The 60,948-nt window shown below is 34.3% G+C and overlaps 4 protein-coding genes across 4 annotated transcripts; 2 read left to right on the top strand and 2 right to left on the bottom strand.

The window, feature by feature from the left end:
• Nucleotides 1-2,682: 2,682 nt before the first annotated feature.
• On the top strand, nucleotides 2,683-6,487 carry LOC106640193 (uncharacterized). The gene is given in 10 exon segments (XM_014354148.3): nucleotides 2,683-2,754; nucleotides 2,756-2,795; nucleotides 4,137-4,268; nucleotides 4,907-5,077; nucleotides 5,189-5,291; nucleotides 5,293-5,449; nucleotides 5,540-5,762; nucleotides 5,876-5,999; nucleotides 6,076-6,219; nucleotides 6,370-6,487. Coding segments are annotated over 10 exon segments (1,263 nt in total). The 3' UTR covers nucleotides 6,467-6,487.
• A 1,050-nt stretch (nucleotides 6,488-7,537) lies between these two features.
• Nucleotides 7,538-24,390, bottom strand: LOC149373183 (protein ELYS-like). Its single transcript, XM_089597752.1, has 13 exons — nucleotides 24,274-24,390; nucleotides 15,252-15,629; nucleotides 14,820-15,162; nucleotides 14,483-14,748; nucleotides 12,722-14,408; nucleotides 12,170-12,639; nucleotides 11,497-11,610; nucleotides 11,255-11,396; nucleotides 9,371-9,422; nucleotides 9,246-9,310; nucleotides 7,887-9,170; nucleotides 7,750-7,801; nucleotides 7,538-7,685 (listed from the first exon to the last, which is right to left on the bottom strand). Exons 1-13 carry the CDS (start codon nucleotides 24,301-24,303, stop codon nucleotides 7,538-7,540), a joined length of 5,031 nt encoding a protein of 1,676 aa, XP_089453878.1. The 5' UTR covers nucleotides 24,304-24,390.
• Nucleotides 24,391-25,390: 1,000 nt separating this feature from the next.
• Nucleotides 25,391-27,702, top strand: Pbp49 (proximal sequence element A Pbp49). Its single transcript, XM_014363910.2, has 4 exons — nucleotides 25,391-26,014; nucleotides 26,104-26,373; nucleotides 26,456-26,697; nucleotides 26,894-27,702. The coding sequence occupies exons 1-4, from the start codon at nucleotides 25,562-25,564 to the stop codon at nucleotides 27,231-27,233; spliced, it is 1,305 nt and encodes a 434-aa protein (XP_014219396.2). The 5' UTR covers nucleotides 25,391-25,561; the 3' UTR covers nucleotides 27,234-27,702.
• Nucleotides 26,786-30,533, bottom strand: LOC106647491 (Transmembrane O-mannosyltransferase targeting cadherins 4). Its single transcript, XM_014363909.2, has 11 exons — nucleotides 30,252-30,533; nucleotides 29,935-30,169; nucleotides 29,679-29,862; nucleotides 29,429-29,608; nucleotides 28,901-29,358; nucleotides 28,444-28,827; nucleotides 28,273-28,380; nucleotides 28,067-28,208; nucleotides 27,701-27,998; nucleotides 27,412-27,620; nucleotides 26,786-27,195 (listed from the first exon to the last, which is right to left on the bottom strand). The coding sequence occupies exons 1-10, from the start codon at nucleotides 30,289-30,291 to the stop codon at nucleotides 27,484-27,486; spliced, it is 2,166 nt and encodes a 721-aa protein (XP_014219395.2). The 5' UTR covers nucleotides 30,292-30,533; the 3' UTR covers nucleotides 26,786-27,195; nucleotides 27,412-27,483.
• Between the last annotated feature and the right edge of the window lie 30,415 nt (nucleotides 30,534-60,948).

Genomic DNA, 60,948 nt, shown 5'->3' with positions numbered 1-60,948 from the left:
TCTATATTGGCGATCCTACCCTTCGAACCTATATACTCTCACCAGGTTCAAAACGCTGTTTCAACCTTCATGAACGAATTCATCAAAGGAAAAAAAAAACTACGTAACGCTTATACTGTCAGTAACATGGAATTAACAACCTTTTAAAGCTCAATATCTTTTTAAGTGCGCAAAAAAAATAAAAACAAGAGTCCTCCCATAAGACCTGTGTTATTTCTTCTCTACATTAGTCATATATATTATATTTATATGTGAACAGCTCCAGAATTATATTCTCTGCAGCAGTGCTCTCAGATGTGACTGGCAAACTTGCGGGAAATTCAAATTGGCTATATGGAGCAAGACGCAAAACCTCAGATAACTCGACAACATTTCATACACCATAACTTGATAAATTAATCCTAAGCTATTTAACCCAATAACCCAACGCGCCTAAAGACAGTATCACAAGCTTTACTAATTAATAAAATACAATAAACAATAACGCAAGCGCCAATCCCCACACAACCCAGGGCGCTAACTGGCCGCTTTGATAATTAATTGAATAAATAAAATAACACAAGCGCCAATCACCACACAACCCGGGGCGCTTACTGACCGCTTTGTTTTTTAAAATAATAAATAAAATAACACAAGCGCCAATCACCACACAACCCGGGGCGCGTACTGGTTGCATTGTTTGTTTGAAGAAAGCATCAAATGATAAAAAAAGTTTTACGCAAACAAGAAAGTGCTCTTTATAGTTTTGTGATGGGCATTCGTGTTATTACTTTATAAATTTTATTACTTTTCAAAATCATCATCTAGCGCTCTGGAATGTGTGGTGATTGGCGCTTGTGTTATTTTATTTATTATTTTAAAAAACAAAGCGGTCAGTAAGCGCTCCGGGTTGTGTAGTGATTGGCGCTTGTGTTATTTTATTTATTATTTTAAAAAACAAAGTGGCCAGTAAGCGCCCCGGGTTGTGTGGTGATTGGCGCTTGTGTTATTTTATTTATTATTTTAAAAAACAAAGCGGTCAGTAAGCGCTCCGGGTTGTGTGGTGATTGGCGCTTGTGTTATTTTATTTATTATATTAAAAAACAAAGCGGTCAGTAAGCGCTCCGGGTTGTGTGGTGATTGGCGCTTATGTTATTTTATTTATTCAATTAATTATCAAAGCGGCCAGTAAGCGCCCCGGGTTGTGTGGTGATTAGCGCTTGTGTTATTTTATTTATTCAATTAATTATCAAAGCGGCCAGTAAGCGCCCCGGGTTGTGTGGTGATTGGCGCTTGTGTTATTTTATTTGTTATTTTAAAAAACAAAGCGGTCAGTAAGCGCCCCGGGTTGTGTGGTGATTGGCGCTTGTGTTATTTTATTTATTCAATTAATTATCAAAGCGGCCAGTAAGCGCCCCGGGTTGTGTGGTGATTGGCGCTTGTGTTATTTTATTTATTATTTTAAAAAACAAAGCAGTCAGTAAGCGCTCCAGGTTGTGTGGTGATTGGCGCTTGTGTTATTTTATTTGTTATTTTAAAAAACAAAGCGGTCAGTAAGCGCCCCGGGTTGTGTGGTGATTGGCGCTTGTGTTATTTTATTTATTCAATTAATTATCAAAGCGGCCAGTAAGCGCCCCGGGTTGTGTGGTGATTGGCGCTTGTGTTATTTTATTTGTTATTTTAAAAAACAAAGCGGTCAGTAAGCGCCCCGGGTTGTGTGGTGATTGGCGCTTGTGTTATTTTATTTATTCAATTAATTATCAAAGCGGCCAGTAAGCGGCCCGGGTTGTGTGGTGATTGGCGCTTGTGTTATTTTATTTGTTATTTTAAAAAACAAAGCGGTCAGTAAGCGCCCCGGGTTGTGTGGTGATTGGCGCTTGTGTTATTTTATTTATTATTTTAAAAAACAAAGCGGCCAGTAAGCGCCCTGGGTTGTGTGGTGATTGGCGCTTGTGTTATTTTATTTATTCAATTAATTATCAAAGCGGCCAGTAAGCGCCCCGGGTTGTGTGGTGATTGGCGCTTGTGTTATTTTATTTGTTATTTTAAAAAACAAAGCGGTCAGTAAGCGCCCCGGGTTCATTGAATTCATTGAATAAATAAATAAAATAACACAAGCGCCAATCCTTACACAACCCGGGGCGCTTACTGGCCGCTTTGTTTATTAATTAAATAAATAAAATAACACAAGCGCCAATCCCCGCAAAACCCGGGGCGCTTACTGGCCATGGATTCCATCGGTGTACTCACATGTGCATATATATATATATACACACACATCGCTTTTAACTTAAACGTTATAGCCATGGGATTATATAGTGACTTGCTTTTGACGATTTCAGAGTCAGTTCGCCTTGCGGTCCAGCCAAGCGCGGATCGTTTAACCGTCGCGTATACTCTTTTATACGTACTCTTCGCTCTTTGATCGTTACATCTGTGTATACACTTACCTTGCCGATTTTTCATTCAAATCAGTCGTCGGCTTCAAGTGAGCTTCCGAACCTTTTTTTTTCCTGGGTACATACTTGATTAATCTTGTTTGCCTCGCGGAAAACGATAATTCGCTTTTTCCATTGCGAGCCTTCAAAATATAAATTATTTATCTCTCAATTTTCAAAACCGATATTTTAAACTGATATTTTAAACCGATAAACGATACAACTTTCTTTTCTCCGCTTTTTGAAAAGGTCTACAGCTAACAAAATGAAGCCAATGCAGACTACAGTTCTGCTGGTCGCGCTGTGTGCCACTTCGGCGGTGGCGATGCTGCCCATGGGCAAGCAACGTATTTTACGGCTCGAAGGTACTCAGTGGAGGTAAGTGCCCTTGTTGTTGTTTTTACTTTCCCCAACACTATACATTCAACTATTGAGTAAATAAGGAAATTAATTTTTTTTCACGAAAATTCAGCTATTGAAACTCGTGCGATTGAAATCTTCGCTCAAACGATAATTGATATAGATCGGTTAAATAATTACTTATTTTTCGCGGTTATTATTTTTGATGTTCTGTTGATGCGCAAAAGACCCAACTAATCGGGTGCTCGAGGTAATTGTCCATCATTTTAATTATTACGCAATAATAGGTGTGCACTGTATATATAAGCAAGTGGAGCGAAGAATTTTTATGATACCCCTTATTCAATCGCGTACTTGGCAGAGTAAGTCTCAAAGTTACAGGAAACGATTATTCGCCGCGTATGCGAACGAAGACTGGAGGTTTTTCTTACACGTAGCAATTCAGAAACACTAGTAGGAGAAGCTTTAAATCGATTTTATCATTATACCTTGTGTTTTTCCGGCAACTCTGAATTTTATTTTATTTTATTTTTCACATCTGTTCATTGGAACAGTCGTTAAAAAATTTTCTTTGATGTATACTATAGCATTAACTGATAAAATAAAAACAATCTTACGAGTAAAGTGTATCCCTATACGCGTAGAAGAGCGAAGATAATATTTAAAGATCGAAAATAAAAAGAAAAAACTTGCAAGCTGATTTGTTTTTGAGATATTTCAACGACGAAGTAACATTATTTGTATAAATATATGGGCCTCTGACGTATCATCATTCTATGGCGAAAGTCAACTGGTTTCAAACTATACTTGTGTATACCCATACAAGGTTCATTTTTTGCACGTGGAGGTATACATTTATTACAGGTTTTTACTCGATGACTTAAATTTATTTATGAAGTGCACCTTTGTTATACCTCCGATTTATTTATCAACCTTGAATCGATGAGAAACAATTTTCCAAGACTTGGGACACACTAAGTATTTCGTTGCGCTAATCCCGGAAAAAGGGGAATTTGTTTTCGAGGATCATAGAAATGGTTTGAAATCTCTTGGCCGGTTATAAGGAAAAAATATTTTTCTCTTAAAATAAATTTAAAAAATTGTTGCTATTTTAAAATTAGAAAATGCGTTAATTACGCAGAAGTGGTGCTCCACCCCAATTTGGATCTTTAAATTTTTTTATGGTTTCGAGCCATTTTCTAATAATCATAAGGTGGGGAAAGACGTTTCTTACCATTTTTTACCATTTTTACGAAAGTGAAATTTTTTTCTGTAATTGAAGCGAAATATGTCGTGGGTTGGGAACAAAAATTGCAAAGAAAAAAAAATGAACATACATGTTTTTCAACAAACACACAGCAACCAGTTGTGATAGCCACACATGCGGCCAGAACGCCAGGTGTACGATGAGCGAGGGCCGGCCGGTTTGTTCGTGCTTGAATCTGTACGATGGCGATCCTCTTACGAGGTGCGAGCGTGTCGAATGCATCAGTAAGTATTTATTATTATTATAATCATTATCATCATCATCAGCCACAATGTCAGTTTTTACGTTTCGTATACCTGCAATATACTTAATTGGCAATGCCTAATCTATCATCGAGCACTTACGTCACCATAAAAAGGTGTGCGCGTGTATATATATTTACGGAAATATAGTACATACAAGTGGAGTATCAAGCTCACTTGTATAGACCATAATTGCATGGCAAACGATTATATTATTACGCGCGGCGAACGCGCAAGGTCACGTAGCCCCTTTTTTGGTTCCTCATCGAGCCTTATTTCGTAATCTTTTCATCACACATTTCTGGATCGCGTTATTGACTAGTTCTCACAATTTATTTTATTTTTTTTATCTTCTTCTATTACGATTCAAACAACTACTATACCGATTAACTCGTTTCTTTTCTGAAAATAAAATAAATGCGAGTTAAAAAGAAAAATAGTGCAATTCAATAAAAGGTGTGCATGGTCACTTTGATCAACAATCATTAACCGAGCGCGTATATGTTTTTTAAATTACCAATACTAAAATATAATTTTAAAATTTTTAACGGGAATCAATGGGGATGAAAAATCCTGCAAATAAAAGAAATAATATATCTGTTTTGTCCCCGAAATTGCAGTAAACGAGGATTGCATTGGAAGCCGCACCTGCAGCGGGAACCGATGCATCGATCCGTGTACCTACGCCTGCGGCACAAACGCGCTCTGCCAGACGGTCAACCACATACTGGTGTGCAACTGTCCTCCAGGTCACACGGGCAATCCACTGCACAATTGCGTCTACGACCCTGGCAAGTACATTTTTTCTTTTTTTTTTTTTTCTTTTTTTCTCAATGTTATGAACAACTACACACATTTACTCCCTGGCGTAAAAGTAAATTTCATGATGATATCCCAAACAGAGGCGCCGTGCAAGAGCCCAAATCCTTGTGGGGCCAACACCAAGTGCGAAGTCAAGAACGGCGTGGCGGTGTGCTCTTGTTTGTCGGGATACCGAGGGCGTCCTTGAGGGCTGCCGTCACGAGTGCGAGTCCGACTTTGACTGTCCCCAGCACCAGCACTGCTCGAAGGACTTTCGCTACGAGAGCCCGTGCGCCTCCGTAAGCGCCGAGAGCGCCGAGTGCAACGTCATCAACCACCGAGCCAACTGCGCCTGTCCCAAGGTCATCATCATCATACACATCTTTTAAACCACATATACATTACATACGTAAAATACATAACCATTGAAATTTTTTTTCTCATTCTTGCAGAATTGGCTGGGTAACCCGCTCATATCCTGCCAGCCCGAGTGCACCCAGCACTCCGACTGTCCTGCCGGCAAGCCTGCCTGCCTCTATCAGAAATGCGTCGATCCTTGCGAGGGCACCTGCGGCACCAACGCCAATTGCGAGCTCCGCGACGTAACGCCCGTCTGCAGTTGTCCCAAGGACAAAACTGGCGACCCCTTCGTTTTCTGTCGGCCCTTCACCGATGGTATAATATATACATACATACGTGTATTAAATTAATATTAGTGCGTACATTATGCAAAATGCCCCCGATAACAACAATAACTCTTTGGGGCTACAATGTTCATTGACTTGCAGAGGACCTGTGCAGCGGAAATCCGTGCGGTGCCAACGCCGAGTGCCGACCGGGCCATGACAACACGGGTAAGAAGCGCCCGGTTTGCAGGTGTCCCCACGGCTATGTTGGAAACGCGCTAATCAGGTACACGCGTGTATATATATTGCATTGTATGCAATTTGATCTGATTTAAGTGATGTATGACATATTATGTTATCAGTTGTAAGAGGGGCGAGTGCTTGTCCAACAACGAGTGCCCGGACAATCAGGCGTGCATCAACTTTGCCTGTCAGAACCCGTGCACGGGCCGTGAGTGCGGTTTAAATGCCAATTGTACACCTAGAAGACACATTGCAGTGTGCCAGTAAGTATTATTAATCATACTAAAAGAAATACACGCCAAGTAACAAGGAGGTATAAAAAAAATACATTAAGAGTGATAAAATTTATGTAAATTATTCAATACGTGGGTATCGATGAATCGATAAAACAAAAAATTATCACTTCTTTTCAGGTGCGCCGAGGGTTACCGAGGGGACGCACTCTTCTCCTGCAATCCCATCGAGGGTGGCCGTGCAGCCAACTACTACGGTCGCTACGCGCGCTACTGATTCTTATTTTTATTCCGAGCAACTGTTTTTTTTTTTTTTTTTTTTTTTTTTTTTTTTTTTTTTTTTTTTTTTTTTTTTTTTTTTTTTTTTTTTTTTTTTTTAACTTGGATATTAGGGTAGTTCCCACTATCTACTTATGTAGTACATAAATAACGTGTTCGATCCCTCCCTGTTTTCCACCTGTTGCAGTATTTTTAAGTTATTTCTCTCAGCTTATGGATGTAATTGACCTTTTTTTTGTATACAACCGCTTTTATAACTATTCTCATTGTTTGATATATACATATACACACGTATGTATTGAGCGTTTTACATTTGTGCCATTCTAGTCGAAAAGTCGAATCGACGATTAAACGTTATTTATTTTGCACGCCAACTGATATGTATAACGAATTTGCCTAATTTATCACATAAATTGTAGATGAAAAATAAAACGATAAGTACGAGAAATTTTAATACAATAGCTATTGTTTTATTTTCTTGTGACTGTCTATTTATATTACATGGGATGACTATTTCGGATTTCATAGACTTCATGTTCAAAAAAACAACGAAAGAGACAAAAGAATCTGTAGCATATGCCTTTTTTGATAAAATTGTATGGTAAATTTCTACATGAACTAATCGATAAGATCTGAAATGCTGACGTTATTTTTATTTTCTTATACCGAATTTGAAAAGTAGCGTTCAAGGGATGCTTAATTCCAATAATACTAAATATCGTATTTTGTGGCCTGAAAAAAGTAAAGTACTGGTATTATCAGTGGCTTTGAATGTTGAGTGTCAAAAAAATTTATTTAACATGTGATGACAATTGATTGATATGTATTAAATTCCATGATTTTAACATGTTTTGTTTGCTTGATATGATCTATGAGGTATGTATGAAAGGGAATTTAGGACTTGCTTAAAAATTACTAGACTCAAACCTTTATAAAACTATGATGATGTATTAATCAATTATTTACAAAAGTATATTACAATCTGCTTTCTCGTTTGGAAAAAAATAAAAAAAAAAACGAAAAACGACAAAATATCAACAGATTAAATGAAAAACATTTAATTGACACATCATTGTTCTTTGTTTTTGGCTTTTTTAGGCATTATAAAACAGCTTCGCGGTTGAATTTTGGCCCAAAGTTTTTTTACATTGCCAGTATCAACTACCTCCAAGATACTCGTTGTTTCAACCCCATCGATGCGAATGGGCGTTAGAAATCTGTAAAATTCATATGAATTTTACACATCGAACATTCTTTTTTTTTTTACTTGAAGGAACTTACTTCTGTAATCCAATCGGATGTGCAAATTTGAAAGTGGTCGTTTGACAAACATCTGAAAATAAAAGTTTCATTTTCTCAAAATTCGATTCTTATTCACTTTGAATGTTGCGGTAAATATATCTTTTTTGATCACAAACCTTCAGAGATAACCGGAACATCTTCAACTGTTTCGGGTAACGAAAATACATAGTCTTTACTTTCAGTATGCTCGAGTTGATCACGTACTTTCTTAGCTTCATTACCAGTAACAGAAAAAGCATATTTTCTCTTTCTTGTTTGTTTCATGGATATTGGCTCTTCGGGGATGACTTCCTTGATGATCGTTTTAGTGAGTAAACTGCGTATTACACGCCTACCTTCAGGCACACTCACGATTGAATCGACGCTAGTCGCTCTGCGACCTCGACCTGTCGTATTCCTTTTTTCCGCTTTACTCTTTGACTTTCCAGTTCTTGTGTCAATTAAAATTTTTTTGATGTCTCCCGGTTCTGACTGGACAGAGCACTTACGCCTGCGAATTGTGGGCTCTGAACTGGAAGGTCTCGTAGTCTGAATTGCTCGTATAATTTCTGCCCTGGCTGGTGGGTTACTCAAATTGATGATATTGTTACTGGTTTCCTTTGCCAGTGACGAGGCTCGCGTCTTCCTCAAACATCGTTTATTATCTTCTTTCGCTGTGGGTGTAGCCTGATCATTTTCCTGGACTACCGCACCTGCTCTTTTTTTTCTAGTGGTGGTTGATTGTTGTTCATTTTTCGATACGGTCCTGGCTCTGGTTGGTCTTATTTTTGACAATCCTTTTTTATCATTGTCTACGGACTCAGCTATTCTACTTCGAGTGTGAGACATTGGCAGATCATCGTTGGCAGGTACCGATTCGGTAGATGTGATTTGTTCGTCATCCTTGGATATCCACCCGGCCTTTGAGCGTTTGTCAGCAACTATCGAAGTATTTTTTTTAAATTTAGATGCTCTCGACGACCGCACTGTAGATACTTGTTGTTCTTCAGCCATTTCGTCAGTTTTCAAATCAACATTTTCTTTAGCAACAGATGCAGCTCTAGTTTTCCTTGTGGGTTTCACTGTACGGGCTACATCCTTGGTAGAAGATCCAGCTCTCCTCGTGCGTATTGTTGTAGTTGATTTTGATGACTCTGATAATTTAATTACTTTTTTGGGTTGTCCTCGAGTTCGTTTTGTAAGAGTGGATTTGCTAAAATACTCTTCCTTACAATCATCCGTCGGCTCCATAAGTGGGTTGTTTGGTAAAGTCAACATGTTGCTATCTTCCTCAGGTTCTTCAACATCAGACGATGATGAGACTTTTTCGATGAATATGTTTGGAACATCGGATGTTTTTTTTACATGTTCCGATATTTTTTCCATTTCCTCTGGCAATGACGTACTTTGGTTTATTCGGTCTGTAAATATTGAAGGCATTATAAAATAGGTTTGAGGTTGCCGTGAAGTTGTTCCCACGGGGTTTTCTACATTACCAGTATGATCTAGTTCCAAGACACTCATTATCTCATCCCCATCGAAGCGAATTGGCGTTAGAAATCTGAAAAATTCATACAAATTTAATACATTGAAATTTTTTTTTTTACTTGAAGGAACTTACTTCTGTAATCCAGTTGGATGTGCAAATTTGAAAGTGGTCGTTTGACAAACATCTGAAAATAAAATTTGCGTTCATTCTCTCAAAATTCGATTTTTAGTTACTTAAGCTAGTTGTTTCCCAAATCAAAAGTATTTAAAAAGGTACGAAATTTTCAGCAAAACTAATCTAAGCGTCGAGAAATATGTATAAAAAATTTGAGACCGATTAACCACGTCGTTATTATAATATCCTCGTCAAAAAATCACTCTTTTAATATTAGAGCAATGGTACAAACACTACATAGTCTCATTATTTAAAAAATTGTAACTTACCGCCTATTTATAAATAATTGAAAAACTACTGAAAACTATCTTAGGCAGTAAAGAAACACATACATTTTTTTGAGAATTTTTTACCACATAGTTTTAAAGTAATAGTAATCAAAATAGTGCTCTTCGTTTGATTTTGGAAGATACACTGTAAAAAAAGTCTTGTGTATATGTACCACATTGTTCATAAAATTACAGTCGTAATAGTCAAAATACCAACTAAAGAGTAGTAGATACCAACCATTGCAATTGTACTACGTTGTACGTAGGTCTTTTTATTCCCAACGCCCGTCATAGTAACTTTACTTAGTTCATCATAATAAATTTACTACTTGTATTGTTCAGTTTTATAAATCTCGTAGTAACATTACCATGTTGACTGTAAAGTTTATGTAGGATTTTATATTTACGAAACGATTATTTACAACTTCAATACAGAAAATAAACATGCATAAATTGTTTCTTTATATTCGTCTTAAACTTCATTAATAGAAATAACAGTCGTGTTCACACTATTTGTTGTTTGAGTATTAAGTATCTTGCAAAAGTAAAATACTCCATCATGGCAGGCATTATAATTACTGTAGTAAATTTACTATTCTTATTGTAAATATATCAAGTCCAGAGTAGGTCTTCTTATTTTCAATGTCCGTCGCAGTATTTATAATATTGATAGTTTTTACAGTAAAACCAAGAGTATCACGTAAGGAGCAACACCACATTATCACATGAGCACAAGTTACAAATAGGTAGATGCATATGTTTATGTACCTACGTACGGAGAGGTATTCACATTTCTCTCTGATATTTTAAATTCGTCATGTTAACCCATAAGTGCCGCATTTAGCATATCTTAGTAAAACTAAAACCTGACACTATTTTGAAGTTTAGAATTAAGTGGTGCCAGGGAAATCGTAATCACAATCGTGCCAAGCAGACGACATGCAGAAAATAAACAATCAGTAAATTTACACCGAAGAAGCAATATTTTTATTGCAGTGTACCGAATACCGAATTGCTCGTATACATGTTTCACATTATGTTTAGCTTTTTTTCCCCATTTTGGTGCTATGTCAGTGGAAATTGCATTATCAATCGATAACTTCTCGTGCCTATGTTGGTAAAGATGTCATAAGAAATTTTTCTTATTGTTTGCTTTCATTTTAATAACCTCTAAATGTACTTTGTTGAATATACAAGTTCACCTATTACATATACTTACACTTGCTCAGCCTTACAACTACATGTACAATCCAATCGTTTATCATTTTTCCTCTGAGTTATGGCGATATCAAGTTCATAGGGGATAACGAACAAGCCTCCCATATCAATAAAACCAATTAAATAAGTCATGTGTATTATTTTACCGAGCTACATTTAAACTGATACCTGTCATGTTTTAGATCTACCAAAAATGCGCTAGATGCGCCATTTGTGGGTTAACATAACGAAAACAAATACGGGATGATAGTTGAACATAACCTTATTATTGTATATTTAAACATACGATTAACCTATACATTGGGAAACAACTACCTTAAATGTTACGGTAAATATGTCTTTTTTGATCACAAACCTTCAGAGATAACCGGAACATCTTCAACTGTTTCGGGTAACGAAAATCTATAGTCTTTACTTTCAGTATGCTCGAGTTGATCATGTACTTTCTTAGCTACCAAATGTTTTTTTGGGGTATCTGCTTCATCGTTCACATTATCCTTTAATTAATTTATAAGTTAATTTATTAAATCATTTTATATACATATGCGGCCTTATAAATCCTTTTACATATTTTTTGACCTTATACATTTAGCTCACCTCAGTAAAATCGTAACTAGGCGCACGAGACTTGCACTGAATTCTGAGGATTGATTGCGGCGTTTGAGTATCCAAGTTGTTTATTTTTTCATTCTCTTTCCGTTGCACAAGTAGTGTGCTACATATTTTAGTCATGCTAAGCCTACAGTCAGATGATCCCGATTGATCCAAATCTAAAACAAGCAATTGAACGAATACATTAAAATTATAATAAAACGAGGTTCACAAATATATATATATATATATATATATATATATGTAGATAAAGTATACAACCATTCCATGTTGAGTCCCTGGATTGGTTGTTAAGTTTTCGCCGTTTTTTGACTATTTCATCATCAGGCTCAATTACCATTTTTAAAGCCGTCTTTCTCGTGAAAATCTTCCGTTTTGGGTATACAACATAATGTGTATCACTCTTGTTATTTATTTGAGTAACAAATTTTGGTTGAGCATTTATTGTTGCGCATGGCGCAGTTAGAAAAGGCGTATAATTTAATGGTCCAAGCCCATCTCGATCGGGCTTGCGACACGTCTCAAGTGTCTTTTCTACTGCCAAGTTGTAAACATCACCATCAATGTCCCAAGATTGAGACATTGGTTTATGGTGAAATCTACGTGACTCATTGTTGTTACTTATAATGGGATATGGTGAAAATCGTCGTCCCTTGGCCGATTTTGAGGTATTTTTTCTCCAGCTGTTTGCAAAACGTTTTGAGATTTCGGGTACGTTTTTGTGAACCAAATTTAGTAAATTCCAAGCGGTTGAGTTAAAGTTTATTTCCTCATCAATTGATTGATGTGGGTTAAAGTTTTTTTTTACAGAAAAAATGTGGCTGGCTTCTACGTGGCGGTTCGTCAGCAAGTAGTGGATCAATCTAGTTTTGTCATTATAATTTTCTTTGAGATAATTGTCAAAGGCTTTCTCTTCTTCCGGGTTTAAGGAAAGTTGCAAAATTTTTCTGAGCTTTCCATGTTTTTCACATGAGCGGAAGAAACTCGTGAGTAACGGTCCGCAATCCGATGGCGGTCGTGCATGGAATGCTAACAGTAGATGACCCTGTTCCACCGCCAGATCGATCATTATGCGCCGATGATCGGACGATATCACTGGTGGTTTAATAATGAGCAGATAATTTAGAGCTGTTAAAAAAGAAATGATGAAAAAAAATTAATTGACAGCTTGCGAATGTATGTTACATATTTTTAAAATTTGAAAACGTACCTAATTTGTGTTGATTGTTTTTTAAAAGTGAATTTATAGCGAGTTCATGCTGCCAGTCTTCGATGTCATTGCTGGAAACAATTTGGCTTGTCATGATGTTGAAAAAGCCATCGTAATCCTCGTGATCGAGAAGCCAAAAAGCTCGGATGAGTTTAATAATACTAGGACTCAACTTAAAAGCTGCGGGATACTTCATAAGTTGATCGACTGCTGAATTTGAGTCTTTGAGAATCATGCACAGGTCCATGAGCAAGTAGAAGATGATGCAGTGTTTAGTGTACGTTTCAGGTAATTGACCATCTTTATCCTCCTCTTCGTCACTTTTTTCTTCGCAATAGCAGTCAGTTAAAAAACTCCTAAGCAAAGATTGCAGCGATGGAGGAGGATAAAGACCATCTTGACTAGGACACTCACTGTCTGACTCTTCTTTCCATTGCACTTTGAGTGGTGAACAATTTCTGGCAATCAATTGATCAATGAATAAATCATCATTTTCCTTATTGTCCTTCGTACAAGCGTCTCGTCTTTTTTTCTTGTAAGACTCTACAAGCTTATTTCTTGGATACTGAATTTTCGTAAGCGCTGAAATTTGCACGTCATCGCTTTCGTCGATGTTTTGCATTTCCGGCAACAGACCGACATCATAAAACCACAACACAACTTGAAAATAGGCTGCTATTTTTTTAAGGGCCCTTTTATGTTTAGTTAAATCGATTTCAGTATTGGGTAATTTTGATATAACGGTCTTTAAACATTCGAGTTGCTGAACACAGTTATGTAACGTTTTCAACTCAGACTCGTCCATATTGACACCCGACTGATCAAACAACGGCTTGCACAAACGATCGGCCATCAACTTGATTTCAGATCCACGTTGGATACTCCACCTCAGAAACTTTAAGTATAGATACTCTGTACTGCCATCTGACCACTCTATGGCACAGCGCAGTAAGAAATTGGCACACCGTTGATCTAGGCATAACGACAGCAGCATTTCTCGAGCTACTTTTTGTTCTACTTTTACACTATAATCTGGGATGACATAATCAAAAGGTATAAGGCCTGCAAGGAGACACCTGCGGTAGATTTCATTAGGCATGATTAGTACAATTGGTCCAGCTGTGGTGATCTCTCGTAGTAGCTCTGACTGCACCCCTCGGGTGAGCCAGAACACTAAATTTTTCTCCGATAAATCGATCCACTCCAAACTCAAAGAATTGGGGCAAAAAAGTTCCTCTGGGGAGTGTGGAACTTTTTTTGCAAACTCTTGCAACGTCTTTGGCTTGAACGAACAACAAAGTATTTCGTCTCGTGAATGGTTCTCTAGTCGTGCTTTGTAACAAGCCAAAATATTGTTGGGGTTTTGGCATCCAGCAACTGTAGATGGCATTTGTTCTTCGTACCATCGATTCAAATTAAAAAGCAGGGATCTCCCTGGAGTCCCGATGAGTAATAGGGACTCCTCACCTCGGCGGGACCGTAAATTCGACGCGTCGCGATTGACTCGTTCAATTATATTGAGACTGTGGACTTTTTCGTTTTTTTCTAGTACGATCTCAAATTTCAGACTTGGGTCTGGCTTCAAATTAAAATATAAAGTCGGGTTTTCACCAAATTCATTGTTTATCTTGTTTTTAAACATTAACATATACATGCGTAGCACTGTTACTGAATCTGGTGTACTACCCTAAAAACAAGTATTTTAAAATTGATTTGTGAATATCGAGTTACATAATTGAAGGAGAAAAAAAAGATGTTTACCTGATAAGCGGCCCACAAAAAACAAAAGGGCTTGGGGTCGTCGGTGGGTTCAAGAAGTACTGCATGAGTGATAAATGCGTACTTATCCAAAATTGGACTCACCCATGTGAGAAATCCATTAAACTCCCAGATCATAATACGACCTAAGCAACCACTGATCAAACAGCCAATTTTGGAAGAGCACTGCAAGACAGTGCATAGTTTTTCGTTGGACAGTGCAGTAGCCTCAAATTCTTTTCTATTGAACTTCATATAATGTTCAGTTTCTAAAATCACAACATTTCGTTTTGTCAATCACCAATACAGTTATGTGCGAGAAAAATAGTTACAAATTTACCTTTACTTATCAAATTGTATGCTGAAAAGAATAATTCTACTTCATTACTTGTTGAAGGTTCTAGCTCATTACTTTCTGAAGGTTCTACTTCATTACTTTTTGGAGGTTGTACTGCAGGTGAAGAATTAACAAATTCTAAACAGGCTACAATAGGCTTATCACTGTAAGATGACTTAGACCATGAATCTCTATTAAGATCAACTATCAAGTGCTGGAAGTTTCTGAGTGATACAAAGATTAATCCACTATTTTCTGGTAAAACTAAGTCTCGATTTTCTTCATTAAAATTTTCCCAGTCGGCCCCACCGTACATCACACACGCCTTTTCAACACCAGCTGGTACCTTTAAAAATAATTAGTATCTCATTAAAGCTAAAATCATCTACTATGAGATAAAACTAGTACATGGCACTAAAAACAAATAATACTCACTAGAATAGTACATAAAATTTTGGAAATGCAACAATCAAAAACACACAATTGCCCAACGGAATCTTGAATTCTAATAGCATTGTTATCAAGCCCAACAAGAAGTAAGGGCAAACATCCTGGACGAGCAGGAAAGGCTGACACAGTGGTTATCTTATATGTGAAGGTCCATGATGTTACGTACTCACCAGACGTGACATTCACTACAAATAAACTTTTGTCGCAGCTTATCCAGGCATAGCTGCAGTCGCTGTTTAAAAAGCCACCTGATCTTTGTTCGGAGCGTGGCTCATTCCAGGAGTTGTTTTGTACAGTCTCATCCGGAACTTGAAAATCCGACGACTCCCATAAAGGTAGATTAAGGCTTATAGTTTTGCGAATCTACGAGAAAGGTTGAATGATATTAAGGACCTACTCGGGCTCAGGTTTACTATCTGGCCGTACAATTTTTAACTTTATAAAGGTTTCAAGTAAAAGAGAGAAGTTGTGTTGTATCAGCATTCCCTATAAGGCTTGAAGTGAGGAAATATTTACATAATTGCAAAATAAATAAATTAGTTAATCAATTTTCGGATGCAACGTTGTGTATTTGTAACTCCACCTATAAACACACTTATAATACATTTGGAATTCCACTTGGAATTGCTTATGGGGTTTTGGTTTGATGCGTATGGTAACAACAAAACAATAGAGAAAGTTTAAAAGAAGTCGAGGACCTTTACAGAGAAATCCATAAAAATTAATATTTAGTTAGAAAGAAAACTTCAGAAAAAAAGAAATTTTACAGTACATATAAAATATGCGAAAAATTAAATAAAGGCACTCGATTTCAATCTCGAATCAAATTGTTAATTTAAATTAAAAGAAATTTCAGCTGACGATGAAAAAGAGGAAAAGAATAAAATTAATTTAATAAACAACTCTCAGATAGAAGTCAAATTAAATGATGCGCAGCTCAAAAAAACTTGTAGTTCCACCATTGATTAACATCAAATTACTTATAAACAATTCAGTAGAAGTAATCGGGATTTATGATTCAGGATCAAATGTATCCTTAATAAATTATAAATTGATAAAATTAAAAAACGAAAATGATAAACTTAAAACAGAAAAAGCTAATTTGATGGCGATTAATGGTGCAACGAAAGCGAATGGAATGATAAATATAAGAGTAAAAATTTATTATATAGAAAAGTCAATTTGATATGTTCGTAGTAGAAAGTGAGGAAATCAAGTTTGATTTCTTAATCGGATTAAATATGATGAAAGAATTTATATTAATCCAAAATGAAAATTTACAAATATTATGAAAGAAGGAAAAAGAAAAAAATTCTGAATGTATTTATACTAAAAAAATAAATTTTAATAAAAACATAGACACAAATAAGTTTGAAATCTTACTATATGCTCTAAACTTCCATCAAAAAACTAAAATTTATGAATTCACAAGATAAATATAAATCAATTTTTGCAAAAGATAAATATGATGTTGGCTCAGTTAAAGAACACGAAGCTCGCATAGAGTTATTACTGTAGATAAATATTGCAGTAAAAGTCCTTATATAGGTGCACGATTGAAGATAAAAAGGAAATAAAAAAACAAATCTCAATGTTATTAAAATACTAGTTAATAGGAGAATCTTAATCCTTTTGCTGCCTCAGTAACTTTAGCATTCAAACAGACGATGGAAAAAAATCTAGATTATGTATGGACTTTCGAGAACTAAACAAAATAGTTATACCTCAATCGCAAGCATTCCCATTGATTCAAGATCTAATAATAAAAACAAGAGACTGCAAATGTTTCTCCATGTTAGATTCCCTCTAGAGTTTTCCCTGGCTTGCTGTTGTAGCAAAATCTTCTCTGGTAACCCCAGGGCGGTTGGAAGAGTGGCCATGAAACCCCAAATGCTAGAAGCAGATTGTGCTCTAGCTAAACACGTCTCCTGGTATGTCACCAGAGACGTTAGCATTTATTAGATCGGGATAGAGTTCAACGTAAGTCACTTGTCCATTAGAGAACAGCGTTTTCGGATAGCCGGGATACCTAGCTGCACGACCCCCAGCTCGGAAAAGTTCCTATGTAACCCCCGCTGTTTTTTCGGGCGGGTTTTTCTATGGAATTTTCCTTCAGAGCAATTCCAGAGTTTTTTCCTTGCCCCACAGGTTTTCGGGCCTAAGTGAATGCAAAACAGTGATAGGAGGTAGGGATTAGCGGATCCGATGCACCAGGCAGGGATCGCCGCCCTAACCAACGAGGAGTGGTCCCTGAAACATGAGACTTCTCCGGGGATGCTAAATAACCTGGATCCGATGCTTCGGCAGAGGTCGCCGGCTTCACCGGTGAGGAGTGAACGTCCTGAAATATGGAGTCCTCCCCGGGGAAAGGCTACACAGTGGCGAGTAGACCCGATGCAACGTTGGTGCAAAGAGTGTCAGATTAACTGGCAAGGTGTCTCACCGAAGATACTCCACTGTGCCCATGGATTAGGTGTAACATCAGTAAAAGGGTTGGAAAATGGGTGCGGCAATACATCCCTACACATAGGTGGTGAGCGGGTAGCCCCGGCGACTTGGCCTAAGAACTATCGAGGTAAACTGGGTAAAAAAAAAATAAAATAAGGTGTAAGATAAATGAAAAACAAGGAAAGCGGCCATGGACAACCATAGCACATGAATGCGTAAAGAAATGCAATTAAACAGAACATACAGTTACCGGTTTTGCACCAGTGTTACTTTTCGAAGGTAAAACTATCACGATCCTACCGAAAAAACTAAGAGAAGAAAAAACACTAACAGAATTACAAGCAAGGCATACTATTAACATACGTAGTTAAAAAATCTGTTACAGTCGAAGAAGTCTGACATGATTAGAATGACCTAAATAGCAGAAACATGAGACCAAGATTCTCCGCTTTCCCTGGACTAGAGGAGGGGGAGACAATATGCAAGATCTTATCAAAGCAACTGATGAACTTCACAGCAAAAGTGCTCCAACGCTTCGAATACTCCTAAAAAGATATTAACACGCCCAAAGAAAAGCAGCTCACCCACCAGGCCTCCTTTTACAACTTCTCGAAAGCTAACCCAATTAAAACAACAACATAAAGACGCCCTTATTTGCCCAAATGGACAATCAAAATTCACATCCACAACATTTCCCACCTAAAACCTCACTCCTAATACACAGCATCACAGCTCGACTTTAGCTCACAAAAACTCCTCTACAAATGGCAAACTTCTGCGGTATCACTGCCAATGACGTCTTACTACCCATAGAGAATAACGTCGACTTTTTATCTCCAAACACAAACCTTATCCAAGTATCCATTATCGAGGGGCACTTAAAATAAATTTAAAATAATTAAAATTAAAATAAATAAATTGTTTGTAATAACATTCTTATTATTATAAATTAAAATAATGATAAAAGTATATAGAAGAGGTTAGGGGTAATGGGCACTGCATGCATACCACCTTGCATGAGCGTATGCAACAGCCCTGGTATACACACAATGCATGCAGTCTGATAGCATGACATGCACTTTCCACACCATGCTTGCAGTGTGCGCTCAGAAATTACGACAGGTGGACATCACGGTGCTTTCACGTGTGCTCCAGGCCGTGCTCCACAGTCGCGGTCGTGCTATCACAATGCTGTCGGGGTGAGTATATATACTTTATAGAATAAGTATTGGGTCATGGACAAAATTTTCACAGACAGAATTTCCGCCAATATTTCCAAGTACAAAATACCGTTATCAGTCGATAAATGTATCAAGCTAACTATACTCGAGAAGTCATAAATTTTAATGCTGAACTTTTTAGATGTTTAAAAAACAAAATGAAAGCTTTTTTAATTTTTTCTTTTTAGTTCCTTAGCTAGATCGTTTGGTATAAGAATTATAAAGAAAATGGAGGTATGCATTTATTTTGTAAATCATGGTATTAAAATAAGAGCAGCAAATGAGATATCATGGTATTTGCAATACTGTATCATATCATATGATGTTTGAAAAAAACTGTCATTATCTAAAGTATTTAATTTAAATAATATTTAGTTTATTGAACATTAAAACTATATAGCATATGATATTTTACGCAAAAAGTCCCATGTACATTAGTGTACACACATGTTTATCCGTTGTTATGACAAACAACTTGAAAAAAATAATTTAAAATTCTTAATGTTTAAGTTAAAAAATCTCAACTAGGGCGTGAAAGTATCGCATCTATCAATTCGTATTTATCAATTTTTGTTTAATGACCCATATACATTTGCATAGACAGACACACAGACACATATTGATTTATTTGTTTAATTATTTATAAATCTAATACTTCATAGGCTCGATGGATTAGACAAATACTTTGCTTATGAAAATGTTCATATAACTATGCAGCGAGCCCAACATAAAGTGAAACATACATCTATTTGCAAGCGCTACGATTCAATTAAAGAATTCGGCAAGCAGATGCAGGAAAATCCATCGCTCTTAAAGTTTATTGATAAAAAAGGCAATAAAACTTCCCTCTCTGCAGAGTTGTTAAACTCTTCATCTCATGGATACCACGTTATTCTCTATGACAAGGATTTTTTGAATAAGTTTAATGAAGAAAATAGTATATTTGTAGACGCTACATTTAAGACGAGTCCAAATATTAATGGAGTGCACCAAATTTTAACCATTATGAGCAAGAAATATAATTCGGTAAAGAAGCTATTTTTTATCACCATATTTTATTATGTTAATTCTTGAGGTGAATTATTACCTTTATGAAAGTTGAGCAGCTATTGCACCTAAATTAAAATTCATGGTAAAGTATTACTCAACGGATCTACTATTTGAATTTCAAAGCATGTTGCCGACCAAAGTCGAAAAAATGCATTCAAATTTTAAATTCTAGAGTTAGTCTTATAAGGCATTTTGATTATTTCACCCAAATTTTTAGCTTTTTTTTGCTACAAGTCGAGCCATATGTTACAAAAAAACTAGGAGCAGGTTGTTTGATTAATCTTTTTTCTAAGAAAGTCCGAGACTCGGGGCTAACCTCAGTACGTAAACAAGCGGATTCGTATCTATGTAGGTATATATATTGAGCCTGCTACTCAATATTTTCAAGTGTGATAGTCTATAATGTCACACAAATGGATAGGACAAGCATGATAAGCCACCTTAAATCTATATAATTATCTATGGACGCGTTCGCAAATCGTATGTATGTATTTGTATTGAAAGATTTACGTTGAAAAAAAAATTCTGTTAGAAAAGATTTATTGCTCTCACAGGGCAGAGCAATCTTCCAATCATATTTTATTTAAAAATTTCTGTTACCTCACCCAAAAATGGCTCTTCTCTCTTTACTACCGAAAATGCATTATTGTTCAATTATTCAACATAAGAATCTGTTGAAAAAATTACCGAATGGGTTTAAAGTTGTCTAGTTTCACATTATAAATAAATATTATTAATACTCTTTTTTTCATAATGTTGAATATCAAGTTAACATAGTAATTTATAATAAAAAAAAATTAAATCTTCAGCTCCAATAGAACCGGAATTATGAATTTTTGAAAATTAGTCTTCAAGTTAAAAACTCGCTTTCATCGAATTTTCGACCGCTTATATTATCTAAAATACGTAAAAAAAAAAAAACCTCGAACTTTTATGTTTTTTGCTAAAAATAGAGTCTGGAAAAAAAAATTCAGCCAATTCTGAGATGTGTTGGTCAAAAAGTGCTCGGTTTTTAAAAGAATGACCCATTTACGTACATCAGCGTTGGTATTCTGATACCGTCTGTCATTTATAACCATGAAGCCAATTTTTACGTTTTTCTCGGCAAATATCTTTGGAAAGTGCCCCATTACAGGCTTGCTAACACAGAGAAAGAAACTTAGTAGGTTAAAAAATATGACGATACATTTATAAAGCGCAAAAATGTAGTATATATATCGTTCGATTTTTGGAAAAATCACGCATTCTGACTAACGACATCATGAGCCTTGTGAAAAATAATTAGATTTATAATATCAAAAAACATTGAAAAATGCCAAGTTAAAAAAGAAATTAAAAAATAATCACACAATGCCTAATAGCATCCGTGTAACAACGATATCCTCACACATAAAAAAAAAAAAAAAAAAATTTTAATCATCAATCATAATTAAATAATTTATATACATTATTTATGTTTTGAATGTATACCATTTCTCTTGCACTCACGCATTAACAAATGTTATAATTGGTTGGAAAAAAGCTCTAAGCCATTCGAAACTTGTTGATGCTGTATTTAACCATTTATAACTAGATCGGTAGTAGAAGTTGTAAGCAAATAAAAAATTGACAAAACTCATAACTTATCATTTTTACAGTTTTAAGTGTTAAATTGCATAGATACATTAAATTTCTAAATCTTTTTAATATTCGTAATTAATTTTTAATTATTAATAAGTTTTTAACTCCTTAATGTTTAAACTGCCAAGTAATATATTATTATAAATAAGTTTTAACCTACCAATCATGTCCAGTGTAATAAATATTGTAAAAAAAAATCGATTACGTCTTATATAATTTTAAAATTTTTTAATTCCTGATCACTATTTTTCATGAATTTTACATATATGCAAGTTAAACTATTGAAATTTAGCATATTTTTATTTTAGGCTGTAATACGAAAAGCTAAGGCAAAAAAATATAGGATAAATTTGAGACAAAATAATAAGGAGAACAATAATATTGGCTATGAAATTATGAAGAAAATTTTGTTAATACCACTTTTTCCAGCTAATAAAGCTGAAAAAGCATTTACAATAATAAGAAAACTTATAAAAAAAAGTTTTAAAAATGATCAGAAGAAATTAGCTAAATGGAAAAGATTTTGGGATGTTTACTTTCGAAATGAATGGATGGTTAAAGTTACTCCGGAAGTATTTAGCATATTTAATATGGTAGATAGAACCAATAATAAACTTGAATCCTATCACAAGATTTTGAATTCGAAGTTGAGAACCAAACCAAGTACAGATATATTCATAGGTGAGTATGTGTCTACAAGATAGTTCTATTGATATAATTATCGTTCAGATATAAATAAAACAAACAAACAAGTAAATTTTAACTGGAAAATAATTTAGTGTATACAAGTGTTTAAGGACAGTCCGGAAAAAATTTAAGTTCTTTCCTTGTCGACTGTCTGTCAATCCTTTCGTTCCTAAAAAAATTAGTAGGATAAATTATTTATTGTAAGTGCAATAAGTTATCCATAGAACGGTATGGTTAAACGAGTAAAACTATTGTGAACTAATCGGAAATATTAAAGCGATATGTGGTGATATTTGTATAATCAACTTTTATCAATGCAATTAATTGACGAAAGAAGAAGTATCATGCATTTTTTTTTTTAAATAAATATGAGGCCTGACTTAAGTGAGATTAATCATGACTTCGAAATAAAAGACAACTATTCGTCGTTCGTTTAACATCTGATTATAAACCTTTCTCATCTAACTTTAAATCAATCTTAACAAGTCTGAGTCAGAATTAACCTCCGAGTTGCGTCGGAAACCCACCACTGTCCAGTGCAGCAGTGCTTTATACCAAATGGATCCAATATGTATCCAAAACTGAGAACACAATCATCCATTTCCTTTAACATCTTTCTATTCGATGTTACTATAAACACATATATAGATGTAACGGGTATATGCGTTTCACGTATTCATGTGATGTCATCATCCAGTACTTTATACCAAATGGACCCATTATGGATCCAAAATTGCGAACACAATCATCCATTTCCTTTAACATCTTTCTATTCGATGTCAGTGTAAGCACATGTATATATATAAAAACACATGGTATTAGCCACGATGTAAAAATACAAGGCGCGGCCCGCGCGGCGTTGCGCATCCATTTTGATTGATCAATGCTTCCACCATGATGTAAGAATAAAAGGTGTGGCGTTCCAAAGTCTCATTTTCGTGCCGTTCTGCGCCTTTCAACACGACGCCATATTGGAGGGAGATGTGACTACTACAGCGGCGAAGAGCCTGTACAATGAAACGAAGCCGCTAAAGTTGAAATTAAAACTTATCCCATGCACGCATCTCACCTCGAATTGAGATATATATATTTATATGTTTGTGTATATATACGTAAACTGATCATCGTTTACCTGTTTATTCAGTTTTTTCTGTGCAAATATTGCCAAATTGGGTGTTTGGTCACTGAAACAACTGGATTGAAAATATTGAAATAAAAAATATATATTGTTTCAGGAGTTTCTTGATGTTAATACGCTTTATATTTTAAAAGCTATTGAAATTCGCAGACAGACATGGCGGTGCGATGGAAGCGTTCCTGATTGGTCAATCAAAATGGATGTGCAACGCCACACATTATATTTCTTACATCATGGCTTCCACCGCGCCGCCATGTCTGTCTGCGGATTTCAAAAGTTTTTAAAATATAAAACATATATTAGCATCAAGAAACTCGTGAAACAATGTATATTTTTTGCTTCAATACTTTCATTCCAGTTATTATAGTGACCAAACACCCAATTCGGCAATATTTGCACATAAAAAACTGAACAAACAGGTGAACGATGATCAGTTTACGTATATATGTACAAATATATAAATATATATCTCAATTCGAGGTGAGATGCGTGCATGGGATAAGTTTTAGTTTCAACTTAAGCGGCTTCGTTTCATTGTACAGGCTCTTCGCCGCTGTAGTATATAGCCACGTCTCCCTCAAATATGGCGTCGCAATGGAAGGCGCAGAACGGCACGAAAATGAGACGTCGGAACGCCGCACCGCGTATTTTTACATCATGGTATTAGCTAGTAGCTACAGCTACATAAAGTTGCGTTCGAAAATTAATCTACTTTGCAATATGTAAATATTTCTTTACCTCAAAACTGATAGAAAATGCTTCTTTCTTTTACTTCTCAAGTTAAAAATCATGCGGCCGGTTTTTTCCGGAATATGCTCGAACATTTGAATGGAAGTCGACTTACCTCGCAGCTGGTTTCTATAAGTTGATTCATTTCTATACCACAAAAAAACCTTATAACTTGTCAATGTCAATATTTTTAAACAAGTTTCGAGGGTACAAACGTTGCTTCCCGCGAAAATGAAATAGGGCTAATTTGAAATAAGCTACGGAAATACAGTTACACAAACGTGTTTTGCAAATGTTATTGAAAAATTTTACGAGTGTTAATAAAAAAAAAGGCAAATTTACTAGTTGATAAAAAAACAGTTCTAAACTTTGATCACGACTCAACAATTACGATTTACTGCCACGTAGAATCACACTGCTAACGAACGTTATACTTAAGCTGATGAAAACTGAATGCTATAACTTTCTTCACAACTTCACGCGATATACTATTATATTATGTGTGCTTGTGCTTACTCTGACAATGTGTGATAATGACTTGGCAACAAATAGATGGACGACAAGTGTGCAAGTTGTCGTTCATCTATTTGCTGTCACATCATTAAAGCTTATCCTGATAATGTGTTGATAATGATGTGACAACAAATAGCTGGATTTGTTACACAACGCTCGACTACCATATTAGTGGCGGTAAAGACGAAAAGTATATGTATCCAATACCTTTAGTATTTTAGTATACAACGTGATATTTGCGCACACTACTGAATAATATTTTTTTAGTAAAAAAAAATAAAATGCATTCAATCATAGCTTTTCTTCAACATTTTTCCAGTTAGGTATTTCCAATGCATTACTTTATTAAATATGTTTTATTGTTTTTAAATACTTCACCAGCGAGGGCGGCGAGAGCGGCGAGCGTTATACCAAGTGCAAAAGAGATAGCGGTATGTTGAGCTGTCCGTCTATCTATTTGTTGTCAAATCATTATCACACAGGGGAAGACAATCACACGTGGTATAATATACTACGTGCATCATGCGTGTGATGAGGTGTTTTCCGCAATCGTTACCAGAGCAAGTAATTTTCGGTAAGTTGCGCTCTACATTACCGTCAGATCGGAAAGTCAACTATATATACCTTTAATTTACTGGCGCTTCTCTTCTCTGTCCAGCGCTCATATATATTATACCTAAACCTAACCTGATCAAAGTACTAACCTTACTTTACAAAACATTGAGAACATTTGAAAAAAGTTGCAATTTGGTTTTCTTATAACGTCAATGATGTATATTCCACATAATAGATGTGAATTAAAAAAAATACAGCATAAGTAAACTAAAAACGGTGAGAAGATATATACTTAAATGTTAAGTCCACAATAGTGTCAATCAAAAGCCAGAAAAATGAACCAAGGTTACATGAAATTCCAAGAGGACGAGAGCATGGAGGAAGAAACCGCGGACGGTATAACATCCCTTTACGAGCGTTGCTACAAGGGCACGGCAAAAGTGAACCTAAGCTCGTACTTCGAGGATTACAAGGCCGTCCTGGCGAACTCGGACTTCCACAAGCACTGCGAGTCCGACTCGAAGAACTTCCTCATGAACGCAATGGCCAACGACGACATAGACGAGGAGAAGTTCGCCATGCTCGAGGAGCACTGCAGCATTGACAATTTAACGGTCGAGGGTGAGCTCAGCAAGATGACCAAGGCCACTTTCGAGTGGCTCAAGGATCCCACGGATCCAACTGTGCTCGAAAAAGCCGACCACCTGAAGACCGTCAAGTGCGCCAAACAGCGCAACCAACTGAAATCTTATCAGGTGCATTCCAAGTATCGCAGCGAGAGACCTGTCGTGAGTGCCTAATTATGGCTTTATTTTCTTTTTCTTCCATCATCACTGATCCTGTATGTGTGTATCTTACTTGCTGGCTTGTGTTTCAGATGTATGAACCTGCTCCTATTTCCCCCGGTGGTAAAACATTAGTTCCTGAAAATGACATCCTGGTTTTTATCAGAGTATATTTGCCCTTTACCAGTCGATCAAAGCTGACTACTGGGGCTCTGGGTAAATTGTCACTCAACTTTGTCGTTGCCATGTATGGATCCCAGACTCTGGACCAACTGAGGGACTTTATCAAGTGTGAATCCGATTATTCGATTTCTGTGGAAATGAGTGATGCTCCAGTTAGATTTAAAACTGCTAATGCAAATGTTTGTTTGTTTGTTATTTTTTTTCCATTATAAATGTTTAATGACTCTGGTAAAACTTTGATTTTTCTTTTTTGTCCCACAGAAGGTTTATAAATCAGGATTTTTCTTCATCGAAGACACGTTTTACAACGATTACCGAGATCCCAATAACAAAGATAACAGTAAAGTGATCAGGGAGTGGATGTCGTTGAAAAAATTGGGCAGTTGTAAAATTGAAAAAATGGAAGAGACTAGGATCGATAGTTTAAAGATGAAATTTGGTTTTCCCTGGGTGTATCAGCACCAAGGTGACTGTGAACATTTGATTTGTTTCAGCGATGCCAGGTAAGACAGTAAATGGTTTTCATAGACAAGAACGTTTATAAAATTATTCTTTTTTTTTTTATTTAATAAATAATCACAGACGTTTTGTTTAAAATGTTAAAATTAAAAATTATACATCAACAGTATTTCCTTACGTTGGTACAATATTTAAAAAAATAGTTACACTAATACCCGAATATAATAATTTTTTTCACAGACTGGTTAATAAGTCGGATGAATTAAATGCCAACTGTTATCCAAGAATAGTCAGGATTAAACCTAGACCTAATCGCTACTGTATGACCTGCGGTTTGTACAACGTTAGTTGGATCTCTACGAGCAACAACAGACTCCCGCACAATCCGTGCTTATTCTGTGACTCCTGTTTCAAGTCGTACAACTACGTCAAGGGTAAAAAAGTTGGGAACTTCAAGGCTTATCCGTTTCCTCATGACAACGAATTGGTGCAGCGACGGACGAAAAAAAAAATCTTAAAAAAATTGTCTTCCGCGACGCAACCTGAGAAAGATCCAGAAACCATTAAAATGGAACAGTAGCATAATGTTTCGTGAGTTAACTACAAAATAAGATAAAAGTTATTGATATTTTACGTCACTTTCTATTTTAAAGTTGAGAATGAGCATAGTGGATAAATTGCAAGCTACTGATGTGTGAAAATTATTTTTCAAATGTAGGGCTATTACCTTTTACAATATGTAATAACGCGTAAATTACCTGGTTGTGTAATTGCCATTGTTTGTTTGTATGGTTCCATTTAATTTATTGAACGCGCATGTTAAAGTGTATTTATTGCTGCTGCGATTTAGAATTTTTCAATTTCTGTAAATTTTCCTTGACGCTAAGGGATGATGGATTAAGTTCTAAGGATTTTTTGTACATGATTTCAGCTTTATCGAATTTTTTCCATCGGTGATACAGTACACCTACGGTTGTATTTTTGTAGTTTTTTAAATATTTTGAAAAACATTAAAGATAATTAAAAAAAAAATTGTAAAGTACACACCTAAATTCGTGTAATACACATAATTTGTTGGATCTAGAAATATTGCAGTCTGAAAGTGATGTTCTGCTTCCTGAAAACTTCCTTGTTTTCCCAGCACATTACCCACATTGAAATGTAGTGAAGAATCATGAGGCACATGCATCAGTGCTTGGCTTCCAACTTTTAAGGCTTGAGTGTGTTTACCCAAACTATCATACAAAATAATCATGTTGGTCCACGCTTGGCGATGAGTTGGTTTTTGTTTTATTGCGATTTCCCACGATTTTAATGCCTTGTCGTGATTTTTAATTTCCAAGTACTAAAAATGAAAATTCTCTTGGACTACTCATGAGTAGAAATTAAAAGTTGAAGAAAAAAAAAGATTACCAAGAGTCCTAAATTATAATAGCAGTCGGGGTACTTAGATCTATGCGTGATCGCCGTGATGTAACATTTTTCGGCTTCCTTATATCTATTAGAAGCAGACAGTACAATACCCAAGTTCATCCATGCAGCGGAAAAATCGTTTCTAAAACGAGAAAATAATATTACACGTCGAATACACGAGAGGTGAAAAAAAAACGAGATTTTACTGAATTTTGACTGCTCGTCTCAACAGTTTTTCAGCCTTGACGTAGTTGTTTTCATTCTTGTACAGATTGCCCAGATTGTTCATTGCCTGAGCGTATTCGGGATTCAATCTTTTAAAAGAAACCATAAGTAAGCAGCAAAAGAAAAATAATCTAAAGTAAATTGCAACTGACCTTATAGCTTCCTCGTACATAAGCTTTGCATTTTCCACGAAGCCCCTGTCAGCCGCATTTTTGGCGACGTTGTAGTGAACTTTTGCGTTCAAAGGACAAACGCTCAGTCCAGACTGAAACAGGGTTGTCTCTGTCTTCCACTGTTCACTTCTGATCCAAGAGCGAATCGACATCAGGAATAGCAAAGCACAGTAGGCTGCTGACATTGCTCTGGGTTTGTCTATACTATTCGAAATTCTTTGAAAACCTATTGCTATCAGTAAGCAGTAACCGGCGGAAGGAACATACAACGTTCTCTCCGCAAGGACGAAGCCAACTGTGAAGAATACATTGCTAGCTGGTAAAAATGGTATCACAAGTAATGCCAGGGCAATGCTGACATGCCTGTAAAGTTACATGTATTTTTTTTTAATTCAAGAAACCATACATCGAATGTAGTTATATTATTTATGAGTACCTTGCCAATAAGTCATTTTTATCAGAAAATACAGTTTTTATCAAAGCACCAAAGACTATCCACAATAGTAAGACAAAAACGATTCTTGGATCAGGACCGTAAATGATTGGTACGCAGCCCATGGACCAATCAAAGCACAGCCAGTCAGGGCACAGCAGCAGCCAAAAGTTCAACCAGTAAATGTAGTGGTAATTTATGATCCTAAGAAGCGAATTGTCGATAAACGATGCTGGATTGTCAACAGGTTTGAACACAGGTTTGGAAAATTCCATAATTCTAAGACGCAGCAGTACCAGAAGTACCCCCGCTAGTGTTAATACTGTCATGCGAATCAAAAATGATTTGGAAGGTAAGAATTTCTTAACGTCATCACTCATGTTTTTCAGTCTTATTATTTGTAAAAAATCAGCTGGTAGGATTTTGTTTGCTACAATCAAGTCATAGGTGACACAAATGCCCTGAAAAGCCAATGAAACAGGTGAAAAAACAATTTGTATCATTCCAAGTAACATTGAAAATTAAACTCACTATGACAGCGATTCCGGTTTCTTTGCAAAACATTGCAACGGCACAATTCACGACGGACAATATCATACAGACACACTTGACAACAAAACATTGGGAATGTACACACTTGTAGTAAGATACAACTGACAACCACATGAACAACCCGCACAGAATATCCGCCCTGCCCACAATACCAGAAACCTAGAGGTGGACAATAAGCAAATTAATCAAAGTAACGAGTCACCATGTCTGTTAGATTTTTCAAACTTACAGCCTCAGCGTGGATAGGATGAACCGCAAACAGCATAGCTGCATTGAACGACACTTGTGGCGCTTGCCAGTCCAGGAGAATTTCAAACACAAACAAAGTAACGACGCTGACGACGCTGTGCAACACCACATTGACGGCATGGAAATCAGCTGGATCCAAGTGCCCTTTCAGCCAATAATGCAGTCTGCAAAGTGAAATCGATGCAATGACAACGCGTGTCGGTGTCGCGTTAAACAAAAGGAAACAAAGAGCCAACCTGAAGGACAGCACTGTGAGCGGTCTGTACGACTTGTGGCTCTGCTTGTGCAACAAACTCGTGCCCCAGAAGTCGTTGGCGAACAGCTGATTGAGCGGCGTCGCGCCGCGGACGTCCTCGTTCTTGACGATGGCCTCAGAGTCGTCGAACACAAAGTCGCCATTGTACGAGTTAGCGAAGCATAAGGAGGCACCGATCACGAGGATTATCGAGGTTGTCAGGCTGTGGTGACGAGCTGGTGAACGCAAAAATGAAAAGGTCTCACTGGACCTACAACATGAGCTTTTTTATTAGCTTTATCAAGTGCTTTGGCTTACCTGCTGCTGCTGTTGTCGAATTTGATTCTTTTCTATTCATATTCCCATCTTAAGTGCACACTGCACACAAGTCTTTTTAGAATATACTATTAATCTCCGACTACATGTATAGAACGCAACCGAGAGATTGGGGTGAAATTGACGACACTTTTGTTAGAGGAATCGACAGTGATACGATAATATGTGCGTTGCTTTTGTACGATGACTGACGATGATGTACAGTGATATGTTTACATTTTGATGTGCAGTGTTTACTTCTTTCTTCTTGACACTTGGAAGTGAGGTTATGTTTACCCATTATATTTATTTGTGTCGTCTGCTTTTAGACAAGGCACATTTTCACTGCGGGCACTGCAGAATTGCAGGTACTTATACAATAGCAGTGAACTTGTCATGTGTACTTTCATTGAAATATACCTTAATTTCAACACTGTCGATTGGCGGGAAAATCGGGACACTGCAACACAAGCAGGGATGGGGTCAGATTAAAATTTTTCCTCTCATGCGTTAACTTCAGAGCGCTCTGTCGAGAGACGTATTGAGAAAAGGTCGAGATTCGAGAGTCGAGACAGTAGTGTCCTCTCGACTTTATACAGTCGTTCCGTATCCTCGTTCCTCCGGGCTCAATACCTGCATGTACCGTCGGTAATGTCGGTTATTCAGTGCATCTGAAGATAAACATGAAAATGGGTATTATTTTATCAGCACAACTTTGATATTTGAATTGATTAAAGCAGCTAATGTGAATTACAACAAATGAATACGTCATCGAGCATTGTACACGTCTTTTTGTCCTCTAGTTCATGCTAATAACATTATGATAATCATTATTATTATTTATATTACTATTATTATTATAATAATTATTGTTAATATCACGATAGAATAAATTTTCAATGAAACTTTAAGGGTATTTGAATTAAAAATTTTCAGGATAAAGATGTACTCATTTACAATACAAAATATCAAATATTATTATTATTCCTACTATTATTATCATTATTATTATTATTATTGTTGTTATTATTATTATATTATTAGTACCATTATTATTATTGTTAATAATATTATTATATAAATTACAATTATCATTAATATGGGAAATAGAGTAAAACTACCGAATTTTCACATGATTATTGTTAGCATTTGTCTTATTTTATGTACAATCATATATTGTAATAATACAGTTACGAATGTTATTATAGTAATGGTGAGAATTATTATTACTATCCTCATTACTTTAAAAACAATTTCCATAAAATCTTTGGAGTATATAAATTAACAAATTTTTTTAGTCATTACGTATTTACTAAGTCATACAAGTTTTTAAATAATCATAGTTAATGATCGCATTTTTATAAGTAATACTATGAAAACCGTACATTATAATGTTATGCTGTGACGATTGTATCTGTTGCTGAATTTTTTTCTTATCTCAGAATAAAAAAATTTAAGCTGCGGTAAGTATCGATGTGCTCAATTTATATACGTTATATCAAACGCAGTGCGCATTGCGCAATACAAACGCATCAACCAAACACATTTTACAGTCTGAATACATACTTCGCTGATTGGCTAGTGTTTTGAATCGTACCTATGTTTTGATTGGCTGATTTATATGAGTGCGCAGCAGCACACATGTTTTGTAGTTCACTTTTAGATAGATGCTGTTACTGAGAAGACGTAGGTACTTCTTTTTTCGGATCAACGGACAGCGTGTTTCTCACTAAAATTAAGAGTTTGAAATCTGCATTAAGCCTTTGTATCAATTCCTGGATCCTGTGTGTACCTTGCGAACATTTACACCTGGTGCTCTTGAGGACTCGAGGACGACGACGCTGGTGAGGTGACGAGCTGCAAGCTGCACGTGATATTTACTGCCTTCTCACATCGACGTACGCTGTTATTGTAAGTTACAAGCACGTTGCTTTATTTTCTACTTTTCATTGCTTTTGCTTTGATAAATCAATGTGTAATTTTTTGTACTAGTATTGAATGTGCATACATATACTGCTGATGAATTTGCATCATCATAAAGGAACTTTTCGTATCAGTGAGCGACGAAGTTGTTTCGAGAAAGAATTGGAAATGTTTGTTTATTATGTTAAAGATTGAGTAGTAACATTTTTAAAATTTCTCTGCGTGTGCGTGTGCGTGTGTCTGTGTAGGTGTTGATAATCATCAGATCTTAAAAATCCGTGTACGTTTTTAAATTGTCAGAGCAAACAATGTTTGCTGTTTAATCCTCATAAGGGCTTGAAAAATGAATATACGATTCATAACTTATTGAAGCTATTCCTTATAAAAATTTTCGATTTTCAAAAAAATTTTGTTTACTATTTTCATACACTATTTTTCAAAATTTGTATTCCATGCTTCTTTAGGGTGCATGCACATGGGAGGCTTGATCTTACAGGTTCAAGTCAGATCCCCATAAGCCCATGCGAGTACGAGAGAGAGAGCATATATTCTTGCATCTCTCTTGCACTCGCACGGGCTTATGGCGATCTGACTTGAACCTGCAAGTGCAAGTCTCCCATGTACAGGCACCCTTATGCGCATCAAATAGTCCGGTAGCTGAAGCTCATAACAAGGACATTTCTGCCTCCTGGACGCCCGCTAACAATTATAGTCTCTTTATTGGGAAAAATGGTTTTGTCCAAGCAAGGCATCGGCTTCAATTGTTATTAAAAAAATTGTAAAAATTAATCGAATTTTGGCTTGTAATTTTATTTCTGTTATTCTGATTGTCAAAAGTGTTAATGCAAAATTGTTTGTAATAAAATTTCATATCAATTTAGGTCCGTTACATTATTTACAAATTTATGTTGAAAAAAAGCGAAAAATTTTCTGTTTTAAAAGTGTATATTTTTTTTTTTTTTTTTTTTTTTTTTTTTTTTTTTTTTTTTTTTTTTTTTTTTTTTGATAAAAATAATTAAAAACTTGGAATTAAGTGCCTATGACGCGCATCTGTAATTATACACAAGCTTTTCTGTTTATTTAAAAAATTGATGTCCCAATTCAATTGTTAATTTAAAAATTCATTTTCCCTTACAAGGCATAAAAGAAGTTGGACCCAAAATTCTAACGGCATTTTATCAAGAACACAAAGAACTTCAATGCTATGGAAAAAATTTTTGTTTTTAATTTTATCATATTTTCTTAGCAGTAATCGAATTTTGCAATTAAATACATGCTTGAAACTAAGTTACAGTTGGGTGTACAGGAACGCAACCACTTTCTTATAAAAGTTAATAACCATCTACGTATCTTGAAAAACATTGATTATGATACGATGCTTTTAGTGAATGTTATAAAGAAATTATCTTTTTTTACGATTAATCAATACTTATTGAATTTAGTAGTTAGAAAAAATTGTTGTAAAACAATATTGTATTAAATGTATCAAAATAAAATATTAGCGTTAGCAGTATTAACATAAACAGCTTATGGGCAGGGTGGAGGGGGGGGGGATCTGTAATACAGTAACAACTGCAGCCAGCCGAAACAAACTTGGGTGATTAAAATCTTAAACAGTTGCAAAATCATTATTATCTCTCCTTCCTGTGGTTATGTAGAAAAGTACAATCAGTTGATGCAGTGAACCTTGGCGAGATACAAATAAATACTACATTTTTTGAAACAACTTGTAGTTCTGCAATTTTTACTATTTATATGTTTTTCAATTGTCTTCTGTATTTCTAGTTTTCCGCGCAGTAGTATCGTGTTTTATTTTATAAATCGTTTTTAAATCATAATGTCGATTATGAAAATATGTTGTATTCGATAATATTATTGCTTTTACCTTACAAAAGCAATTAATTTTAATAGGTGGCGCTGACATACAACAATGTCATTATAACCAGGACAGTCTGACTACAATATGCTTTCAACAATACAATACTGTTACGTGTCTTTGAACATAATGCTGCGTAAATATTTTTATTAAAAAAATTCGTTTATCGGGTTTGGTAAAAAATTTGCATAAAAAAATATATAGTTATATATTTACTTATATTATATGTTTTACTTAATGAACAATTAAACTCCTTTCGATGCAAAGTTAATATTATTTTTAAGTACAAATTACTTTGAAACCATAATTAAAAGCAACTTGGATCAACATGAAATTACAATACATAAGTTAATTGGAGTTTCTTCACATTGCAGGGCTGAAAAATCATTCCAAAGAGTATACTTGGTTTTCAATGGCGACATGCCTTTACTTTTTTTCATTTCTTTGCAACTAAAGTATGCATTGGAGTTTAAAAAAAAATCGACAAAAGCCTTGTATTCTAAGAATTTTTTTTTGGTCCCTATGGCCCAAAATTGGTGTTTTTCAAGTTCTAGTTATTTTTTCATGCTCCTATTATCGAATTTTCAGTTTAATATCATGAGCAAATGTTACGCAGTAACCTTAGAAAAATTATTTTTTAACTTTACTTTGAGGTAAATGTAATCTTAAAAACTTTTTTTTAATTTTAACTGCTGTTTTAACTATTTTTTAAGAGGCACAAAAACAATTATTTGTACACATTACCAAATGGCGAACAATTGAACGTAATCATATTTTTTGACTTTTTTTTTGATTGGTGCAACATAATATACAAAATCGAAACACCGTTATTTGAACACGTTTCTTTCTAATTTCAGAACGATTTTTGTATGTCATCAAAAACCTAATAACGATACTACAATATGTGTTGGAATATAACTTAAAAACATATATTTCACGTTATAAAACAAAAAAAAAAAAAAAAATTATGAACAAATCTAGAGTCCATACCTCTAGGCTAAAAACAGTACTTCCCGATTTTAGTTCTGTTTTTACGTTGTAATTATTAAAATATTATGAACATTGGTTTAAAAGGTTATTTTTCAGTATAATTTGTTGACAGTCATGTCGAAGGTCACTATAACCCCTACCTTTATATGTACAAATTTTGAAATGAAACTTGGCAATTTTTTGTAATCAAAAGATGCGTCAATTTTTTTTTGGTAAAAAGAAAAGAACAACTTGTTTGAATTTTACAGATTTTTTTTAATGGTATAACATAACTTAGAATTCAAAAAAATCGTTATTTTGGGAATTTGTTTCTCAATTTTCATGGAAATACAACCACAATAATTATCATCCAAATCTTTAGTTGCATTTTTTTTTATAGTTAAAAAGACATCAAGTATCTTGTCTCACGAGAAGTATCCTATCGAATAGGGATTAGCAAAGTTCGCGTAACACGAGACGAAGAGCAACTCTGTATATGCAATAATAATTATTTCCATGTCATAACTAAAGAGCATAACTTTGCAACCATCAATCAGAATGGATGTTGATATTTTTTTGTGAATTAATTGGGGTATTTACTGTTATGCGCATTTATCGTTGTTAATAATTCCTATCAACGATAGTGTGAGGGAACTTCCTTTGACAACCCCGTTATAACTTTCATGGAGCTGTAAAGGAGTACTTTAAGGGTGATCGTATATACCTTGCTAAGTGTCTTCCATACATAGCGTTCACTTAAGCTAAGCATGTTGTGCTATAAACTCCAACGTTGTGCTCCATATATATGTTTTGGCTAAGGTATACAGCTTATTTATAGCTACAGAAAACGCTACGATATGAGGTGTGTCGATAACCGTCTGTAAATTTGCATTAGTTGTTAATAAAAAAAAAAAAAAATACAGCATCCATTTTGCTCGAATGCAACTTAATAGCTTCCTTTTTTAATTTTTCATAGTGTGATCAATTTCTTGAAAATTAGCTAATTTATAGGTTACGTATTTTCTAATTATATTATGCCTCTTTTATTTGAGATGCAAAGAAGTTTCGTTTACATTTTGGTTAATTGTTGGCAAATAAATAGATTACATACATTAATATGGATTTTTTTAACATATATCATTTTATAATATTAACTAACTTAGAGTTAAGTTTTATCTTAGTAGCCGTGGTACGACCAAACTTTTCCCCCCTTATATGCTGTCATCTACCTCCATACATTTTTTTCGTAGGATTCTGCTAGGTTAGTTGGGCAACCTTATTAGGTCCCAACGATCGCCCTCTTATGCTTTCCGATCAGGTGGCTCCGTATTTAAGACAACGCCATTTTTTTAATATTTTGAGGATAAATTACAACAACCGGTAGAATACATAGTGGGTGTCTGTCTACGTCAATCGACTAAACGGGACACTTTTTAGTAATTGTTGATGTATTTAAATAAAAATAATTTTATTCGTATTATTTATAAAACTAAGAAATTATCTTGGATCAAAACAAAAAAATTTCATGATACTTAATAAGTAAACTGTCAACAATGAAATAAATATTGCGTAATAAATAAAATTAGTTAATAAATTACATTCTATTTTTCTGTATGGCATTTATTATTACTTATCAAACACATGCAACCTACATTTACACTTATCAGTAATTTAATTTCATTATATTTCATAAAACGAATTTTACTCGACGGTTTGGATAAAATAAATAAATAAGTTTATCAGTCTTATCAACAATAATCACCGTCAACATCATCACGTACAAAATCAGATTCATTAATACATTTTTTAATAATTTTATGTTTTGAAAATTGTATTTCAAATACTAAATGAAATAAATCAATAAATTATAATCCATCTTTCTGCATTAAATTTGTTATTACTATTCAGACGCATGCAACCCACAATTACACTCATCAGTCATTCAGTTTGATTATTATTATTATGATTTATTTTTGGACTTTTGTCCAACTTCCTTGGACTACAAGCCGGGTTTGGCGTACACATATTTTATTCTTACTCACTAATAGCTTATAATAGTTATTTTCAGTTACAAATCATGAATATCTTAAGCATTCCAAGAACAAAAACATAAACATAGGACGAAATTTTTACCGTATTACTCGAGCCTTAGATCGAAAAGAAAAATTGTAATGTATATAGACAACTACTATTACTTTAAGCATAATTTAATATTATCATTATTTTACTTAGAGTCCTCTATTCAGTCTTTATATTCAATAATTAATGATCAATAATCTCACTTTTTGTTTTTGACGTATAACTTATAACCTGATTTAACATGTGCCCCTATCACACACCTACATTGCTTAAACCACTTTTCTGTATGCTTTCTTACACTCGACAGCTAACACGCTTTCACACTTTTACTTTCTTATTATTATCACAAAGGCACTACCACTTTTCACTTTCACTTTCCCCTCTCCGTTCCTTCTTTTACTCTTCCGTGGCTGTCAACTGGAAGGAGTTATCCTCGTACCTCTCCTTAATTTCGATCTGAATACCTTCGACTTCTTTCACCAGTTCTTCCATTTTATTCTTCATCTCCGTTTTCTCTTCTTCACTTTTCTTCTTTTCAATTGCAGTTTTTCTGCACCAATTCTTCATCTTTTCAACCGTCTCTCTCAACTCAGCCCTCGTTTCTTCTTTTTTCCTTTCGCTTGACTTTATTTCTTTTAAGTTTCTCTGCATTTCCGCCATCTTTTTTTCCATTTCAGCACATTTGACTAACACTTTTCCCAATGTGCCCTTCATGTAAAAAACTTTCTTCTGGTCACTCGACATCTTCTCCCAGACTTCCTTCAGCCACCTGTTATTCAGTCTTTCGCTTTCCATTTGTCACTACCTTTCCTTTTTTTCGCCTTATTTACACTCTTTTACGTTTTTTTTGCGCTTGTCTGGCTCCTAGCGTCTCACACCTGCACGTGCCGCCCTTTTATTTTCGTTAATCCTCTCGCGCATCTGTTCTAACCTTCCCCTGCTGTCACTCTTCCTTTCGATAGCTGTACTGCTATCGATGGCTCATTCGACCCTCGAGTTGCTTTCAATTCTCTTGCTCGGTCGGTGCTTGTATGTCTGCTTTTTCTCTTGCTCCCTGTACTCAACTTTCTATATTCTTCTAGCTTTATATTACTAACTCAGCTGTTCGTGTTCTATTCGTTTTCTTTCTATGCTTATTACGTTTTTTACTCCCTTGCATTTCTCATCAAGCTTGTCCGGTATCTGACATCTTTTGCCTGTGTATTAGTACATGTTGCAGTGTTTCTTGCTCAGCATAACAAAGTCTGTATACTTTGTCCTCCTTGTCTTTCCAGTAATCTTTACTTTTCGCCATGTTTCCACATCTAAACCTTGCAAGCGTCGATCTCTCCGTTTCCAAAGTCATGTTCTTCAGATAGCTTGGTTCCTTCTCTTTCCATATTTCCTTGTACATTACATTATATTTGGATTCCAATATCTTGTCCTTTCTCTCCTCAACCTCTTTTATGTGTCTTCTTTCCAACATTTTTGTTAACATAAGTTTGACACTCCTTTGATCCACAACCAGATCCCTATTTCCTTTAGCTCCTATTACCTTGTATCTTTTGGTCTTCCGATACTCCTCCTGTCCTGTCCCTAACGCTTGGTTTCTTTTTACTAACACTCCTTTACTAAAATCTTTTCAGACGCCATTGCCTTACACTCATAGTTTACTGCTCTCTCCAGTGCCTTCTTTAATATTTCTACTATTTTTGTTTCCTCCAGTAGTATGTAGTTTGGCGTATTTCTGTCTAATTTTAGAATATATTTAACATACCTTCTCTTAGTGCTGTTCATGCCCTCTTCCAATGTCCACCCCCATACTTCAGCTCCATATAGTGGTATACTCTCTACTAGTGCTCCAAACATTAGCATTCTTATTCTGTAGTTGTTCCTAAATAGTGTCTCTCCTATACTCCACGTGCTCTTCATTGCAATTACTGCTTTTCTTTTTCTCTCTCTCTTATGTGTGCTTTGGCTCTACCATTTTTTTGCAGGGTGTATCCTAAATATTTGATTTCTTTAACTTCCTCCATTTCTTCGCCCTCCCAGCACCATTTTCTTCTGTTTGCCCCTTTTCTGCTTTTTTCGAATACTAGAATCTTTGTTTTCTCTACACTCAGCATCATTTTCTTCTTTTCAAAAAATTTCTTTAATCTTTTGAGCATCTCTTTCAAGTCCTCCTCGTGTTCCGCGATTAAGATTATGTCATCCGCATACATTAACGACCATATCCTGCTCTTTCCCACTCTTGCCCCTCCCGTCACGTTTTTCTCCAGATGTTCTTCGAGGCCTCTTACATATATGTTGAATAGCGTGGGGCTGAGTGGGTATTCTTGTCTTAGACCTTTGGTCGTCCAGAAGGGCTGCGATCTTTTTTCTCCTACCTGAATCCTACTTCTTGTTTCGGTGTATGTTTCCAAAATTCTTGCTCTGAGATTCACGCTTACTTCTGTACTTTCTAGCTCCTTACTTAGCACTTCTTTATCTACTCTATCAAACGCTTCTTTCAAATCTGCAAAGCAGCAGAAAAGCTTACCTCCTTTTTTCCCTATTCTTCTATCCACTATGTGGCTCAACACGAATACTGCATTCATAGCCCCTTTTCAACTCCTGAAGCCAAAGTGATTCTCTCCCAGCTTACTTTCCACTTCCTTAATCAGTCTTTCATTTAGTATGCTTGCGTATACTTTATATGTTGTGTCCATTAACGTTACACCTCTGTAATTTTGCACTTCACTTTTCACCCTTTTTTTGTATATTGGTATAATTACCCCTTTCCTTCGGTTACTTGGGAACCTCCACCTTTCCATATTCTCTTGTACAGCTCCCACAAAGCTAATCCTACCTCCATAGGCATATATTTCCATACTTCATTTTCAATTCCGTCTTCTCCTGGTACTTTTCTTAGCTTCAAGTTTATGATCTGCATAATTAATTCTTCTCTAGATATCCCATCCCTCTCTTCTAGCGTGTGCTCTTCCTGAATGTTAAAGTGTGTCACACTCTTTTCATATCTCTCTTACAGTTTCTTCATGAAGTGCTTTTCCCAGCTGTGCATGCTGATATTTTCATCAGCTTGTTCCCTTCTCTTCCTAAACTTGTTTATATACCTCCAAGCTTTAGCTTCTGTCTTTATGTTCTTAATCTCCTGTGACTCCTGATTATCAAATTTTTTCTTTCTTTCGTTACACCATCTTTTGTACTCATTTCTTATTTTAATATACTTCACTCTTGAGATCTTCTTGAGCTTCCAACTTCTGATCCCTCTTTTAGCTTCTTTTTTCCTGGATGCCCACACTCGGTACTTCCATGGACTTTTCCCTATACTCCACTTTTTAATATTACTCCTCGCTTTTGGGACTGACATTTCCACTTTGCTTTTTATGGCGAACCATCTTTCCTCATTTGACACCACCTCTGGTGTCCGACCTTTACATTCCGCTATAAATTTTTCCTTCAGCTCTTCTGTCCACATTCTTTTCTCTATCCACTGTTGTTCTTCATTTTCTGTATGTCTTTCTCTTTCTTGTTTAGTCATTCCTGCTTCCTTTAGCTTCAGCTCTAACGGCATATGGTCTGAATCTATACTCTCGCCTACTGCCATCTTCTCCAACCATCCCCTCTCTTCTAGTCCATTTATTAGTATCCTGCCTTCTGTGTTTAACGTTTTATCATCCGATTTCCTCGAGCCGTTGATTTTCTCCCTTAATATATGATTATATTCCTCCTCACCTTCCCAGATGCCTCCTTCCTCTGCCGTCCTCGCATTCCAGTCTACCCCAATTAGCAGGTAGCCTTCTTCTTCTATGTCTAATTTTTTTTCCATTCTTCCCAGTGTTTCCTTCGTGTTCTGGTTATATACTGTCACGAATCTCCAGTCCACTTTGTCTATTCTTATCTCCTCGTACACTAAACATTTTCCCCACTCTTTAATTTTTACCCTCCTCAACTTCTTTAATTTCCTGACTCCAGAGATTATGCCTCCCATCGCTCTTCCTCTATCCTTGTCCCTGATGGCAGCACAGCACTTCCACTCAAACTCTGTTGGCAGGCTACTTCGAATTTTTTCCCATGTTCCTTCTTCTATCCACGTTTCTGTTAGACCCACAAAATTAAATTTCTTTATGTATTCCCGAAAGTCAGTGTCCTTATTTGTTAAACCAGCCACGTTCCAAAAATATACACGCACTCCTTCCTCCCGTTCCTCCTCCTCCTTGCCCTCTCTCTCTAGCTATTCTATTTTCTTCAGTGTTCCCACTTCACCGAACTCACCTTTTTGTTCGTCCCAGTGGTGCCATCTGTTGTCCACCAACACTTTCCGGTAACCGACTCTCGTCACCTTTCCCCACTCTCTTGCCCATGGTCTTGCTTTCATCTGAATGGTCCTTTCTTTTTGAGCTAGGTCATCTTCTATGTACACCCTTTTTACCAGATTTTTCTTCATTTGCATCACTTGCCTTTTAGTTTCCCAATCAGGTAGTTTCACCAGGATTCTTTTCTTGTTGTCATCCTTGTTTCTATCTCCTGTGATTGTGACCTTTAGTCCCTGCATTTCCATTCCCAGCTGGTGGTTTAGTTGCTTTTCGACTTCCCTTGACATCTCTCCTTCTCTAATTTTCAGATCTTTTATGACTACATTCAGTTTCCTGCCTTCTCTATCTTTCTTTTCTTTCTTTTCTTCTAAACTTTAAAGTCTCTCATTGATTTGTTCCTTGCCCATGAGCCATTCCGCCCTGTCCTCCTCTCTTTGCTTTTCTATCTTCTCCAGTCTACCCTTACATTCGATTCTCAGATCCTTGATATCATCCTTTGTTTTTTGTGTGTCTTCTTTCATGCTTCTTATCGCCTTGTTTACATTACCTAGTTCCTCCTTTATTTCTGTCAAGGTCATGGTTAACTTATCATTTGCCGCCTTGTCCATTTCTTCAGCCTCTGTTGTACCGCTAACCTTGATTTTTAAGTTGTTGAGGTCGTATAGTTTTAACTGCTCCGTGGTTCTCTGAGATTTTACACTCAATCTTGTTATTCTTTCTCTTTCTTCTTTTTTTCCAAGCTGTTTTAGCATATCCCAGCTATCTCACTTTTTTCTCTCTAACCTTCAGTTTGAGGTTATGTTACCGATTTTTCTCCTGCTTGTCTCCTTTTCTCTTTCTTTTGTTCCCCACTTAAGGTTTTTATTCTTTCTTGTGCTTCTTTTATTTACGGGCTTCTTTTGCCTTATTATTTCTTTATTTCTCCCTTTTTATTTGGGACGTACTGCCCTATCTTTGTGAGCCACGGTGTACTCTCTACCGCGGTCCGCGCCTAACTCGTCATTCAATTTCATTATAATTTATAAAAAGAATTGTACTCTACGGTTGTAATAAAATAAATAAATAAGTTTGTCAGTCTTATCAAGAATCGTCACCGTCATTATCATCACTTAAAAGATCAGATTTATTAATAGATTATTTTAATATTTTATGTTTCGAAAAACGTTAACTAGGATTAGAACTACCACTGATATCCTTAATACCATGCACTTTGGACATTATTTTATCTAATAAATAATTAATATTTTGCTTCTCAGTTTCGTGACATACGCATGGAAAAATTTCTTTGGGTTTCAAATACATAATAAAAGAATTCAATTCATTGTATGAAGGATGTGTCGAGTAACAAACGTTTTTCGTCTGTTCTTTGACTTTATCCCTTTCAATGATGACCGCTGTATTTTTCCCAGCCCACTTTTGAACAGATGGAATTATCGTTAAAATATTTTGGGATTGAACATCCTCTCTGCACTTGAACCCTACTAGTTTTAGGAATCTCTTTTTCTTAAGTGCATAGATTGGAGTAGTTTTACCTAAATTAGTAACGCAATCAGCAAGTATACTCAATTTGTTGTAAACTCTGTACTCGTCGTCATTCACATGAATTTTTCGATCGATTTTTTGTTAAGTACCATGTAAATGAACCTACTACCATACAGAGTAGAGCTTCTAAGATAACAACATTTCTATGATCTTCATCAATCCAATCTTGAACGGCTATACATAACTCTTTTAAGCTCTCCGTTCTGAAAGGGAATTCCAAAAATGTGTCTAAATAAAGTTTATCAATGGGCAGTGGCAAAAGTTAAGTGGCATAACCGTAATACGATGACTTTAACTTAAGAAACTTATTAAATTTCACAAGTGATTAAAGTACTCTAAGGATGTGAATATTTTCATGACTTCTGTATATATTATGTAAATATCATACACAAAGCTTTAAGTTATTTGTATTACCAACTACAATGTGGATGACATTGAAGTAAAAACTTATTGCAATATATATTTTTCCTTTTTACTTACTAATTTTGCAATGTACTCAAAATCGCTAATAAATAAATACTATCCCAATTATTTACCATGTATTTCATCTTGAATAATATTTCAAGTTAACTAACCTTTGCGATGTTCATTTACACAACCACTGGCGTACTGTGACAGATCACTGCCGCTGCACGCGTTGCGCTTGACTTTGCTGCTCTCCATCTTGTACAACCAAATAATAGTCCTCTCTGAAATTTGCTACAGTGATACAATAAATGTTGCTCTTTTGAACGAAAGTACTAATTAAAGAGTACAAAACGTCATTTTCGAGTTATAAAAGGTTATGTTTTTTCAATGTGATGTCGTTTATAAAAAATTTATAACACCATCTCAAAGCTAAGGTGAAAATACGTTTATCCTATGTTACATATTTTACAGAGTGATTTTTAATAATTCTATGTGATCTGAAAACCTGAGAGATTCGATTGTTGTACGCGACACAAGAAAAGATGACGTTACACGCCCCACATCTGTTTATACCTAAGAATATTGTAACCTATATAAAAATTAGTTTTTACAAAGAATAAATCTAATTTTTAGAATTGTCAACTACTAGGAGCTGTGCCCTCTGCGCGCTCCGCGCGTCAACCCCCGAAACGTAATCAAACATTTATTTTCCATATTAAAAAAAAAAATACAACAATTATACCTTTGTTGGAACACGTAATATTATAATCTTCATCAACCTACAAATTTATATGACTTTTCACTGATTTTTCAATATCTCATTTTCAAATCTACCTGTGCTTGATTAGTATCAGCCAATCACACAACGAATAAACAGGCTTCATCGTGTGACCCATCATTTTTTAAAGACAGGATTTACGGGAAGGGTACATAATGCCAGCGTGGCCAACACTCAGACAATGTCAAAATAGTTTTGTATGATAAGTTAATGACATTTTTTACCCCAGAGACAATGTAGCACATTCGTCCCTCAAATAAGCGATAAAGAGTAGTAGTTTAGTAAGGCTGTGGGACAGTAATCATTTGGTTATTATTGTTGTAAGCATACTAATTACAGTCCATTATTATTGGGGTTCTACATTTCTATTATAAAAAAAAAATACTTCAAGACGTATGATTAGTCATCAGAATAATTAGAAATCAAATTTGAAGATACTGGTTTTATAAAGAGCATGTTCTGTTTTTTTTCTTCGAATATTTCATAGCTTTAGGATATCTGCATTCAAACTTAGACCTCAGCTCCACAGGGTGATCTCAATGCTAAGAATGTTTCATTACAAAGAAACATCGGATATTCCTCAAAATGATAAAAATTATGTTTTGTTACTGTACAACTAGGTAGCAGCCGATTATATATATTTACAAGTGGGGTGTCTCGCGCAAGCCTCCCTCCCCCACTGTACCTTTAAAGAAGAGTCATGCGATGTAATATATCAAATAGAAATGTACATATTTATTGTTTGAATTTTGTGTATTACACTGTACTTCATTAGTCTATATACATGTATTATTTTATTTTATAACATTTGCGAGAAACTTGCCCCTTTGTAATAAAATCGTGTTAAATAACGTGAAATATAATAATAACGATAATAATAATTATAATATTAATAATAATAATCATAATAATAATAATAATAATAATAATAATAAAATAATAAGAAACAAAACCATTTTTCTGTAGATGTCGCATTACAGAATCTAATAATGCAAATGATTAGAAGTATTATTGAAATTTGTGTTTCAAAGTATACGTAATAGAAAACTAGAACTATTAAAAACGATATCTATTCTACTAATCTCTTTAAATAATGAATGATGTTGCCTTATATTACAATCAATCAGTCTCGTCAAAATACGAAGATGTAAATATTGAGAGATCACATTTTGTTGCATTTTCTAACGAAAAATATGCTTAGATATTTTTAATCCATTTTCTTCGTAGTTATCGTTTTCAAGTGCAAATCAATATGTTTCAATTACAATAGATTGAGATGAAATGAAAATATACATTTTTTAAATTTAAAACATCAATTAGAAATAATCTGGTTAACAATTAAAGTTCTATGTGCTATGTATCAAAAAAAAAAAAAAAAGAATTTATTATTATCATCATTCAAATACTACATTTTCTGGGCCCTAAACGTTATTATACCCACTATAGGGCACCTTCCTCTATGTATGTACGTATGTATTTATGTTACGTATGTTTGTATGTATGTATGTATATATGTATGTACGCATCTATGTATGTGTGTATGAATGTATGTATGAACGCATATAACCAAGTTTTCCGACTACCTTCAGTAGTTGTTATTAAAATTTGCTCAAACTTTGTATGTAACTTTGAGTTCAATGGTAAAGCAGATGTATTGCATTCGGACTGTTGTCAGCATAGAAAAGAAGTTTGTCAGCATTTTTACTGTAGCACTCGAATAAAAATGAAGGTTTTTTGGCTCTGAGTTTAAACATACTCATTTTAAACCATGTGTTTAAAGATAAAATTGAAGATCACAACAAAATACAGTTTTTTGGTATTACTCATTTTATTCTGTTATGCAATGTCAATGCTTTGTAATGGAAAATCGATGTAAAAACAAAGAAAACATCGTTTTTTGTACCTGGATAGAAGAAATCTCAATACAAAACTTGTAAAGCTCATTAAAATGACACCATTTTGAGCAGTAACTTTTTCTCCATAGAACCGTCTTAATACTATAATTGGTACAAATTGTTTCAAACCGGTCAAAATCTTGTTTTACAGCATATAACTTTTCTACATTACAGTTTTGAGTTAAATTTTTAATACTACAATTATAGTTCTCGTGAAAATACATTGCTTTGAACTTATCATTTTTGAAATATTGTCGTCCTTTCCACTGTAAACGAAGTAATCGTTTTCAAATACCGAAAATATCGTTTTACAGTATATAACTTTGTACGTGTCATTCGCGGATTAAATATTTGATATAAAACTTGTACACGTTATTAAAATATACTTAAGCTTAGTAAGGTTATTAATATATACTTGTTTAAGTTTCTATAGTATCGTCGTAACATAGAATACAACACAAAGAGTATTAAAATGGTTGAATATTTGATTTGTGATACGCAATACTATTTCATTATTTCATATTTCGTGAAACAATATAAAATTCTCTTGGATATGATGTCAAACTGTAAGAATGATCTAAAGCTACAATTCTATTAGTATAGTGAAAAATTACTTTTTCTGCTCTGGCAAAGCGTAGATTGGTCATACCTTAAATTCAGGATCCAACTATTTTCATAAATATAGCCACTTGTTCATAATAGTTTTGAAAATTTAGCGTCATTAAAACGAAGATTATCTCTTGATTGTAATATTTTCCATGATGACCATTTACGTACAAATTTTATTGTTCTTAAAATTATTCTACTTCCGTTACCCTTCAAATTTACAGATAGAATTTGACAAAAAAAAGTCTACAACAATGTTTGTTTCAAAAGGTTTATTACAGTTGCATAATTTAATTATCTATTGAAAAGGCCTTTTCTGGAATCATTAAAGCGCCATCCCAAATAATTAAATAAACTCTCTGAACATTTTATCTTCCCAGATTGTACTCTCTAGAATGGAATTTTAATATTATTCAATTGTAATAGTAATTACAACGTTTGATCAATTGTCATTCACTTAGATAGTAATATTGATGCAATGGAAGTCCATGCCATAGTCAAAATTTGTCCGTCGGTTGTAATAAAACTATCAAGTTTTATATAAAAAAGTGTCACCCTTCCTACCAAAACCATCAATTACAATAATGTTATGTTTATTCTCACATTTTTGTCGTTTATTATAGCTTCCAAATTTTTCAAAAACAAAGCATCGAAAACCAGCAAGAGAAGTCAAGAGCTAAACTGTTCATATATTTATCAATATGTAGATGATGTCGTTCCGACTACTCAATAGGAAGTCCTTTTTAAGTCAAAATTTGCTGAAAGTAACGTCAAAAGAAGAAGTAGTGTGTTTATACTCAAATTTCGTTGCCTAGATATTAATAAATATATGAACAGCATAGCCCTTGACCTACTTTTTATTTCCAATCTGTTAAATTTATTTTTACTATACGTAATATCAGTAGTCAGAGATGGGCACTATTTGATAGAGTTAAAATACTCTGAAATACTTTATTTCAGCTTTAATTCAAGTTATCCAAAAATTTAATTACTTCATTTCAATAAAATATCTTAACTGAATACTCTATTTATAATTATATTTAAAATAGTAATTCAAACAAAATACTTAAATAAATAATTTATTTCAAATAAAATATTTCAATTATTAAAAATTTCTTAAAAGAATATTTATTATTTTTATTTCAAATACAATATTTAAACTATTTTATTTAAAATAAAAACATCAAATATGTTTGTATTTTAAATATATTTGTATTTAAATACGATTAATATTAAATACAATATTTGAATGAAAAGTATTTCGATTACTGTATTTAAAATAAATTGTACGAAATACATTTTTATTTGAAATACATTGTTTCAGATACAATTGTATTTGATAAAGTATTTGAAATAATTTGATAAAATACAATTGTATTGCAAAATGTATTTAAATAGTGTATTTTAAGTACAAATGTATGAAATCAAAGCGTTTCTAGATCGCTCCAGTATGGGTTGTTCCCGAGTGATTTTCTCTCTTACAACACATTCTCCTGGCGAATGCGTAGCGTCTTCGTACATAATTTTAATAATTTATGTATGTATAAACCCTGAGGTTGATAGAGATTTTTTAATTGAATGATGTCTCACCAGGTACCAGAATTTTATTTTTACAGAACACAAAACTTCCAGAACTAGAAGTAGCTTCATCCAATTTTCCGAGCAATTTTCGGCTTAAAAGCGCCATATAATGATCTCAAGGCAAAAATTGAATATAAAAATAAAAAATCATAAATATTTATCCTTATGACTGAAAACCCAAAATTATTGTGTAGTAATACATGTATGTGTTTTAATATTACGTAAGACTTAATCTTAGATGCGAGGATTATGAGTATGACGAGAACAGAAAAACTACACACCGCACACACACACAATATATATCTTATGAATTCACCTTTGTATGGTTCGGTGTGGGTAATACTAATTGACATGATATGATAGTGTTGATTTTGCTTTGAATCATTATAATAACATATTACGTTTAGTATGGCCATAGAATAAGACAAAAATGTAAACTTCGAATTTCATGGTAACGCAATTTGTCGTGGACAACTCTGTTTTCAATTCAAACACGTTGAAATATTATACTTGAATTTGACTCATTTATTTTAATTACTTCATCACATACAAATATATTGAGTCAAGTATTAAATTAAAATATTTGAAATACAATTAATTTATGAAGTGTTTTAAATAAAAATTTTTAAATACAATTGTGTTTGTAGTGAATAATTAAAAATACATATGTATTTCATTAAATAAATTAAAATAGTTTCATCAAATACATTTGTATTTCAACTACATTATTTAAAAGTACATTGACCAAATACAATTGTAGTTCAAGTTTTTTGTATTTAAAACATTTTATTGTAAATGTTGTATTTAAAATGAACTATTTAAATTTTTAAAATTTTAGTTAATATATTTTAAATATTTGAACTAAAACACCAGTATTTTATAAAATAATTTCAAATACTGTAATGAAAGTTTCAAGAAATTGTAACTTTATTTTTAAAAAATTTTTATTCAATTAATAAAACAGTAATTTTTTTCCAAATAAAATAGTATCTTTTTTTTTCAAATAATAAATACGACTTTGCCCAAGTCTGTCAGTAGTGATATTATTTGTTTCTTCACTATTGTTTAAGGGTGTGAAAGGGGGGTTGCTGACTCCGGGTCTAAAAAAAGCACTATATATATATATATATATATATATATATATATATATATATATATAACGTTAATTATTTTATTACATAAGGTGGTTGAATACAGTAGTATTTCAATATTACTATTACTATTAACAAGTACCGTTGCCCTTTTGCATATAAATTGCACTTTCACAATTTTTTCAATATTAACGTTAGAAAAATTGTTTCTATTGGGTACTTTCTTCAAAAATGCATACTAACAATTTGTTTCAGTAGGCCCTCTGGACCTATTTTGATCCTAATAATTTATTTATCACTCTTTGAAGATTTCAAGTTTTACCTTCTTACGATATTTGTAGCAAAAAAGAATTTGTTTTTAATTGTGTTGAAACTTAATTTATAAGCTAGTATCCCTGCTAAATGTGGGTGATCAAAATTTTATTGAGATATGGGGTAACGTTCTTGATATTGTTGTAATAAAACATCTAATTGGTGACTAATAGTCCATTTCTCCAAGGATTTTGAATTTTATGTTTTCCAGTAGAGAAAAAATTGGTCATTTCACTACAGAATGTAATTGAAAAATACCGTGTATAAAAATAAATCTTTCTGGCAATTGATTCACAAAACAAAGAAAATTGTAAATGTTACAATGTTTTATGTACCAAATGAACAGATAACTTGTCGCGAGAGGCTCTAAAGATATTTTAATACAAAAATTCACGCTTAGGTCACTCACCTGATTTGAGGTCTAGGAAGGAATGCAGATGACAACTTTTTTGTATTGTTTTAAGCGTTAAAAATAAAAATAGGTTTTTTTTCCAGCGCCCTTGGATGAACATCTAAATACAGAAGCGTTCATTTTTATATAATTTGGCTCAATAAATTATTGTACACTGTACATTAATTTTTTAATAAATTCATAGCCTATCTGATTAACATTATTCCAAACAAATATAGGGTAACTAATAGCTCCACAAATTTTTGTACAACGTGTAAATACCAAGAACGCTTACATATTATTTGCAACGATAACTGTTAATATGCCGAAGTACAATCCCCGTTGGGCAACTGATCCCAGATTTGCCGATGTTATAATAAAACATCCTGACTTATCTAATACTGATGACTCTTACTGTCGCTTTTGCGAAATTCCTCTGTACTCGGATACGTGTGGGTTTCTCCGGCATTTTAAATCACAAACCCATATAAAAAATATTAAAAATTTAATTCTACCTAAAACTTCTACCAAGAAACCGGTTAACGAGGAAATCTTAATGAATGATTCCTTTGAGAAAGATATTTCGGAAGAAAACAATCAAATGGTGGCTGATGCTGACACACATCTTCGAAGTAAATGTACTTTATCGAATCAAGCAATTAAAATGTTTGAACAAAGCGAAGATGCAAAAATGCAAGTTGATGGCAGCAATGAATCGCCTAATGATACAAATAACTATTTAAAATTGTATCCTGCACTTGAAATTGCCATCAACGAAGACCATACTCAAAGTATGGAGGTGGTCGAAGAATGTGTCACAAACAGCACGTGCTTGCAACCACATGAACAAGAAGAATATCAAAGAGAATACGTACAATACATAAGTAAGGTTGACAGCTGTAATGTATTTTGCTCTTGTTGTGGTAGTATTATTCAAGATAAAAAATCAACAATTGGTAACCATTTTAAGTCAAAGACACATCTAACAGCTAAAGGTGTACAGCCAAAAAATTTTAATGCTGAAGCAGCGATTGCTAAAATCAAAATTGCTGCGATGTGTGTTGACTTAAACATCCCATTTTTGCTAGCTGAAAAAATTGTCCAAAACTTTAAGAATATAGCTAACGATTCAAAGATTATGCTAGATTTACCGGATGAAAACAGACACGAATTATCAGATATTGTTAAAACGGTTATAGCTCCTTTCCAACAAAAAACTTTAATTGATGTTTTAAAAAATATAAAGTTTGCTGTTCAAGTTGATGAATCAACTGACCGGACGATCGAATCACACTTATGCATAACAGTTCGATTTCCTGACAAAAATAAAAAAAAAATTGTTGACACATTATGGGATATTGTTCCAGTTTATGATAATGAAAATAGTAAAGCTGATGCGCAAACATTATTCGATAAAATTGAAACAAGCTTTGTTGATGCTGGTATACCTCTGAAAAACATTATAGCATTTTGTTCTGATGGTGCCAATGTAATGATGGGCAGATGCAATTCGGTTGCAACAAGATTTCAAGAGGTATCAGAAAATATTGCTCTGGTTAAATGTAAGTGCCATACTGAACATTTATGCGCTCGCAATGCCATGGAAAACTTTAATTCAGAAGTTCTAAACTTGTCATCGGTTATAAATAATTACATCAACAGTGGAGCCAGATCTAAGAGATGGGAAATTCTGCAGGAAAAACTTGGTGTCGGGAAACTAACGATTCTCACGCCCAACGATATGAGATGGTTGACATCGTACCAGTGTCTCGGAAGACTGCTTGAGAGGTGGCCAGTTTTGGAATTTTTTTTTGCAAATGAAGTAGTGTATTATAAAACTACCGTAGCAGCCGATTCCGACAAGTGTCCGTTAAACATTTTTAATATGTTAACTGACCCTTTGCTGAAAGTAAAGTGTGCGTTTATGTTTGAAGTATTGCAAGATTTAACCGACATTAATGTAATGTTACAAGCAGTTGCTCCAATAGTTCCGAAAGATAGAGACATCATGATCACACTTTATATCAAAATATTAAAATTTTACATGAATGAGTCCTACATTAATGACTTTGTAGGTAAATTACGATTGTCTGAAATTAATCCTGAACTCGAAATGGAGTACAAAAATATTGACTCATTAACTTGTGGAGACATAACCTCTAAGTTCATTGACGCACATGTACACTGCAAAGAAGATAAATTACAGTTAATGCAACAGTTCAGAGATTGTTACATTGATTTGTGCATGCAAATGAAAAAAAGGTTGAACTTAGATGACCCGAAAAATGTGCATGTAGTTTGTTTCAACCCTGAAAATGCATTGAGTACTCATTTTCATGAAAAGGTCTGTCCGAACTTAAATTATGTCTTTAATACTTACCGCAATGCAATTAACTATGAGGATGAAGAATTAAAAAAAAAAATTAATGATGAATGGGTAAATTTGGCTACTTATAATTTTTCAGAAGACATGACGACTAAGCTAAGTATGGTGGTTAATGCTGATGAATTTTGGTTCTTAATTAAAGATGAGAAAGATGACAAAGGAGAGTCATTATTTATTAATATGGCAGAATTTGCTTTAAATGTTCTGTCCATACCTAACTCTAATGCGACTCCAGAAAGAGTTTGGAGTAAATTTAATCTATTAAAAAATATCCTAAGGGGTCGGTTATGCTTTCAAAGTATACGAGCCTCAATGCTTGCTGCTTACTATGTGAAAGACCAAGGTGGGTCGTCTGTTTTCCAACCGTCAGAGGACATGACAAAGACAATGTGGAAATCTGTGCGACTCCGCGACAGAAGTAGTACGAAGAAAGCTGTAAAAACGGAAGTTTCATATGGAGTTTTAAAATTAACAGAAAAAGATATCTCAAAAGCTAAAGAATATGATGTGATGTTTAAAAAAAGTGCAAAAAGGAAGTTCAAGTTAGAGAAAAAACACATTTCTGAATATGAAAGTATAATAACAAAGGTACCTCGAAGCAATGACGTGGTTGCAGACACACAGAACGGCAGTGCCGAGCTGCATAAAAATGTATGTAATGATTTTATGTGTGGCGAAACGTATATAAACTTAAGTGATGAAGCAATGCTTAACATAAATTTATCGAAGACCACAGTCAAATTAGAAGACAGAAAGTTTAATGTGATAGACGGTATACCACAGGACACGCCTACTCTTAAACGGACTCTATCATTTTCTGATGAACAGTGTATGTCTATGGTTGTAGAAAGCATACCGGGTAACTCTAAAAGTGATGCCATAAATATGTTGGATAAGACACTAATTATAATGAAAGATTCTTCCAAATGTATGTTGCCTTGGACCAACACAAATATAAATCAGTATCCTCCTTATTGGCAACAACTTTCATTTTACGTATCTGGAATACTCATCAACAAAGATGCACTGAAAACCTTACTTCCGGACGAAATGGTCGATGACAATATAATTAATGCATTTTTAAGAATTTGTGATTATGAAAAAAGTAATAAAGAACCATTGATATTTGAAACTCATTTTTTTGTGTGGTTACAGAATCATAATGGAACTACTGGTTACATTAGATGGGCACAAAAACATTTAGCCTGGTCTCATCAATTGTGGTTGATACCTAAAGGAGAATATGAACATTGGACATTAATAATAGTATCATTTCAGACTAAAGAAATAATATATATAAACTCTTTGCATGGTAGTATTGAAAAACCTACTCTACAAAAGCTATGTAGCTTTATTCAAAAAATATTGCAAATGGCTAATATGCCACAATGCAATTGGGCTGAATGGACGTTGTACGAACCAAAAGATGTGCCATCCCAAAGATCAGACAGAGGAGTAGGTGTTAATTGTGGAATTCATTTATGTGTGTGGACATACATTGTTTGCAAAGGCACACCAATAGCATTTACAGAGAGTGATATGATTAAAACTCGAAAATGGATTTTTGATACATTAATTTCTGCATCAGAGAGAAATATTGAAAAAACGATTGTTTGTAATGATTTTGATAAAAACATCGAATACTTAGAGAGTATACAAAGTATTGAAAGCATTCAGTTATCAGAGAAACCACCACAACAATTTGAAAGTACTATCCAATATTGTTCCATTCTAAACCAACTAACTTGAACTTCATTAACGGTTCTAATGGTCTTAAATTTTTAGTGCAATTTTTAATAAATATATTGTATCTTGTCCTGATGCATATTTATATGAAATTGCTGGACGTCACACATTAATTATATTGTGACAAAATCACTCAAAGTAAAGCTTTTATGAAAAATCGAAGCACTGGTTTTATCACATTAGCGAAGGATACTGCATACAGTTCCGTAAGAAATAAAACATACTAACCTATTTGAAAATTATGTGGTATTACAGTGCTAGTACCTTTCTGCATGCTACTAACGAACCAGCAACATGGCTCCGACGAAAACACATGTACTTGTGGTATTATAAAACTCAATAATTCTTGCTATATATTACAAAAGAGAACGACCAAAAACATAAATAATGCTTAATGAGTAATATTTTATATTACAAATATTTATAAAGCTGATACGAAGTAGAGCCACGCTTTCGATCATGTATTTCCTGCTGGTAATAGTCTTAAGTAAATAAAATGTACTTCAATGTATGGAAGCACATATTTTCTAATCTAATTTACATTAGATTACCTGGCATGAAATCTATGAAATCGATTGACGTACTAACTATCTGCGACGTACGTAATGTACCTGCGTTTTACACACTATTTTTATGATATTTGGAGCATTTAGCAACAAATAAGAATTCAACAATTTCTAGACAGTTTAAAATCTTGTAACATACAGCAATATGTAATACAATATTGTCTTGTAATGTCCGAAAATGGATAATTTGTTTTTAAACACCACTATCCTCAAGGGGTTTAACAATTCATTAACAAAATACGCATGTTCATATCAATGTTTCTATAAATAATTAATGAATTAATTCAGTTAGAAACCAGTTGTTTGTACCTTTATGATGACGTCATGAGATATTAGACATGTGGACGCAGGTATATTATGTGTAAAGTATTGTAACATGGCCACACTCCTATACTCTATTATATAAGTGCATACATCATTTATGTAGTACAGAGTATGTTACAGATGTTTTCAAGGCCAAAAAATCCTTTACAGTCTTGCATAACATATCAAGACTGATTAACATATGAGAATGATGAATATTAAGAATAATGGTCGTACAATCCACAGTTAATAGCACAAATATGTTATTAGAACACTAAGGAAAGTAATAGTTTATTATGCACCTAGACCAATAAATAAAGTCTCAGATTGTCGATGTATCATCGGACGATCTGAGGCTTCTTTACTACAGGTCGTGGTGCTTTTTTTTTTTTTTTTTTTTTACGCGCTGCTACAGCCAGAAAGTAGTTCCTTCGAGTCGCTACGTGGACAAAATGGAACTACTTTTCAGTCGCTGGCACGTAAAATACATAGATCAACATGTTTTATAAACTATTATAGCCCCATTTCAACAGAAACACCGTACCACGTTAGTGTGTGAGGTGTTGTTCGTTAAATTAAACCCACCTACCAGTAAACCTTCATTCAATCATCTATATTCTATCCAACTTTATAAATTATGTCTCAACCTGTCCCCAATGAACCCCGACTACTAACGTTTCTTTCCACCATATCCCCTCTTTCCAACCATTTAAACTATCCCTGCTCAATCCCCAAACCCAGGGCCTCTATGATGTGTATACCCGCGACGACTCAGCCGAATTAATTTTTTCAAAATTAAACCTGACCGGGAGTCGAACCTTCGCTCAACGAGCATAGTTATGTCTCAGATTAGCACCTAACCAACTGTGCCATGGCCGCTTATTGCTGTGTAATACTAGTCTTTTTCGTAACTAATAACTAGTGTAGAAAAAAAATTGTATTCGTTAATATGAACATAAAGAACCTTACATGAGATCGAAAATCATTTGTTAAAGAGTACTTTGTCTGTCTGAAAAATCATAGTATTTCTTACTGTTTCTTGAGATACAACAGCGTCTACAAAGCCTACTGTAAAGTGTGATGTTAATGACTAACAAAATGTTGCAGTAATAACAAACGTCAAAGTCAAATCAATACAAACTAGTCTTAAGTTACTATTAATGACGGCTATAATAAAAGTTTCTAAAATCCAGTACACTTTTTTAAGGAGGTTGTCGTGGTACAATACGCGTTACAAGTTTGGTGCGCCGAGATCCGATCGGACTATACATCCCGCTCTTACCGAAACGTAAAATTTTTATCAGTGACGGTACTTGCACATGTGCAATTCTGGTCTCGTAATCCTTTTGCTTCGTTTATGTCAAATTTGTAGCAAAATATGCTACTTTACATCACAACACCTCATAAACTATGAAAATAGGCCTTCTTAAATTTGGAACAGTACTCTTTAATACAGTCAGCTTCAACGTATTATTTTTTTACAAAAATATGTATAAAATTAAACAAGTTATATGGGAATACGTATCTTTGGCATCGACCACGCGACTACCTATCTATAAGAGCTCGTGTGTAACTGGAAAAGTTAATTTTCTCAAGAAAAACGAAGTTAGTTTCTCTGAAATTTTAATATGTTATGTGTAGTGATGATATAAGGGTCTCATATTTTTTTTAGAAAATTCTATAAAGAATAAAATATTACGATAACCTCCTTAAAAAATTTTCAGTTATTGATAAAACCGGTACCAAATGTGAGTAAATGCAGTGGTTGTATTCTAATGGTGCATGCACAATATAACATTATAATGCCGACCGCAGAAAAAAAAGAACGTTTACGCAAAACAGATGGTTATATTGTTTCGATACTATCTTTATACAAGTGTGGAATATGTGTTATTGTTAGTTACGATTAACAATGTTTTAAAGTTGAGTCATTATTAATATTGTTACATTCGTAATTGATGCATATTGATAAATTAGAAAATTACAACTTTATTTTACGAATCACGTGAATCTTGCTTTGCGTAATCTAATATACTATGACTCCTTGAAAGTAATTTGTATTATTCAATAAGCATGGCGTGCAACGAAAAGAAAATTTTTTTTTCTATTTCTTAGTATTTTTCAATGTACACGCAGCTAGATAATTTACGAATAATTTTTTACCGTGTTCATACTGAATTGTACCTACACAATAGTACGTAATGTTAGTGAGAACTGGACATTTTTTTTTTTTAATACAACACGGGTTCTTCTTACCTTCCGCCGAAAAATCCTTTCAACCTGTGTCACATTGTCCGTTGCAATCAATCTCTTAAGGTAGTAGAACGCCATTTGTTTTTACTAATTAGAAGTACCTTAAACATCGATTGCAAAAAACGGCTTTTTGCTCTTCAGTCAGTGGAATCGGCAGCTCGGCGACCCGCCGCTGGAGGCCACGCCCACTTCCCGCATGCATGTTTTGATCGAGTGCGCTCATAATGAAAAAGTACTTGTTTTGCATTTAATTTGTAATATACTTCAAAGTGGTAAAAATAAATGGCATATTAGATAGTTTTAAACGAAGCGAAATACATTTAAAAAATGTACCTATGTTGGCTAACAATTTTTTTATGTCCATTTTTCGAAAAGAACCTTTTTTCGTTTTTCGCTGCGGTTCGCGAGACATTTAAAACCGATCAAGCTGAAACTTCGTGTGTATTTTAAAAACAATAATGTCTGCCTTGTGACCAAAATTCAGCTGTAACTATTGTACAGAACGCGAGTTATTAAGTTCCTACAAAATGACTAAAAATAGCAGTTTTTTGAGATTTGCGAAAAAACGGCTAAACCTATTGAACCCAACGTGGCAGTTTTTTTTCGTCGTAAAATTGCACATGTACTGCATACAACACTTTCTTATGGGTGATTCTTCGGTTTTCTTCTAGACGCGAAAAACATGTTTTGGCCATTTTTGCCATTTTTTTGGAGCTCTTGCTGACATTTCTACTTGTACAATTTTTCGTTAATTTGTTACTATACATTAAAACTACTACCCTAATTTTTCCGAGCTAGTCAGAATTTTCGGGATACCGATATGAATTGTAACTCATTCTACCATACTATAATATACGGGTGTTATACAGCGTTTGCACTGTTTTATGTATTGAATAATAATTGTATAAGTATTTGTAATGGTATCTGTTACCAAAAAATAGTAACATGTAAATATCGTTATTTAATTTTGTCTCTCAGCATTATTACAACTTTAACATACATTAACAGAATAGTACTAGACATTGCTGAAGAAATGAACTAAATGTTTGTAAATTCAATTAATTTCGTAAAGGACTTTGCATAAATTTTATCAAAAGCTTAGAAAATTGAGAATCATGGTCAAATAAAAAAATCAAATGTTAAGTAATCATCACATGTGAAACAGGAGTCCGTGTGAAAAAATATGCTTTCTCAAACGAACATAAGTAATTCGCTACGACCGAACTTTCTTTGCGTCCCTCAGAATATTATAACAGAGTTAAACGGCTGAAGGAAACATCTTGAATGGACACATATATCAAGTCATTTATCGCACATCTTGAATATGGGTAAATAAATTCATCACTTTTGACGTTATGTTACACAAGACTAACATATTATACCTACAACAAAAATTTTTGACATTTTTTAACAACCGCTCCGTAAACTTATATTGCATAAAACTATAAGACTGTAACATTTCGGACGAAATTTATAACTTTTAAAATAATTTGCTGTTATATTACACAGAAATATACTGTATTTAAATATTTTACCCTCGAAACCGTAATAGTAGTCGTCAATGCTCAGATGCTAGTGAATTCCCCAGCCAACCTGATAAAACAATGGAAATATTAGTCCACATTTTAAGTACAGCACCACTCATTAGTCAGGCTCGGTATACATAGACAATCACTCTTACACGCGCGCGCGCGTACACACACACACACACAGTGGGTGCATGTATTAGGAACAAATTATTGTATTATCTATCTTGAATGAACCTTAAAAAAAAGTTATAGCTACCGTTAGTGCTTTGATTAGAGCTATCGTTAAAAACTCCATATAAATACTGTGCACTTACATCATAAAGCACAGTAAATTTCAATTGTATTAAAAATATATTGTACTTGTCATGGGGATGGTACAAAGTAGAAATGCTGTAGGCCAATGTGTTATGATCAGTTATGATGTACGGTCCCGCATTTATACTTAGATTATATTTAAATTCAATGAACGATACAATTACAATTACAAATGTAGTAAGAAGTGAAGACTTCTAATACCGCATCGCTAAAGCTTGTAACTTACATTATTTTTTAGTAAGTACTGACTATTTCAACCTACATATACATACAGGTACGACCGTCAGACCTTACCAATTGCAAAGAAAAGATACCAATAGTAATAACTGAGAATTCATTAGTAGAAAAGCAGAACAATTCAATTAGTTTATTGAGTAATATGATTTATGTAATAACCACATTAAAACTGTAATTGAAAAGTATTACTACATTTTATTAGTTAAAGCACCCTCCACTGTCATATGATATAGGAGTTAAGATAGATGATCCGTGGGGGGTGAGGCGGGAAAATGACATATACGAAAGTATTTAACATTTTCCATGATAAAACTCTATATGCAGAGCTCCTTTTGATGCATACGTTGAATAGTTGCTTTGGCCCAGTATACACAGCAAGGATGGGTATAAGAGGAAAAAAGGAAAGGATTTGAACACGTTTCGTCCTAGATCGTTGGCGGAACTCATTAGTGTGGCTGTGCCAAGGATCTTAGCCACAGACGCCGGTGTCGCAGGATGGAATTTTTGTGTATGATAGACATTCACATGCATTGACATATTATACGCAAAAATTCCATCCTGCGACACCGGCGTCTGTGGCTAAGATCCTTGGCACAGCCACACTGATGAGTTCCGCCAACGATCTAGGACGAAACGTGTTCAAATCCTTTCCTTTTTTCCTCTTATACCCATCCTTGCTGTGTATACTGGGCCAATGCAACTATTGAACGTATGCATCAAAAGGAGCTCTGCATATAGAGTTTTATCATGGAAAATGTTAAATACTTTCGTATATGTCATTTTCCCGCCTCACCCCCAACGGATCACCTATCTTAACTCCTGTATCATGTAATTGAAAAGGTTTTTACAAACAATTAAAACTGACAGTCATTTAGCAGTATATTAATTACGGAATTAATAAAAGGTGATGAACATGATTTTAACGTATTAATTTAATATGTGCGGTAATCGTTCACGTATGAAATGACGCATTTGTAACCTGTCTTGAAAATTATTATTACTCTGACACAAAACCAAAAAAATATTCTTTACAAAATTACCGGTAATATTTGTTAGTATACCGCAAATAATTTCTTTATGGAAATTTTTATATTGAAAGTGTAACTCGATAATTTTTTTTTTTTTTTTTTTTTTTTTTTTAATTATTTCACTTCGTTTATTAAAACAAAAAAACAGTGGAGGTTTACAAAATAATATTTTTTGTTTTTTCTAAGACAATGATGAATGGATCAAACTTAATCGACTTTGGTCAAGGTGCTCCTCATGATGGTAAAGTACTTGATCTAGATAATTAAACACATTTACTGATTTAATGTACATTTGCTAATACGTCATCGAAAATATTAATTGTAGGCAATAACAATGGTGTACCCATCAATGACCAAGGTCATGGGAATGTCGCTGGTGGCAACATCAACGGCAACCGTAATGGCCAAAATGAAAATGGTAAGAAATAAAAAATACTTTCTATGTATTAGTATACAAAAACCCTCATTCCTCGTTTATGGTTTTAATTATTTGTAAGAGCTACGGATGTTCTCAATATATGTGGGTCGTTCTACAAAATCCGGTATATCTCAAGGGCCAGAATGGATAAACACTTAAAATGGGTTTGTAAC

The sequence above is a fragment of the Copidosoma floridanum genome, unplaced genomic scaffold (assembly GCF_036245765.1).
Source record: "Copidosoma floridanum isolate Cflo_tuat_1 unplaced genomic scaffold, Cflo_Japanese_pri ptg000035l, whole genome shotgun sequence".
NCBI classification, from domain to species: Eukaryota; Metazoa; Arthropoda; class Insecta; order Hymenoptera; family Encyrtidae; genus Copidosoma; species Copidosoma floridanum.
Note: the sequence above shows the minus strand (reverse complement) of the source record. Positions and strands in the feature narration are given on the sequence as shown.

What these genes read in the sequence shown, in the direction of transcription:
- LOC149373183 (XM_089597752.1), bottom strand. Translation starts at nt 24,303, where the DNA reads ATGAATCAACTTATAGAAACCAGCTGCGAG. An exon ending in TTATAGAAACCAGCTGCGAG is followed by an intron (nt 15,630 to 24,273) that starts GTAAGTCGACTT and finishes CCTTTCTCGTAG; the next exon opens with ATTCGCAAAACTATAAGCCT. An exon ending in AAATTTTATGTACTATTCTA is followed by an intron (nt 15,163 to 15,251) that starts GTGAGTATTATT and finishes TTATTTTTAAAG; the next exon opens with GTACCAGCTGGTGTTGAAAA.
- Pbp49 (XM_014363910.2), top strand. Translation starts at nt 25,562, where the DNA reads ATGAACCAAGGTTACATGAAATTCCAAGAGGACGAGAGCATGGAGGAA. An exon ending in ATCGCAGCGAGAGACCTGTC is followed by an intron (nt 26,015 to 26,103) that starts GTGAGTGCCTAA and finishes CTTGTGTTTCAG; the next exon opens with ATGTATGAACCTGCTCCTAT. An exon ending in TTAAAACTGCTAATGCAAAT is followed by an intron (nt 26,374 to 26,455) that starts GTTTGTTTGTTT and finishes TTTGTCCCACAG; the next exon opens with AAGGTTTATAAATCAGGATT.
- LOC106647491 (XM_014363909.2), bottom strand. Translation starts at nt 30,291, where the DNA reads ATGAATAGAAAAGAATCAAATTCGACAACAGCAGCAGCAG. An exon ending in ATGTACGAGGAAGCTATAAG is followed by an intron (nt 28,381 to 28,443) that starts GTCAGTTGCAAT and finishes TTCTTTTAAAAG; the next exon opens with ATTGAATCCCGAATACGCTC. An exon ending in AGACGAGCAGTCAAAATTCA is followed by an intron (nt 28,209 to 28,272) that starts GTAAAATCTCGT and finishes TTCTCGTTTTAG; the next exon opens with AAACGATTTTTCCGCTGCAT.